This window comes from Ricinus communis, chromosome 10, assembly GCF_019578655.1.
Source record: "Ricinus communis isolate WT05 ecotype wild-type chromosome 10, ASM1957865v1, whole genome shotgun sequence".
Taxonomy (NCBI): Eukaryota; Viridiplantae; Streptophyta; class Magnoliopsida; order Malpighiales; family Euphorbiaceae; genus Ricinus; species Ricinus communis.
Window position 1 is genome coordinate 4,749,841 of NC_063265.1, and position 62,796 is coordinate 4,812,636.

General features: G+C 28.6%; 2 protein-coding genes and 2 long non-coding RNA genes across 7 annotated transcripts; 3 read left to right on the plus strand and 1 right to left on the minus strand.

The window, feature by feature from the left end:
• Positions 1-29,505: 29,505 nt before the first annotated feature.
• LOC8261800 lies at positions 29,506-30,475 on the plus strand. Its single transcript, XM_002534231.4, has one exon. The coding sequence runs from the start codon at positions 29,728-29,730 to the stop codon at positions 30,046-30,048; it is 321 nt and encodes a 106-aa protein (XP_002534277.1). The 5' UTR covers positions 29,506-29,727; the 3' UTR covers positions 30,049-30,475.
• Positions 30,476-31,766: 1,291 nt separating this feature from the next.
• LOC125368642 lies at positions 31,767-33,924 on the plus strand. Of its 2 annotated transcripts, none has more exons than XR_007214347.1 (3): positions 31,767-32,453; positions 32,862-32,921; positions 33,653-33,924. It is a non-coding gene; the product is annotated as an uncharacterized LOC125368642 (long non-coding RNA). The 2 variants fall into 2 exon arrangements; XR_007214346.1 differs by having other exon boundaries at positions 33,656-33,924.
• A 13,739-nt stretch (positions 33,925-47,663) lies between these two features.
• Positions 47,664-50,208, minus strand: LOC125368668. The gene is made up of 2 exons (XR_007214395.1): positions 49,164-50,208; positions 47,664-48,784 (listed from the first exon to the last, which is right to left on the minus strand). It is a non-coding gene; the product is annotated as an uncharacterized LOC125368668 (long non-coding RNA).
• Positions 50,209-50,292: 84 nt separating this feature from the next.
• On the plus strand, positions 50,293-57,137 carry LOC8283899 (gamma-tubulin complex component 2). 3 transcript variants are annotated; one of them, XM_048370043.1, is made up of 22 exons: positions 50,293-50,486; positions 50,723-50,772; positions 50,854-50,902; positions 51,275-51,409; positions 51,924-52,055; positions 52,810-52,893; positions 52,969-53,067; positions 53,173-53,264; positions 53,557-53,629; positions 53,700-53,852; positions 53,965-54,084; positions 54,223-54,276; positions 54,433-54,516; positions 54,611-54,685; positions 54,775-54,903; positions 55,270-55,395; positions 55,475-55,582; positions 56,082-56,144; positions 56,298-56,372; positions 56,502-56,704; positions 56,785-56,913; positions 57,070-57,137. In XM_048370043.1, exons 1-21 carry the CDS (start codon positions 50,400-50,402, stop codon positions 56,909-56,911), a joined length of 2,118 nt encoding a protein of 705 aa, XP_048226000.1. In that variant the 5' UTR covers positions 50,293-50,399; the 3' UTR covers positions 56,912-56,913; positions 57,070-57,137. The 3 variants fall into 3 exon arrangements, with proteins under 3 accessions (XP_048226000.1, XP_048225999.1, XP_048226001.1); XM_048370042.1 differs by having other exon boundaries at positions 56,785-57,137; XM_048370044.1 differs by having other exon boundaries at positions 50,470-50,486; positions 51,324-51,409; positions 56,785-57,137.
• Positions 57,138-62,796: the final 5,659 nt, after the last annotated feature.

A 62,796-nucleotide genomic window follows, 5' to 3' on the forward strand; every position in this document is an offset into this window, starting at 1 on the left:
ATTTTGAATTGTTCAAACTTAGCAGCTGTTAGTTAGTTGTTGCTGCAGCACTCTAGTTGTATATATATTCTATCAGTCTAAATGAAAGGGGGTGACGAATTCAACAATTTTGGCAGCCTTTTTAAAGTCTATACTAATGCACATGATGGAAATGAAAATATGGCAATGGCAATTCATAGTCATTATAATAGTAGGAACCTTTGAAGGAGATTTAAAATGACAATTTGAGAGATTTTGATAAGGGACAATATAAGAAAAAGGATGGGAATAAATATTGCACTTATTGTAAAAGAGATGGTCATATTAAAGAACCTTGTTTTACGTTGGTTGGTTATCCTGATTGGTACAAAGGTCTAAAAAAGCCCTAAGACTCAGGTAAAATTCAAGAATGGAAACAAGCTATCTGCTAATGTACAACTTGGATCTAGTACTATGGCACAAACACTTTTTAAAGATGATGATCATGTTAGGTTCACATATTAGAATTGTGTAATTGGCAGTTCAATTTAATGGAAAGTTCAAAGGGTGTTGAAGGGTAAGACGCAGATGCAAATTATTTAAGTAGTTCTATAAACTTTATAGGTAGATGTGATTCTTTGTCTTTTTATTTTATTGCATATCTAGATAAAAGTTTCATGGATAGTTAATACAAGGGGCCACAAATCGTGTGTCCAAATTTATCTTTCTTTTCTGACGCTAAACTTCTTGACTTTCTTATCCCTATCTACTTGCCATATGGCAGTATTCAAAATATTATTCATACGGGTAATATTATCTTAAATTCTAAAATAGTACTAAAAAAATATTTTGAATATTCCTAACTTTCAGCATAATTTATTGTCAGTTAGTCAACTTACTGCATATAATGACCTGAGAGCTACTTTTAATTCATATTATTGTATATTTCAGAAAATAAAGATTAATTCTATCATTATTATAGGAAAGCAAGGAGGAGGTTTGTATAGGCTTAATTCTCCTAGCTTTTCTTTTGATGCAATTGCTTCTTGTATGCAATCTATTGTTTCAGATACTTTCATTTCTTCGTTTATGAATACTATATATATAGTTTCAACTAATAAAAATGAATTTTTTGTTCATAATAATTTTGATGTTAATGATGGTTGCTTGTGGAACTGTTGGATAGGGCATGCATCTTTAACCAAAATTTAACATATATCTTCTTTAAGACACCATTCCTTTTTACCTTCTCCATGTTCAGTTTGTTTTTTAGCCAAACAATACAGATTACCTTTCCCAGCTTATTATATTCAATCAACTAATCCTTTTAAAATCCTACATCTAGATGTCTAAGGTCCATATTTAGTTCCATCTTTGATAAGAGCATCATCATTTTTTTTAATGGTTGATGATTTTTCTAAAGTAACATGGACTTTTTTTATGAATCACAAATCTCAAATATGTTATGTTCTTGAGACCTTTTTAAAATATATCAAAACATATTATGATTCCATAGTCAAAACTGTTAGGACATATAATGATATAAAAATTTTGAATTCTGCATATGCCACACCCAATTTTTCTCTCTTAGCATTCATCATTAAAAAATTTGCATTTACACCCATTAACAAAATGGAATTATTGAGAGAAAACATAAACACATTCTCCAAATTGCTAGAGCCCTAAAATTTCAAGCCCACTTAACTGCCAGTTACATCCTAAACAGATTGCCCACACCTCTTTTGAAATGGAAAACCCCTTTTGAAACTCTTTTTTTCCAAAATGCTCTCAATTATACTACTCTTAAAGTATTTGAGTGTCTCTGTTTTGCTATTAATACCCTTCTTCACAAAATAAAATTTGAACCTAGATCCTTTAAATGTGTTTTTCTTGGATATGCTTATGATCATAAGGCCTATAAAATCTTTAATTTTCAAGACATTAAGTTACTTTTTAGTAGAGGTGATTTTTCATAAAACTATTTTTCCTTTTGCTTTTATTTTTTATTCTTCTTTATCATTTGTTCATTAACCTTAAGTTTCAACTAATGATGATGATCCTTTATTTCATACTTCTTTTCCTTCTTCTATCTCCACACCTTTTGCTATACCTATTTTTACTTCTTCTCATACTTTGCCTTCTACATTTTTTGTTTTTCCTACAATGTTTGATTATTAACCTTTATCTTATTTATGCGAATTCAATCATTTTTGTTAGAAGAAGTATGAGAAATAAATCTCAACCTTCTTGGATCCAAGACTTTATTGTTAATTTTTCTTATGTCGATTCTTCTTATGCTTTATCCTCCACCTTTTTTCCATCTACTCCTCCATATCTGCTATTTGCTCTTCCTCCATCTTCTTCTCTCATTACTTTTTCAATTCATATTTACATCTTTTAGCCAATGTATCAACTATTACTGAGCCTAAAATTTATGAATAAGCTAAAAAAGATCCAAGATAGATTGTTGCAATAGAGCAAGAATTGTCTACTTTGGAAGCTAATGATACTTGGGATCTTACTCCTTCGCCTATAAGTAAAAAGGCTACAGGGTCTAAGTGGGTGTTCAGGGTAAAATATAAGTCGGATGGTACAATTGACAGGTTTAAAGCTAAGTTAATAGCAAAAGGGTATAATCAAATTAAAGGTGTTGATTTACTGATAGTTTCTCACTTGTGGTCAAGTTAGTCACTGTCAGAATATCTCTTGTTATTGCTTCTCATCATAATTAGCCTCTCTTACAGTTAGATAATAATAATGCTTCTTTATATGGCTATGTGGCTGAAGAATTATACATGAAACCTCTTGATGGTTATGTTAAGGCAAGTTTGTAAGTTGAAAAGATTCCTTTATAGCTTGAAACAAGCCAGTCATTAGTGGAATAAGGAATTCACAGGGTATCCTCTTTCCTTTGGTTTTTGTTCAGTCTACTCATGATCACTGTTTATTCTTCAAGTCTGATGGTTTTTCCTTTATTGCAATTCTAATGTATGTTGATGACTGGTTTTTTTTTATTCTTCTTACTTGTTTGACATTAAAGTTTTATTGCATAGTAAGTTTATAATTAAAGATCTTGGACATGTCAAGTATTTTTAGGACTTGAGATTGCTAGGTCTACCCTTGGAATTTTTCTAAATCAGTGAAATTATATGATTGACATTTTGACCTCTGCTTGTTTACTTAATGCCAAACCTACTAAACTTCCTTTGCCCAAAAGATTACAACTTTCTTTGGATTCTTGAGATCTTTTATCAGAATCTAATTAGTATAGAAGATTAATTGGTCAATTGTTGATATCAATTTGTCCAGGCCTTATATTAGCTTTTCTGTTCAGCATTTAAGTTAATTCATGAGCTAACCTAGGAAGCCTTAATTAACATAAGAGTCTCTTTTATTCTTCAACTTTTGATCTTAAGAAGTTGCAGGCTTATTGTGAATCAGATTGGGCTTCATGCTTTGATAGTAGATGTTCTATGATAGGTTATTGCATCTTCTTAAGGTCTTCTTTGATTTCTTAGAAGATTAAGAAGCAAAACACAATGTCTCGGTCTTCTACTGAGGCTGAATATAGAAGTATGGCCACTACTTCTTATGAATTGAAATGGTTGACCTATGTGTTGTATGACTTTCATATTCAAGTTCCTTTTCCTGTTGATCTAAACTGTGATAACAAAACTACCATCTCCATTGCAACAAATCTTATTTTCCATTAACGCACCAAACATATTAACATTGATTGTCATGTTGTTCATGATCTTGTTAAGTCTGTTTTTTTAGAACTCTTCATGTTCAGTCTTCTTTGCATCTTCCAAATCTTCTTTACTAAACCCCTTGGAGCTCAGCAACATTTTATTTTGGTTGCCAAGTTGGGTCTGTTTATCCTTGTCAATCTCCAACTTGAAGGAGGGATGTAGAATAAAGGCTTTTTTTTTTTTAATGTTTTTGTTTAACTCATTTAAAAGGGGATTTTAGCTTTTTTCTTATTTATACATTTGATCGAAACCAGTTTCCTTTAGCTGGTCTTTACTTAATGCAGAATATATTTTTTTTTACATTTTATTTTTCTCTCTCAATAATGTCTCTTTTAATCAAAACTCTAATTTTAGGGTTTTGTTCATAATTAGGAAAAAAACACATAACTAAAATTGTAAAATAATGAAAGCACATAGTATTTTTTTGTACTTATCTCTAAAAGATATATCAAGAGCTTAGTTGGTTCAAATACCACAATATACTAATGTTCTTAATTTATAAAATATTTTCTATAAATATATTTGTTAAAATTTTGTCAGACTTCTAAATACTTATATAATTTAAATTTCGCCAAATGAATATTCAGTCACCTAAATTTTATTCATTTAATCACTTCAACATTATAATTTTTAATATGATTTAATAGATACTTTAACTCCTATTCTCTGTGATATTTAAATATTTTTTAACATTTGGCTTCATCCAATAAATCCACATATGATGAGTATTAGGCGTTTTAATATTATCAACAAACAGAGTGTATATGTTTATTAGATTAAATCAAAAATTAAATATTTTTTAGAGGTTATAAAAATAAGATTTATATGCTTGTTAAGTTAAATTAAGAGTTAAGTTGTTAAAATTGACTAAATTATAAAAGTATAGATATCTATATATATATTTTTCCATTAATTCTATATACTTATTATTGTAAAGAGCTTCGTACACATTTCTAACAAAAAGACAATATTAATATGTAACTATGGTAAATTAGATGCCTTTTACTCACGTATTTTTTCATTTTTCTTTTTTCCTTTTCTTGAAATAACGTAATTCTTTTCGTATAGTTCAACATTAGGACGATCTTAAAAAAGGCTATTCTAAATAGATAATTTTTTGAAAAATGTGACTAAGGCAAATTTTCCTCTTATATTAATTAATTAATTATAAGCAAACATATTAAATTATATTTATGAAATTTAATGAAATATCAGAAGTCATAAAATACTGAAATATTAATTTAGAGAGATGGATTTATATTAAGCTTAATAATTAAAAGAAGTTGACATTTGAATATATGATTAATTAGAAATAGTGGTACCAAAAGCCAAAACGATGTGGCGGCCAACCAAAAACGTGATCTAAAGGTCAAACATATTCCATCACAGCTGTATATACATCTTTTGTTTGGACTTCGTTATTTTTTTTTTCTTTTTTCGTTTTTTAAGTCTTAAATAAAATACGATTTTTGTTAAAAAAGAAATAAAATTCAATCGATTGCTTGTCTCGGAAAATAAGAACTGAGTATATATATATATATTTGAAGGATCCTTTTTAAGAGTATTTAAACTAGAAAGTCCTTTTAACTTAATTATTATTTTTCCTTCTTTGTTTTTGACGTTTCAGGATATTAAGGTAGTGAACAATTTCATAATGAAAAATGGAGATATAGTATGTTAAAAGAACTTCTCAATCTAAAAGTCAAAAATGAAGTCCAATATTTTTAGCATGTATCCTGCCAAAAACAATTAGTGAATAAATTTGAAGCTCAGTCAAATGCATACTTATTTAATAATAGGTAAAATAATTGCTCAAGAAAACTCGAAGGATCAAATTTAAAATGACTAACATAAATTGACGAAGTCTGAATCTCGATATCCATTATATTAAGCTATCAATTTAATATTATCTTAAATAGTCTCCTATAGAACTTTAAAAGTTTAAATAACGCCTTTTGACCATTTTATTATAGTTATATTATTTTTTTAAAAAAATACTTCAAGTTTTGTTTAGTTTAAATAATAAAAATATTTACTTTTAAAATGTAGAGGTCTAGAATTTTTTTGTTTAATGAGAGTTTTAGATTCAAAATCCTTTTATATATTAGATGAGTTTTCACATTTAGAAATTGGGAAATTCTAAATTTACAAATTTCAAGTAAACATTTGTGACCTAGTTTGTTGTTGTTAATCAAAGTCTAATTAAACAATTCAGTTGCGGTGGAATCCGTCTCTTCCCCTTATCTATAAGTTTCCAACAATACATATGGGTATTAATTAAGGCCAAGCAAAAAATTGTTAAGGCCAGGATTTTATATTACTAATTTAGCACCTAAACTTTTAAAATGTTAAATTTGCATTTTACAATTTTAATATGTTATTTCCTTTATATAGTGTCAATTATTTTTTCTTAAAAAGAGTTCATTAAGCAAAATAAATGATATTTTAATTATTAAAAAAAGTCTTGGGACTGCCTTGAATTCCTTTACTTAACTTATTAAACACTTAGAAGTATAAAAAAAGTTAATATATTTAGATAAAATATCTAATATATTTATAATAGTTGAAATAAATGTAAAAGATAATATATGAGTATTCCTCTTCTACTAAATTATATAAAAGATTATATAATATATTTTATCTAAACAAATATCATGATTTGAAAAGTAAGCATATAGTTTTTTTTTAATTAATTTAAAATAATAACAAACTAAAAATTAAAAGAGAAATATTTTTTAAAAAAATATTTTAAAAACTTAAGTACTATGGTGGTAATATGGAATAATTGGCCTTAACATTATCTTGAGAGGCTTTAACCACACCCACTACATATATACAAAGATGACTCCATTAATTGTTTTTCAAACTGATTACTTCATTAATTATTCCTATTGTTTATGCAGCAACCGAAGGCTCCAAATTCTTAAAAGAAAATTAAAATTCTTTTTTATAAATTAGTACTTAGTTTTCTATTATCAACATATAATAATTATCACTCTTTCTTTATTTCTCTTAAGGATAATATTTTAAATTCAATAGTATCTTAATGCAATTGTTGTTTAAAATTTAGAGATAACTATAAAAGAATTAGCGAACCATATTAATTGACAAAAATGGCTTTATAGTTTATTAGCATTATGCCCATGGCTTACATGTACATATAATTAAATTCCTTAAATAAATGATATAAAATAAAGAGTAAGTTATTATATTCTTGATAATAAGTAAAACCTAAAAGAAATTCATTATATGATTGCATAATAATATAGAACCCAAAATTGTATTAGAACCAATTACATGTGACAAAACGTATGTTAGTGGCTACTACAAAGGCCATCAATTGCAAAAAACTTCAATAAATTTTAAATATATTATCACATTTTTAGTACACAGGAAAAAATAAATATTTGCAATAATAATAATAATAATAATAATAAATTATTATTATTATTATTATTATTATTATTATTATTATTGCAATATTTGAAGAAGACAAAATCATGCATGTGCTTTTTATAATTCACCCAACTCTACAAAGTGTTATTATCTTTAAGCAAATAACTAAACACTCTCAAATATTATATACAATAACAATATGTATGGTCTCTTTATTAAGGATTAAAACTTTTAAAGAATATACAATTAAATTATATGCAATAAGAATTAAAAGCCATTTTAAAAGGCATAAATTGTGAACATATTTGGACTACGATATGTTTAGTTAAGAATAATTATTTTAATGAATTTCAAAATTTATTTGAATGGTATTTTATATTGAATGAATATTAATTATTTTTAATTTATATAGTTGAATTAAATAATATAGGTTACATGTGTCTACTTGGCATTAAGTATAATTTGTGCTTTCTTTAGCTTTTATATTTTTAATAATTTTGAAATTTAATGATTATTGAAGAAATAATCAAAGAAAAAACATATGATAAATTAGTCGCATTACAAAGTTGCTAAATTAATTTGGATATCCAAAGCTTTTAGTATATGTAACTATCACTTTATTTTAATAAGTATTTAATATTATTTTTTATTTAATTAATATTTAATATTATAATACATTTAATATTACCATTTTACTTATTAGTATTTAATAGCATAATAAATTTTTATATAATTCATATCAAAATTATATTTTTTATTTAAAATATAAATATTAAATTTCAATAAAAGGTACTTTTAAATAATTTAGTATATGATTAAGATTTTTTGATAATAATAAATTATTAGAATATATATTTTTTAGTTTTAATCAAAATTTAAAAGATAATTCTATCAAATGAGATTCTAACATATTTATGACTTCATAATGCATTATAAGAAGTCATATTACTTATAAAATCATGATGTAGTGATGGTCCAAATTAAATACATGTAAAATTAAATAAAAAGTATAATATAATATATACTTATTATATCACTACTTATGATATAGTGATGGTCCAAATAAAACATGTGTTACTTCTTTGATACAAAAAATATATTTATTTCTCAAGTGTAAAAGCGTCAAACTACTATCTTGTGATTTATTCAAATTTATTATTATTATCGTCTAATTTTGATATGCCCTTTTTAATTTGTACAATGGTCAAGAAATTCAGTTTTTTTAATTAATATCACTATTTTAACTATTTTCTTACTAAAATACTCTTAGTAAACTTTTTAATGCTTGCACGATAATTCAGATATTGATAGACTTATCAATGTTTTTTATAATTTTTGAGACTTAAATAAAAATAATATATTAGAATTCAAAGAAATGTCATATAGTAATTTACAATTTCAAAATCAAGCAAGTGAAAATTAATTATAAGTGTTAATATTTATGTTAACTAATAAAGGGTATTTTAAACTTTTAATCATTTAACTAACAACTTAAAAAGGAAAGTAACCTATGTTTTCTTATGAACTAAAAAGAAAAATTAACCTATTAAAATTGGATGGAAAGAGTATGAAACTTATTTTAATGTCGTACTTTCAAGAATATTATGGGATTTTATTAGTTAAATTCGTGAATTATATAATTAACATTTAATCAAGATTTATTTTTTTAGGTTTTTCCATTTTATTTTTTAACTAAAAAAATTAGCCTTTTTTTTTACTCTCTTCATATTTGTATCTCTTTCCTCTTAAAGTACTATACTATTTTCTAAACTAAAAATTAAAAATAAAATAATAAATTTTATGTTTTTCATAAATAAAAGTTAAAAATATGAACCTTTTCATAATAGAATGATACATATATATATATGGAACTACCAAATTATCATATAAATTATACGTAAAAGAAAGATTTGTAAATAATATTAAGCAACTAAAGAATCTACAATATATATATGTACCAATTAGTAGATGAATTCAAAATTGTAAAAATACAAAAAAGAAAAAAGACATCCATAGTTTATATTTAGTCTTTTTGACAATTAAGAAAATTCATAAATATTTATATTTAGCTTTATTAGGATAAATTTTAAATTATTATAAATTTCAAGGACTTATTATAAGAGATAAAGATAAAATAGAAACAGATGCCTTTTGAGAAGAAAAAGGTATTTCGCTTTAAGTATTTTAATATATTGCAGTCTACCAATTATGCACATGTTTGAATGGTATAACCTGCTAATCTATATGGCCAAAAATAAAGTAGAAAAAGAAAAGCTAATGCACTTGTCTATTTATCAAGTGATATAAAGTCGATCCACTTGCTTGAAATAGAAATAGAAATAGAAATAGAAATAGAAAGAAGAGATGTAAACCAATCTTATTTGTCAAGTGGATATGATTTTGTTAGAAACTATGATTTAGGTGACTCTAGATAGATGAGAGGTGGTGTTCCATTGGGTTGGGTGGATGAGAGCCATTTTTATGCCTCCTTCTTCTGATAGACCTATCATTTTCTTAAAGCTCCGACATACTAAATTGTTCTCTACTTCGAAGAACAAAGGATTTTTCAATATTTTTAAGTCGCCAAATCCATATCTAAAAGCTATTATTATTATAAGCAATGAAAGAGCAATGGGACAATCCTTTGGATTTTCGGACCTTGGACTATAAACAACATTTCTTTATCAAATTTTCATTCTGGTTTGTATAAACAATGAATTAGTCATAATACCATGGGAGGAGCTTTCACTTTGATCGTTTCTCTTTTCACTTAATTTTATGTTCTTTCTTTATATATATTTTTAATCTTTATTTTTACTTTTTTTTAATAATGTTTTCTATTTGGCAAGAGAGAGGAGAGATAAGACCACACATGTGAATTAATGAGTGATGTGGTAAAATTCTTTCTTTTTTATACACATGGACATGCCATGTCTGCATGCTTGTAACTATTTAAATGGAAACTATGGATAGGGGCTTCTGGTTATCCTAATTATGATTGAGAGAATTTTGAGTTACAAATTAAAATTTAAAGAAAATGATGATCAAAGCCTAAACTGAGGACTGTCAATGGAATTTTTCCTAATTTCTTTTACCTTCTACTTTAGTACTTGTACACAGATATGCTAACACCATTTATTAGTTGTTTCGTATTTCTACAATTTCATATCCTATGATTAATTATCATGACACTTCTCATATGTTTTATATTTTATTTCTTTTATCATTTAAATATTTCAATCAATTGATAGCATTAATATTTTATTATTTAACACTAATATATATACAAATTATTTTTATCATTAAAATCTTTTTATATAGTAATATAATGCGTCACGGGTCCATCAATATTGTTAGAATTTATTTTTAGGCCTATTGGCCTAAAAAAAATCTAAACATTTGTGACCTTTGATAAAATTGACCTAATCTTTTAATTTTGGCAGATTTAGCCAAAATTGGAAAGTTTTAGTAAATCTAGCCCAAAACAAATGCTGGTCAAATGACATGGCATATGACGTGGAGTAATTGCTAGAAGTAGTTTTTAGAAAACTTGAGTCCCATTTTTCACATCATTAACACATCATCTAAAACTAATTAAGGTTGTTTAGTTTTCCTAACCTAGGTTACTTCGTTGTATTGATACACTAATGTATTACATTATATCTTATATTACTTTAATTCAATTATCCCATTTCTCTTTATCGATTTGTTACTGTAAAACCATAAGTTTTTTCTCTTTCAGAAATTACCTTCCTCATTTTACTATAAACCCTAACATTTTATATTGTGTATATGACATCTCTCTTAATAGTAGTTTTACACTTTGACTATTGTTGAAATGTAGAAATGAGCAAAGGAAGTGAATAATAGAGAAGTGGATAAAAAAAGAAAGTTGTGGTTCGAGTGAAGTTGTTAGTGTCAAGTGGTCCCAAAAGGAGAGGATATAAGTATACTGAGGCCACTTGAATTTATTAGTGAAATAGGATTTGATTAATTTGTGGTTATTAATTAATAACTTGTACTTTTTAGGTAACCAAGGATTTAGTGTTAGAATATTTAGTGAAACAGGCATATATATTCTAGGATATGTTTAAATTACAATTAAACTTATTTATTTATAAGTATTGAAGATTTAAGTTAATTCTCTCATACTTCACTTTGTAGATGTCAAGAGGAAAACGAAGAGCCAAGTTTATTGGTGGTGCATTTGAGACAACAACAGTAGCAAGAAATGGCAGTACTTCAGCAACAATAACAACAAACCATCAAATTCAGAGTCAAAGTTCTCATAATTCAGTGACGTTTAAATAATAGCATCACAAGCAGCTGCTCCAAGTCTTTAAAAGAAGAGTGCAAAGAAGTTAGCTAAGAACAAGATTTAGGATGTTGTAATCTTTTTTTGGTTATAGACATTTTGTGCAAAGTATTTTTTTGTGGTTGTACAAGCTTTCTAGGAATGTCAACTTTTGTGGGAATTGATTTCTTTTTTGTGGCTTATTAGCCATGTTACTTATATGTATTCTCTTAACATCTTGTTTTATAACAGATGAATATATATGTAGCAACACTTTTTGTGGCTGATTTATTTTGTCAACTTATAAAAGTTGTTTGGATGTGTCAACTTATATATATATATATATATATGTATATGCATCAGTTCTTTTGTACCTCATTTCTTTTTTGGCTTATTAGCCATTCAGCTTAGTTAAACTTAAAGCCATTAAACCTTTCATTATGTCTATACCACATTGCTCAACATTTCAGGAAAGTTTATATGCAACATACTTAATTATTTCAGAAACTAATACTTTTCATAAAATAACTGATAACAAATTGTTTCAGAAAAATTTAAGGCAAGTACATCAGTTTCTTTGGAGTCTTTTTAACAAGTTTTATATACATTAATATTCCTAAAATTAAAAAGAAAGTACAATGACAATTTTCCTATCCCTTAACTCTCTGCTAACAATTTTTTATTTGTAGTCTTTTGATTTCTTTAATTAACAATAATCTTTCTTCCTTCAAGTGTTGAGTCCACTGCTCCTTCATTGCAAGTTTCTCATGTCCTCCTTTCATTTGATGCTCTAACACTTTATCATTACACTATTTCTCTAATAACAACTGGTTATTATCATTAATTTGCTTATACAACATATCAAAGATCCTTTGATCTCTATTTGGACTCTCAGGATCCAACCATTCAAATGTATGACATGTTCCTTCCTGAAAAATAAAAACTTTTTCATTCAATCACTACTCATTTACGATAAATATATGGCAGAAGAAATAATATAACTTTACCTCCCAAAATGGACATTGAAAGAACCTCTTGTTAGGGTTTAGCCTTGTCCATGAGGTGTGACAATAGAAATCTACATTGTGCTTCACATAAAATCTCGTCCTCCTATTAGTCAAATTGGTAGAGGATTCAGTCGATGAACTCATGGCATAAAACCCACCTAACTTGACAAATTTCTTTTCTTCAGCAGACCAAACAACCACAAATCAAAGCTAATTAAAAGAGAGAGAAAAGAAATTGAATCTCAGAGAACCAAAACTGCCCCTAATTAGCACCAAAATCTAACCCATTTATTTGAAAATTGAGGGGGCTGAAGAATGTGTTAAGAGATAAACCCTAAAAACTACTGAAATTAGGAAATGAGATGTTTGATTTTACTGAAGTTAAACCATTTTGGAGTTAAAAATATGTATTCTACTATAATTAAATGCTCTAGTTAGTTTTAGGCGATGTGTTAATGAGGTGTAAAGTGAGATCCACATTTTCTAAAACCTACTGCTAGCATTTACATCATGTCATTCAATTTTGACCAACATTGGTTTTAGGCTAGATTTATCAAAGCTTTTCCAATTTTGGCTAAATCTGCCAAAATTAAAAGAATTGGCCAATTTTTTCAAAGGTCACCAACGTTTGAATTTTTTGGCTAATAGGCCTTATTTTTATAAAGATTGTGAGTTTTTACTGTGGTGATTTAAAATTTAATTTAAAAATCTATTTGTTTTATTTATAGGAACAAAAGAGAGATTGATTTGATATTTGGAAAATTGAGCTTGCATAAAGACAACAATAAAATTGATTTATGATTTAATATAGCCATCAAACAAAACTTATTTCTTTCAACTAATATGATTCATAAATTTTGTCATCAAATTATTGAATAACTTATATGGATCTTTTTTAAAAAGAAAGAAATAAAAAATTTCATTAAACTACATTATAGTTTAATGTATTTTCACTTTAGGATTTGTGGTATAACTTTTATCATTTTGGTATCCTATGAATATAACCATTAGCAAATAACGGTTAAATTACATAATATCATTAGTAGGTGCTGATGTGATAATTAGGCGTGGTCTCAGCCATAGAGTATTGGCAGCAACGAGATATTGCATGTTACATCAAAATTTTTTACGATGTTATGTAATTTGATCGTTATTGTTAATAATCATTATTCATTGGATACACAATATATACTGCAACCTCTAAAATAAAAATATCTTAAATTATAAAATAATTTAATAAAAATTTATATATATATATATATATATATATAAAGACCAATATGAATAAAAAAATTCGTATTCTCCCCTCACCCAAAAAGAAAAAAAAAAAAAGCTTAAACTAAGCTTAATAATTATAGGAGTCAACACTAGCCTGCATATCGGCTCCAAGATTCTCCAACACTTTAAATGCTGTCGGCATGTAAAAGATGTCGGTCATTCCGTCACCCACATGCATGCACACACGCACTCTTTTTGGTGCTATTGGCTGCAAATTAAATGCTTTTTGATGACCAGAGAAGGCTGGACTAACCAAACAACTTCTTCCACATGTCAACGTCCGAGTTTAGCATGAAAATCTATTTGTTATCAGCCCACCAAATTTATAATCATAATATATATATTATTATGATTTGATATTAGTGATTAACAAACCCAATTATTTAAAAGAATTCATTATTTTAATATTTGTAGATTTATGTCAAATTATATTTATATACTTAGTAATTACTTTAAATTTTTTTCTTCTAATTCTATTAAATTATTACATCTTTAAATTAAGGATTATTATTAAATATGAATAAAATATCTAATATATTTCTAATAGCCTAAATATTTAAAAATTATGAGTTTTATTAAATAATATTAGCAGATATTTTATTTTTATAACTAATATTAATATTCCTCTTATTTTATTATATTAAATTATTTTATCATTCTAATCAAATTAATATATCAATTTATTTTGACTAATATTACTATACTAGTACCAGAATTATCGTTATAATTTTTTTTATATAACTTTATACAATGTATCTTTTTTAAATAAAGTATATTATTGCAAATCTTGATTTTTTAAATTTTAAATATAAAAGTAGTAATCTAATAAAATCTAATTTTTTATTTAAAATTGTTGAAATTATAAACTTCGGCCAATTATTTTAATATTTTTGAGAAAGAAATTAAAATTAATTATTGAAAATAGAAGAAGCTATGAGTGCAATTTGATAAAATTTAGGGACACTAAAATATCTCTATTTATAATGATAGAGCTTGTGATTTAAATAAAAATAATAGTTGATTAAGGGAAAAATCAAACGAACGGATGTAAGAGTAAATTTCATTAAATAAGAGGGACGTTAAAACTAATTATTAAAGATAGAGGGATTTATTGATGTAATATGACAAAATTCAGAAATGTTAAAATATTTAAGTTTATCTAAAATTAATGAATATGTATCAATTGTTTATCGATTTGATGTATAGATTAGGACATATACCAAGCATATGCAAGAATTTTCCTATATATATATATAGATATATATATATATATATATATATATCCTTCTCAAAAATATTAAACTTGTTATTTAGAGCATCCTCACCAATACTCCTTATATATCCTCCTATAAAATTATAATTAAATAATTATTCATTTTAACTTGCCTTAAAATACATGTATATTCTAAAAATATTCTCTATTTGACTCTCTAATTAATGTGTTATTAATAAAGTAAAAGAATAGAAAAATGAGTAATGAGAAAGAATGTGACTTTAAAAGAAAGATGAAAAAATAAAAAAAAATAAAAAGAATTTAATATCTTCTTTCTTTTTCTTTAAATTTAAAAAGAGAGAATGTGATTCTTAAGTCATTTTAGAAAGAAAGAATAAATTAAAAGGTCTCTTAAAAACTTAGATTTTGCATATGCTCCTTATAATAGAAAAGAAGCAATCAATTAAACCAACAAATAATCAATAGACATTCATCAGTTTTAAATAATTGAATATATATCAATCATTTAATGTTAGAATATAATATCTTTTATATATGTGTGTTACTCTCCTTTTCGTTACAGTATTATATTTTCTGTAAATAAAAAATTTTAATTAATCAAATCTCATGACTTATGGCGAATTTTTATTTATTTATTTAATAATCTAGAGTAGTCTAGAGCTTGCTAGATATAATTCTTACGGATGGTAAAACAAAATCTCAAAGATTTTTTAACGCAGCTGCATGATGAAAGCTCAAACTCGATATCTTAATTAAACTAGAAAAATCATTACCATCTCATCTCCACACTAAATATTGCGATAGTTCTATGACCGTGTCATTATCATTATTATTATTATTTTCACCATAAATATAATTAGTATATGTTAATTTTTAGTGCTAGAGGGAATGGAGAAATTTTCGATGGACCATTATGGATCTTTTTTTTTTTTTTTCAGTTTTTCACTCTAGAAGAAATTAATGCTTCAAGAAAATAAAAAGATCTCAAACTCGAGACCTCTACTTTCAAAACAATAATCTCATACTAATCCAGCTAAATCTCGATTGATATCATTTTTATTTTACGTTCCAGAATTATCCTAATTTGTATTAATTGCGTACCTCAACCAAAAAGGAGAAATTAGTAGACACGAGTGGATACCAATTCTATTACCATTTCAACTTGCTCGGTAGTGCAAGTGAAACCCATTCATTGCATGCTAACAAAAGCCATCCATTCATTTATTCACATTATAAACAGTCGGCAAGATTTACTTTAATATTTTTCACGAAATTATCCAACGGCATTCATGCATTTCCCTAATCAATTCAAATATTACCTGATTTGACCGGATATATACCCACAAATAGGATACGAATTACCATCCCTATCTCAATAGGATAAACATGATAAATCTCTTAAAAGAAATATGAATATTTTATTAATAAAAATTGACAAGTATATCTTAATATAAAAATTAAAAATAAACATCAAACATCAAGAAATACATATAAAAAAATTTACTTCTAACAATCATCAATTATGCCGATGAAGCAGTAAATTGTAATTCTGCAAAGAAGAACACTCCATTAGGTGGCACTAAGAATCTTTGATATGTTGTATAAGTAAATGAAAGGAGGACATGAGAAACTTGCAATTAGAGATGCACTTGAAGACAAACTATTTGAACTTGATAAAGTTCATATTGATGATAATGGTGCCGATATGTTGACAAAGGTTCTAACAAGGGAAAAGTTGAAGGTATGTTGCTCCATCGCCGGTGTGGCGAACTCTTCTTCATAAGTCAAAAAAAAAAAAAAAAGGGGGAGATTTGTTGAGTTTTTTTTTTTTTTGTTTTTGACCCATGAGTAAAGCCCAACTATTGAACCCATTAAAGTCTTATTTAGACTTTCTATTTTGGGAGCATATTATTAAAAAAACGGGTCTGCCACTATCTAAAATATAAGGACAGAAAAGAGAGGAGAAGTATATAACAAACACATAACAGAGAAAGAGAAAAGAGAGAGGAGAAGAGAAGAGAATACACAGTAGCAGAAAAGTTCCGTTTCCCGTAGATTGAACCGTTGGATCGTCGTGATTTTTGGACAGCAGCTACACAGCATCTGGGCCAATATTTTGGACGATGGAGATCGGGTTTTGAGGTCCGGAGGTCGGGTTTCGTTGGTCTGGACAGTAGCTAATTTTCTGATAATATATTTCTTATCTTGGCTCTATTTTGATTCCATACACCTTGATGTGCTTACTTCCAAGGATATGATGATTTTGTATGCCTCTAGTATTATCTAGAGAAGACTTTGTATTGCTCCTTTGATGATGATAGTGGATTTAAGCGGCCAAAATGGTCCTGTGGTTTTTCCCTAGTTTATGGGTTTTCCACGCTAAAATTTCGGTGTCTTTGTGTTGTTGTGTGCTTACTGTTTTAGCTCAATATCTTGGTGCATAGCAGTGGTATTGTGTGTGTTCTAATTGCATTAAGACCACCCTATTTGTTTGCATCCTCAGGGTTCATTCAAGTTGAGAAAGTTTAGACAAACGGAAATTAATTCCGCATTTATTTGTTTACCGTTTGTGGCTGTTTTTCCCATCACCATTAATTTAAAGCAATTAATAGTTGAAATTTAATTAGTAAAAATCTGTGGTTGTGGTTACTAAAATCTAATAGAGTAATAACAAGCCTAGTGGGACAAATATAAATGTGAAAACTAAAACAAAAGGAAAAAAAAAATTAATTATACTTATGAAGCGAAGAATATGACAATTAAACATAATCTCAATTGTAAGTTAGAAAAATAAGGACACTTATCACCATAATAGAAAAGTGAGAACTCAGAGGCCTTCTCCTTGGCTAAGTTTCTTTAACAAGAAATATTAGCAGATCTCAACCAACAAGTTGGGACGTTGAGGGCATAAAATAATGTCTCATTACAGCAAAGAGAACACTTACTACCACATTTATTTGACCACGTGGCTGAAAACTTTAATAAGCTAATTAAATAATATTAGGAATTTTATCTTGTTTGAAGGTATAAGTTGATATCTCCTGTCACAGTTCCAAAAAACAAGTTGACATCTCTTAGAAATATATAAATTTATGGCTGACGTGTAGCTGAATTGCACTGCATATATAATAAAAGAATAAAGATAAAATAAAATAAAGAAAGTCAAGCATGATGTACCACTATTTATCAAGAAATATATGAATATGAAATAAGAGTAAGACATGATGCTGATAGAAATGTATGAACTACTTCTCCGTCTGTTAAAGGGTTTTGTTTTCTTTCTTGTTTTTTTTTTTTTTTTTCCTCATTTTTGTGCCCATCCATTGTGTTAGATGGACCAATGCCATCAAAAATACAGATCACTACAGATTACTATATGCAAGCCATGCATGTTTCAAACAAATAATTGTATAAAGAAAACAATAAGTTATGCCTCAGAACTATCTTTTTTTTTCTTTTTTAATGTAGAGGCAAAGTGGAGGTCTAAGATTCACATCCTAATCAAGGCTGAGGTTAGGATCTAAACTCAAAATGAGACAAAATGACTAACATTCTTATTGGAAAAAAAGAAAAAGAAATAAGAGAGACAATTATAATTGATTTTAACTTATTAATCCAAGTTTCAAGTTTCAAATACTTGACTAAGTCATTTATTTCTCATGTAATCCCTCACATAAATTTACACCTAATACATAACAAATTGTGGGATGATGAGAGAGCTACAAGTAAGAGTTTCTTTTACTATTATATGTAAATAGAGTATACTAACTCCAAACGTATAGTTCAATTCACAAGTAAAATTTTCCTTTTTATTTTATTTATTAACAATATGCATGGTTACATAAGGTGAAAAGGAATGAAACATTTCTTAGTGAAAGGATAAGAACATAATTAAATATGCTTATAAGAGACGGAATGAAATAGAAGAAAGTTCTTTTTTTTTCTTTTACCATTATTACATCTAAGAAATTAAAAACAAATTACGAAAAAAGAAAAGGAAGACATTATTATTTTATTTGGATGGATAAAAAAGTGGATTTGTAAATGTAAAAATTATGTAATTTATCTATATCTATACATATATTAAATTCCTAGACATGAATTATTTGACATGCGTAACGTATAGACTTTTTATTTTGATATGTATATTTATTTTTGAAATATAAAATTTAAATTTATGTATAATTTTATTTTTTTTATTAATTAATAAATTACATCTCTAAATAAATAATCATTCTAAATTGGGCTATTTGTATTAATTTATTTTCTAGTAAGTGCAAGTAGCAATATAAAACACAAATTAACAGTATGAACCAAAAATGAGAAGAGCCGAGGGAATCCTATAGTTTTTGTTAATTCTTTCCCACGCTTTGGTTAATATGAAGATTCATTAAGGAGTTTCACTCTCAATTAAAATTTCTTGTTAAGAAACGACTTAATACCATGTAGGATGTCAGTAACACATACCCCTTCACTTGGAATATTCAACAGCATAAAACAGGAAAGTTCAAAGCTATTTGCCTATAATTATTTTGTGTTCTACTGAATTTATGGTTCATATATATTAAGTCTCGTACATGGATTTAGGATGGTAATAAGGCGAGGCAAGAATGAGGAGCCATCCTCCATTCACATACACCATTTTGAAGGTTTTAGCCAATTCTCATCAGTAAATAATTTAACAAATTACTTGGCCACCCAATCGAAAAATATATGGGACTCACTCATGTCTAGTCAATTTTCTGATAAAGGCAGATTATCCAGAAATACTTCTATCACAGGTTTTTAAACTTTTAGAGATTCAATTAAAAAAAATATATACCAAAATGCTCATATTTTAAAATTCCCAATGCCATTAGTACAACTTTTTTTCATTTATAAAATATATACTAATTGAGTTTTGAACTATAATAATATGTAAAATTTCTTACTAGATTATGATCTAACTGAAAATGTATCAAATATGGTACTTAGGTAATCTTCTAAATGAATCCTTAGACTATGATCTAAATGAATTCCAAGACATTAACATTATGGGTTTCAACCCATATCTGGACATAGTTATGCAAGAAAATATTTTCCAAGATAAATAACTGGGGCATATTCTTGATGGCTATAGTTGGAAGAGTAACAATAGAAGTGCTCAACGCGTAATTTACGGGCGGGGGACCTTTCCATTTTATAGGGTACAGAGCCCTTAATGCAAGGACTGAGGTGGGGTAGTGCAAAAACATGTGGAGTGCAACTTAAGGCATCAGATTTACATTTTGCCTAAACACGTCCCCTTCAAGAGGGCACTTAAAGTGACCTATGTCATCAATATGGACAGACCATGGCCTTCTTTCTTTTTGTTTGTTTTACTCACTTTTTCAAGCCCACTCGCAGTGTTACTTCCACGCGCCGCAGAAGGCCCAGTAGTCTATTGGCCTGGACCTCGTTGATAAATAGGCCTACAAAGTGCGAACTAGGCAGGCCTTGGACCACCACCTAGTAGTAGTCCGTTTCAGGGTTTTTTTCTTTTCTTTTCCTGAAAAAACTGTGTGCTTGGAGCCACATTTCAGGAAAGAAAAACTATGAACGAAGGGACCCATATATTTCCATATATGCGTTGAGCAAGGGTGGCCTAATATATATATATTCTAGCTATTAATGGGGGATAAAGGATTAGGAGAAGCTAACTCATCATGAATCCTGTTTCTTTTCTGTTTCATCTCCATATACAGAACAATGGAGTTTTTCCTTTTAAATCCAAGATTTATATATTTATTGACGGCTATCATGGAAAAAGACAATTAGTAATCATTGTAGAGCTTTGTAAATTATAACGCATAATGCCACAACTCGATCCTATCAGCAAAATAAGATTTTGATTCTTTTCTATTTAGATGGATATAACACATACCATAATTCTATGATTCAAAATAAGAATTGAAATAATGTATTTATATTTTTCATAATTTTTTACAAGTTATTATAGAATATTATTGCAATTAATTTTTTTTTACACACAAATAATCAATCAGTATTGAGTTATAATAACACTTAGGTCTAATTTAGTTAACAAAAACATTTATTTTTGCAAGTGAATGGTCTCGAGTTCGAATTTTCTTTTTCGTATTAAATAAATTTTTACCATAACGAGTGTAAGAAATAATTATCCCTTATTGTATAGTCCATAACTTATTAGCTTTTGAATGAAATAAAAAGTTTTATTGAGCTATAGTATATACCAACAATGTGGAAGAAAGAATAATCTGCATGGCATGTATACGAGCCAACACAATAATTACCTATGGACTATATGATAAGGGATAATCTACATCTTAGCATTCCCCTTTGTTTTTCATTTTTCTCTTCCCACCATTTCTAAGAGACAGCTTTTGCAGCTAACATCTTTAGTCTTTACATAAAGGCTGAATATTCTGTTGAGTTGAGACCCAAGTAGCAAATATCATATCATTTTGGATATCTTACTCTTTCTACCAAAAAGAAAAAGGAAGACATTTTTCCTTCTTATTTGTCTCTGCTTTCAATGTTACTGTTGTTTTTCGAATATTGCTATCCCTAAATGCCTTCCCCATTGAGACGGCAATGAGCACGGGTGCGTACCCTTCCCCCAACATACAATAAAACAAAGTCACCCATCTAAATATACATTAAATTCCAATTTTAAATTTGTTACAACTCCCAACTATTATGTGTAACATAATTCTGATTAATAAAATTATTATGATATGCTAATTTTAATAATTAAAATTTAATTATTAATTAAATTCTGAACTTTACACTTTTTAATAATTTTATTCAATTGTTTTAAAGTTTTAAAATAAATTTCTATATTTTTTAATTTATTTTTAAAAGCACTTATTGAATTTTTAAAACTTTACAATAAAAAGATAACATAGCAAATTAATTAAGTTTACTAACATAAAAATTGCTGAGTTATAAAGAAATTTATTGCATTTAGATGTAAAACATGTGAAATAATGCACATATATATTTCTAATGGTCATATTTAAGTCTATCATAAATTATTTTTGCTATTTTATAATTATTATTTTTTCAATAAATATAATTGACTCTATATTATATTTTTTACTTTAAAATTTCAAAAATTATTGTCACGACCCCACCTGTGGGCCCGTGACCGGCATTAGGGAATGGGTAGGCTTAAGGCTACCGAATCCCGTAGTAAGCCTGACACTCACTAACTCAATCAAATCTCATCTCAAATTAATATTATTAAAGCCACAAATTATCTTAACATTAAATCTTACACAATTGAATCAGTCTGCCAGAAGAATTAGGCGAGACCCGAAACTCAGAAAATTACCACTGATACCTCTATTATTACTATTGCGGAGAATCTAAGATTTTTACAATTTAACATACCAATTCAAACACCACCCAATGATGAAGAAGTCGGGTTACTGAGTAAGAGTCGGAAGACTAATGAATCAAAATAAAATGGAGATCGCTCCTAGAGTGAGCTAAAATCATAGATCTAAAACAGTTTCAAACATCTCAATATCACATTCATTTAATTTTAAAATAATTAATAAATCACGCGAACCATACGTGTCATGTTAAAACATATGTGTCATGCCATGCTTAAAAAAAAATTATTCCATACGCAACGGGACAGAGTACTTCAGTAGATCCCTAATCCCAACTCAACATCTCGATCAATTTTAAAACACACGTCTCGACCAAGCTCAATTCTAATATCTCAACTCTCTCATTCCAACAGGACTGGCGGCCCAGAGAGCAAAGCTCGATCAGGAACCTTACCTTCAGCCTGATCACTTATATCTTAACTCTCTCATTCCAACAGGACTGGTGCCCAGAGAGCAAAGCTCGATCAGGGACCTTACCTCCAGTTCGGTCACTTAACTCTCAGCCTTAGCCTTTCGGCTCTCTTATCCAATAAGACCGGCGACCAGAGAGCAAGCTCGATGAGGGACCTTACCTCTAGTCTGGTCACTTAAATTTCCAAATAAACCGGCGCCTAGAGAGCAAAACTTGATCAGGGACCTTTACTCCGGCAACCACACTCAACTAAGCCTAGAGAGCGATGCTCGACCAGGGCAGGTCATAATCTTTCTTTCTTAAAATTTTTACCTCTTTACCCTTTCCCTATCTCTCTCAGATTTATATTGGAACACTAATTCAACTCCTATCTTCTACTACCGTCCCATCCTGAGTCATCATGCAATATTAAAATTGGTGATAAAGAAAAAATATATTTAAATAGTAATTAAAAGCATCATGCAAATAATAATAATAATTAAATGAAGAATTGAAATTGCAAATGAATAATCACAGTAGCAAATCAAATTTTATGCATGATACGTGCATAAACGATATATGACTTTAACTCACAGGTTTGGCGACCTCCTAACTCTGTTCTAGTACCTCGGTTGGAGCGAATCGAACAAACGGACTATCTAGTCACGGAAACAATTTATCAAAACGCTGAAACAATCGATCATTAATCCTAGGTCTAGACTCCTAGGACTGACTGTTTAAGAATCCCGATTCAGGAGAATGCTACCGAAAATCCGGCAGAACCTCCCCTACAATGACATTTACCCCCCGTAAAAACAGGTCCAAGACCTGCCAGAAAAACACTTCAAAAATCTAACAATCCAAACAACGGGAGTCGGGTCCCCAAACTTCACTATTTCCCGACTCCGCCAAACAACACAAAATACGAGGCAAGCAAACTGACAGACAATTATTTTTGACTCACAAATATTAAATACTCAACACAAAACAATAAGCACAATTTTAAATCAAAGGATTTCCAAGATCAACGGGCCAGAGAAAATACCAATTTTAATACCACTAGTTAATTAAAATACCAATTTTTTCAAAATTCTTTTATAAAAACATCCTTTACAATTTCTTTCAAAATTTTTCAATATATATAATTTTATTTATACATATACATATACATTAGGGAAAAAATTAGAATAACAAAAAATATAATCTACCCTTCAAATAATTTACTTAATTAATTCTTAGAATTTCAAACTAATTAGGTATAGAAAAATAATTCATTTAATTGACTAATATTAAATCATTTCAAATTAAACCAAATAAAAATGAAGTTAAAGTCAACTTAAATAAAAACTCATTATTAAATATATAAAAATTCTGGATATTACAATTATCATCGGAAAATATTTTTAAAAACAAATTAAAAATGAATATTTATTTTAAAACTTTAAAATATTTGAATAAAATTGTTAAAGTGTAAAATTCAAAATTTAATTTATAATTTGGGCAAAAATTCTGTGTCATAGTTATTAAATTGCATCAAATTAAAAGATTGCGACTAAGATAAAAATAAATTTAGATTCTAACACAAATGTCATGAATTTCTGTAACCTAAGCATGATGACCTTTTGGCCTATAAACTTGTGCTGGGGATTTTCCTTAGATTTCATTAATATATAGAGTGAGACATAAGCAAAGGCGGAATTAGGGAGCAAGAAGGGGCCACTACCTCCCACGCTAAAAAGAGAATGCTCCTCCAAACACAAAGCTATTTGTCCTTTGCTTCCTCTGCTCTTTGCATTGCGTCCCTCTTATTTCTTATCCCTTCTCTTTTGCATGCAATATATATTAAAATATCATCAAAAAATAAATTTGAGTGTTTGATAAGTTAAATTAAAAATTAGAATGTGAAATTAACCAAATGGTCAAAGTTCATAAGCATAAATATACATTTAGCTATTAAATAAATATTTCTTACATACTCAAAATGTAATATAATATAACATAGGACAATCATCCTCTCATGCTCCTCATTAAGAAATAATTTATCTAATATAGAAGTAAGAACTTGAATTGAAAATTTTTATTTCTCAAAAGTAAATACTTCTACCACTTGAACTGAATATCAAATATAATTTTTTTATTTTATTAATTATAAATTATATCCGTATCATTAATAACGTATATCAAATGTCATATTAAATATGAAAATCCTAAGTATTTATGAATAATTTAAAATCCTATGGTCTTATGATGGAAAATAACTTTTTTAAAGGTCACTTATGAGATCTAAGAGACCAAAGATTAAGAAAAAGTTAAAAATTAAAAATTAAATAAGTCAAATTATTACATTAATGCTTAAGCTTTTTAAGAATTTATAGCCTAAAACATTAGATAGATATGTTTATGGTCTTATATATCTACTGGACTCGCTTAAGTTCATTCGATAATTTCTAAGTTTAGACATTTTTTTTTTTTTACTTTAGAAATGTATAAGTCTAAAACCGTAAAAATTCAATTATTTTTTAGATGAATTTAAAAATATATATATATTTTTTAAATTCATCTAATAAATCTGACCTGATCCCAAAATTATAAAGTAAAATATTTTAAATTTTTATAATAGGTCAAAATCTTTTTTTTTTAAAAGGCCCATATAACTGTAGCTAAATTTTAAAAAAAAAATTAAATCCGACTAAACTTTGTTCGCATTGGTCCGGCTAGAAATTTAAACACGTCTAGTAGTTTGTTAGAGAATCGAGCTTGTCAGGATCCAAACTTACGAGAACGTTTTGTAAGAGCAAAAGCTCGAGTTTTAATGGGCTCAAGCAGACAATTCTTCACTTAGAATGTCCAAAGGTTACAACCTAATTGATAAGCCCCACATCCTAACTAAGCCTTAGCCTTCTTGTTTGACCAAAAACGAGCCTCCATTCTTATTTTCTCCGCATCGCCTATTTAATCGAGGAAGTCTATAAAAAGAGTCACTGATTTTGTGGTGCCTGTTCAACAGATTCACAAATTTCTAACTTTTTTTTTTGGATCAAAGACAACACTTCATTAATAAAAATCAGAATTCAAAGCATGAACAATGAGGGGAGGGGGATAATCCAGCCACTCCACAAGACCTGTCAAAGAACCTGTCCCTGTAGCTAACAAATGGGCAACAGAATTCGCAGATCTGAACACAAAACGCCATTGCAAATTGCTAAAACACTTACTCAAATGCAAACAGTCTTCTAAGATTAAATGAAAGGCCGAGTCACCAGCTGGTTGCCTAATGCTCTCCACTACTTCTTTAGCATCGACTTCTATAATCACATTATCCAAGCCTTTGTTGGTTCTTTAGCCAGCTTAATGCCTCTGTAACACCAATATCTTCAGCCTCCCTAGGCGTCATTAGACCAACAACTCTCTTCTGAAACGCAGCCTTGAAAAGACCAACGTGATCTCTAACAGCACAACCAACACCAATACAACCCATGTTAGAGAATACAGCAGCAATCGGTATTAGCTTTCAACCAACCTTCTCTCGGTTTTGTCCATGTAAGATCACCATCCTCCACAAATTTTTAACTTAACAAGCCACAAAAACAAACAATTCCATTACAATAGGGTGGAACTCGTTTGGTACAGCTTTTTAGAGCACACTTTATTTTAAAATTTTTTATTTTTTATCTCTTGCAATTTCAAAAATAACAAAGTTGAATTTTCTAACAATTTCCATAAGATAATTTTGAGAAAACAGATTCTAAAATTATTTTAAAAATAAAATAAATTTTTAAAAAAGAATTTGAAAGCGGATTTATACATATAAAAAATAACTGTAATGATTAAAAAATGATATTTTTTTAACTTAAAAAGTTGAAAAAAGCTATTAAAAGAAAGAAACTTTTGAAAAGAAAAAACAAATATTAGGCCATTAAATATGAAAGAATTAAAACTTTTTAAGCTTTTGCATAATGAAGTTAAAAATTGAATCAATTATTAGCTCAGTACCTATTCCTAAAAATAGCTTAGAAGGCAGAGTTCTAAATTTAAATTAAATCTCCTTTATTTCTTTTTTTAAATCTTTTTTAAAAATAATGAGATAAGGATTTAAATTATTTGAACAATTCTTCTAAAGAGAAGTGTGGTTTCAAGCCTGAACTCAACTCTACACAAGTACAACATACTAATTAATCTAATGTGCCTTTGGATGACCTCCATGATATTATTTTGTTAAGACAATAACATGCCAACTGGTTATATTTTGAAAGAAGAGACAAATTAGTAAAAAAAGAATATTGGATAGTAACATTTGCCCTAACTTGATCAAGTGGGTCAACAAGAATGTGTATATACTATGATATCAAATCTGTTTATTCTTATTTCTAGTAGCTATACATGGCAAAAGTCATCACTCAGCTTTATATATAAATATATGTACACACACAATAATTAACTCTATTATTAGTTAATTAAGGATGTAATTGAGCTTGACATCAGTTTAAGAGTTAAAAAAAAGAGAAGAAGTCTTTATCCTAACATCATTGATGTGTTAATTATTGTTATTTTAATACATTTGCTGAATGGTCAGGGCATCATTATTTACTTTTAACACTCAGAACTATCTAGATTAATAGATGACAAAAACCCAATTTAATAATTCTGTTCTTTTTAAGAAATAAATAAATATATATATATATATATATATATATATATATATATATATATATGTAATTTGATAATTGATACTCTGATCACCCACATTGTCAGCAATTTGAATGATATAAAACAAACTTCCTTTTTTGTTTAGAAACATATATAAAACAAAACGAAACATGATGATTAGTAGAAGTTAAATAAAAGGGCCAATTTCCGCAACTCACACATGATACCATATAGTACCCAAAGGTTAGTTTTATCGACAAATATGATTATCTTTTATCCTAAATTAGGATTTTAGCTTTGGATTTTTTAGTTACTTCTAATGAATTATAAATAATTGTCACAGTATGTGTTATTTTATTATTACTTAAAATGCAATGCACGAGAGTAGTAAATCCATTAATTTTCAGATTATTATCTAATATTGTTACTTCATCTAAGTTAAAAAAAATTAAAATTATAAAAAAAAAAAAACAGATAAAAGCAGGAGAATTATAAAGAGGAAAAAACAAATAAAAAAGGTTGAAGTTTCTTTTTAATTTGATGGGTTTTGGATGGGTTCAAAAAGGTAAATAATACCAAATTGGACCCTCAAACACAGAATGACAACAGCCTGCTGCTCTCTTTCCTTTCACCTAACCATCCACAGCACGCAGTTTCTGCTTCGGCCTTAGAGTGATCGATCTCTACTTTGAAGCTAATAAAAAAACTTCTATATTGGGTTCAGAAAATGACAATAAGATCTATTATTAGCCGTTTGATGTGGCTAATGATGCAAACAATGACTTCATCTACTATTCCATCGAAGACAATGGAGTGGGTATTTTGATGAGGCAAGCCAGCATTACTTTGCCACATGTCAACGCCAATTTTTTCTCTTCTTCTTCAAGGAAATTAAGAGAAATTTCCTTTCTTTTTTTCTTTTTTAAAGAGAAAAAACGAAAAATTTATAGCTTGCAATTGTGTAAAAATTAAATAATTCAAGATTTAATTTCTAATTAATGTGACGAGTCTTATCCAATGTATTTGATTATACTTTTTCTTTTCTTTTCCGGTATTATCTTCTTATTTGCAAGATGTGATATATTTAAATTTCCCGTGATTGCCAACATGTTTTAAATTTCTTGGTCTTGGTCTTAATCAAGATAACTGAGTTTCAAGAACTAATGGCTGCCCTCCAACATGGTTTGATATTTGAAACTAGAAAAAATCTAAATTGATCAGTCAATGTAAATTTAGGTAAAGATGAGTAAACTTTTACTTTTTTTGCATAGAAATAGATAGTCAGATATGGATAAAACCCCAGATTTTGACTGGTGAAATGGATGTAGCTACTAGGAATAGTAATTTATCAAAATTAAGCTAATTAATTAGTCTCTAAATGATCTTCAATTAAGATTTAAGTACGAAATTTCATAAGAGGATTTTTCTATTACATAGTCAAGCAATTTTTGTAAAGTTTTCTTAGAAATCCTGAAAATGTTATGGAGGATAAAGCCAATTATTATTATCTTCTGTTGTATATGTTTTATTACATGGTAACAAGCAATTCTTTTTAAAGTTATAGGAATTCTGAAAATATTATGCAAGACAAAATCACAAAAAGATTCTGTTTATCATAAGATTTTCTTGCCATTTGCTTTCAGCACGTTGTATAGAATTGTATATGTTGCTGGTATAATTCTGTACTGAATATTTTTGTGCTAGACAAGGCCAGGCCAGGGTGTTGCCTGTTCACAAGAGCATATCATTAGATTTGCAAAAATACATGTGGCGCCTGCTGAATGCACCAACTACTCTCTCAAATGCCAAATTCCCTACTCTAAAATCACATCTAAACTAACTAATATTAATTAATTTAAAAAGAAGGTGCAGCAATGAAACTAGGAGAATTAGAAATTATTATAAGACTGGTCTAATGTCTTAAAGAAGAAACATCATATATAATCACAAACCGGCCAACAAATTTTTTAAAAAATGCTCATATATATCCAACAAAACTAAGAAAAGAATACTAAAAAAATATACCCAAATAAAAAAAAAAAGGATTCTTTAGTGAGATTTGGTGAGATGTAACAAAGATTATAGATAGGATGTAAGTTTAGATATAGCTTTCATGTATTTATCAGGGTCTTCGTGCGGGTTTCCATTGCAAGTCTCCTTCAGGATTTTCTTGACTTAGCGTGAAGAGCTGGATTCCAATTCATTACTACTCCACGTCACCATACACCCTTCTTCTCTTTTAAACCAATCCTTTCTTCCTCCATCTCCCGAGAAAATATTTCCAGAACTCAAAATTCTCTCTCTCTCTCTTTCTCTCTTTCTTTCTTAACAACCAAGAAACAGGAACAGAAAAAGAAAAGGAAAAAGAAACAGATGGAGGGTCTTATTCCTTTTGTGTATAGAGCTATAATGCAATACAAGAATGGAAACGAAGGGCCTCTAGGTTCATGGCTAAACGAGTCACCTTCTTCTTGTTATATGCGACTTCCAACGGGTGATTCAGGTCGGTTTCAGGCTTCTGATATTCGACTTTTCGGATCCGATTATGGCTTCTCTACCACTTCTACTACTACCAATACTAATACTATAACATCATCATCCAGCATAAAGTCTTCCACCACTACTCAAATTCTTGTATCTACTGGTGCTCAATCTCCACTCTGTAGCTTGACTCCTCGTCGGGTAGCTGCATGAATTGTTCATCATCATGGTGCTGTTGCATGTCTGAAGCAAAAAGCTGAAGGCATGGAGCTAGCCATATGTCCGAAAGTTTCATCGTGGGTTTGATAATTGTAACATAGTACGTTTATTTTTGTGTTTTTTTTTTTCTAAAAAAGAAAATTTGTTTCAGTTTGGATGGTAATTAATAAGCTTGTGGAAAACCAAAGGGGCAGGACACATGCTTTTGTGGTATGTTAATTAGTGTGTGAAAATAGAAGAATCAATGAAGAAGCATGTGAGCAATCCAAAGGGAAACGCATGCTTCTGATCTATTATATGTTGCTATTTCTTTCATTAAAATCCAAAGGTTCTTAGATTTCTGTAAATACTTTAGTTGTAATATTGGAGAAATTAATGGTCCATTGGTGCCAGAAACAAAAATGTTTATTGCTTTTCTGAATGAATCTTTGCTAATTGCTAACCTAAAGGTATTAATATTTAATAGTTTATTGTAACAACTGCTTATCAGTAATTCAACCAATGGGATTAAGATGAGAAAAAGATGTAAACATTTGAATATCCCGTGTCTTTTTCTACATAGTTAGCTGTCATCAGTTTGCATTAATATGACTCCGGACAAGAGTGTCTGAGTAATTCTATTTTTCTCATTAGTTGGTCCTGGAGGCGACTCTGAGCTATAACGCTGCATCCAATTGATATGAGTATAAAAATATTAAGAGTGTTAGAAATTAGGAAATTTTATTTTTTAATATAATGATTAGCTAATTTATTGAATTGAAACGTTTAACCTGTTTATATTGAATTGAAATAAAGTTCTGACCTTTATATCAATCGAGATCAAATAAATGTGGAGTTTGTATTTTCTTACTTATAAATAAAGAAACATAAAACGAAATTACAGCTTATTCGTAAGAAAAAGATTCTTAATTAACTTGATATGTCGTTAAATCAATGGGGTAATTTTATTTTATTTTAATTCATGAAAAATGTAACTTATTATGGACTGCACAATTAAGGATAATTATTGTAATACCCATAATTTTTCTTTAATAATAATAATATTAGTAATAATTAATAAATGAGTTTTTATTTAAATTAATTTTACTTCATTTTTATTTGATTTAATTGGAATGATTTAAATGGAATTTTAATGCTAGACAAAATAAGGGATTTATTTTGTATATCTAATTTGTTGATTTTTTTTAAGAAATTAATTAAGTAAATTCTTTGGAAAATAGATTATATTTTCGGTCATTCAATTTCTTCCCAACATGAATATATAAACTAATTTCTATATTGAAAGTTATAAAAGAATTAGTAAAGGATATTTTATAAAAGAATTATTGGAGAAATGACATTTTAATTAGCTAATGGTGTTAATTTTAATTGGAAAATAGCAAATTGATTAATTAAATTAATTGTGTTAGGATTAAATTTGAAATTTATTTTGGAATAAGGATTAAAAATATAATTTTATTAATATGGAGTTTTAATGAAAATTTGTATATTTAGTATTTTGTAATTAAATATATCGGTAAGGGTTTTTTGGTAATTTTATATTTAAAAAGCAAGGGTAGATATGTAATTATATACTTTTAATAATTATATTTTGGCCCAAATTAAATAGTTAGGGGCTTAATTGAAAAGCTAAAAAAAGTTTAAAGGTTAATTGGAGATTTTATAGGATAAAATTGTTAGTAATTAGAACAGTTGAGGGACTAAATGGTAAAGAAGAAAAGTTCAGGGAGTAAATATCGATATGTAAGAAAAGAAAAGAAAGAAAAGAAAGAGAATGAGAAGTTGACGTCGGGGAAGAAGAAAGAGGGAGAGGGAGGAGCTGCCGTCCGTGGCAGGTGGAGATGGAGGCCGCTCGAGGCACGGTGGCGACGGTTGGTGGAAGAGTCGATACCGGCGAGTCCAGCGGTAGCGACAGCGGCGGTGACAGTGTGAAAAAAAAAAAGAAGAAGGGGAAGAAGAGGCAGCTGTACGGCGCCGTTCATGGCTTGTCCGGAAGCACCAAGGGTGGCGATCGACTTGCTTGAGAGTGGGCTTTCTTTTGGGAGCACCAGCGACGCAAATGGTGGCCGGAGTTGGTAGCATCGGTGGAAAGAGAAAGTAGGTGGCAGCCGGCGCTTTCTGGCTTTTTCGGCGAGTTCCGGTGAGTGATGGACCATAGGAGTTCATATCCGGACTTTTCAAAGCTCAAGCTTTCCAATGGCACTGGTTTCGTGGCGATCGAACTCCGTTTGAAAAATCGACGGCCGAGATCATCCGTAAATCTCTCCGGATGATCGGGGATCGGAAGATCGGAAGCTGGGGTCGACATCAGCGCGTCGTTTTGAGTCTGTTGGTGCGTTTGGATCGCCGATCGGACTCCACCGGCTGGAGACAAGTCGATCGAGCGATCAAGCATCTCGGTAATTTCTTTAGCCCGTTGATTTTAGAATTCATTGGTAAAATTTATGTGTTTATTTTTGGTGTTGATTATTAGAAAAATTATGTGAAGTTTATTAGTTAAAATAAATAGTTTGTCGGACTGTCTGCCATTAGTCATGATTTGTGATGTGTGGCGGAGTCGAGAAAAATAATGGAGTCTTGGAGACCCAACTCCCATTAAAATAAAGTGTTGAAATATTTGAAGTGTTTTCTGGCAGGTCCTGGACCCGTTTTACGGGAGGTAAACGTCCGTGTTTAGGGGAAGTTTTGCCGAATTTTCGGTAGAATTACCCGAGTCAAATTTTTAGACAGTCAGTCCTTGGAGTCTAGACCTAGGGTTAATTGTTAAATGTTTCAATGTTATTGATTAAATTATTTTCCGTGATTAGATAATCCGTTAGTTCGGCTCGCTCCCCCCGGGGCATCAGAGCTAGGAGGTCGTCAGAATTGTGAGTTAAAGTCATATATCTGTTCACCTATCATGCTAAGATTTTTACATGATAGTTCTGATTAAATAATTTAATATTTTAATTATTTATTTAATTATTATTCATAAATGTTTCATTTACTGCATTATGGTTTGTGTTTTCGTGTTGACTCGGAATGGAACGACTGTAGAACATGCTATTTGATGAGTTGTACCTGTATGAATCAAAGACAGAAAATAAATAGGTAAGAGTTTGTAAATTTTTAAAAGGTAAATTTAGGACTTGCCTTGATCAAGTATTGCTCTCAGGGCTGAGTAGAGTGAGTTTGCGAGAGTAAAGGTCCCTGGTCGAGCATTGCTCTCTGGGCGCCGGTTTATTTGGAAACTTAAGTGACCAGACTTGAGTTAAGGACCCTGATCGAGCTTCGCTCTCTGAGCGCCGGTCTTATTGGAGTAAGAGAGCCGAAAGGCTAAGACCGATAGTGATAATTAAGTGACCGGACTGGAGTTAAGGACCCTGGTCGAGCTTCGCTCTCTAGGCGCCAGTTCTGTTAGAATGAGAGAGTCGAGATGTTAGTGTTGGAATTAGGATTCTGCTGAGGTACTCCGTCCCGTGATAAATAAAAATTTATTTTATTTTATTTTGCAGAAGCATAGCATGACATGCATATTATATTTTAATTAAAAAAATATTTTATTGAAGTTTTATATTTTATTTTGGGATATATGATTTTAACTCATTCTCGAGACTAGCAGTCTCATTTTCACTGTTTTTCAGGTGATTGTTAGTCTTCCCGCAATTCTTATCTAGCAACGCGACTCCTTCATCATCGGGTTGATGTAATTGATTTTGGTATGCTTCATTTGTAAAATTTTAGATTTTTCGCAGTAGAAATTTTAGACTTATCAATTGTAATTTTTATGTAAATTTACGGCTAGCCTAATTTATGCTGGCAGACCAAATTAAGTATGTAGGATTTGATGGTTAAGGTTAATTGTGAATATGTGCCTTGGATTGAGTCCGAATTTCCATTTGTTTGAGTTAGTAAATGGTCAGGCTTACTACGGGATTCGGTGGCCTGACACTTACCCATTCCCTAGTGCCGGTCACGTGCTCACAGGTCGGGTCATATGACAGTTATCCATTCATACTTATTATAAAAAAATAAAAATAATTTTAAAAAATTAAATTTTATTTAATGTAAAAAAATGATTCAAACTCGGGACTCAAACTCAAGACATTTCATTTCAAAATTAAATATTATTTCTTTTAATTAAATATTATTTCTTTTAATTAAAATTATTTACTTCATCTATTCCATACTAACTTTTATTTTTTAATAGTTTATTTTGATTAATAAATTATTTAATAGATTTAATTATAAAAAATTAACTAAATTAAATTAAATTATTTTTCTATAGATATTGTAATATTCATTATATTTATTCCAACATAATAATGAAATAGAGAAAAAAATAGATATTGTATAAATAATTTAAATTTTTTTATTTAAAAAAATAGTTAATGTAAAATAAGATTGTAGTTGATTGTGGGCCATATATGCGCCTAGCTTTACCAAAAACCAAACTCTAATGATTACTTTCTAATTAAAATGTTTTTCTATACGTGATTAAGATAATTATTAAATAAGTAATTTAATTTTTCTTTTAATTTTATATTTATATAATTAAATAAATAATTATAAATTGAAAAGGAGTAGTAAAAATAAAAATATTTTTGTTGGACAAACATAATTCTTTATTAATAAATGGAAAGAAAATTAAAAAGTGGTACTTAAATCTATATTATGGTAAAAGAGTCTTTGCCCACAATTTTAGTAACTATTTATTATACTAATTTCTTTTATTAAATATACATTGAAAAAAATAGGTATCTTAAAATAAACTAGTAAGAACATGAAGTTTATTAATTATTAATTTCATCTATATATATTAATTTTTGAAACTTAAATTTTTTTAATATATGTGATTAGTTTGATATATAAATTTTTTGTTTTGATATGTGTATTTATTTTTGATACATGAATTCAAACTTATGTGTAATTTTATAATTTTTATTAATTTATTAATTAATAAGTTAAATTTCTAATTAAACACTGACTCTAATCATAATAAATAGCATATTAATTATATTTCAATATTATATTTACTAATAATATAAGATTTTTAGTTTGACATATGTATTTATCTTTAACATATAGATTCAAGCTTAAATATAATTTTTTTATTTTTTATTAAATTATTAATTAATAAATTATATTTCTAATTAAACACTAACTATAATCTTAAGAAATAGCATGTTAATTATATTTTAATATTATATTAATTTATAAATAGTTTTCTAATCATATAAGATATTAATTCTATTCGAAAAAAAACATATTAATTATATTTAAAATTATATTAACTAATAAATTATTTTTATAATTAAATAATAATATGAATTCTAAAAAATAATATTTTAAATTATAAGTTTATCCACTCACCTAGTATGCAGGACTCGACCAACTATACCTTCACTAAAATTCTATGCTAATCTTCTCTGGTATGCTATTCGAGCATACAATCCTAGAATTCCACGCACAAACATACTTTAGAATTAACCTTAAATCTTGTTTCTAATGATCCTCAACAGACGTCTGTTATTCTATATTTAAAATTTAATTATAATTCTGATCTTATTAATTATTTATTTATTTCGATTAACTGATTCCATCAAAAATTCGGTAGCACTTCTCTTATAATTCAGACTAATTTCCCTATAAAAACGGGTCCAAAACCTGCAAGAAAATTCACACCACGCAATCCATAAAAATTTCCATCCAAGATCTCAAAAATTTATTTTATTAAATTTAATCTTCTTATGATCAAAACAATTTTGTCATTCACAACTGCCGATTATTATTTTTATCTTGTCTAATTATTTTTCTAGCACCTGAATTTTCATTAAAATTATTTCTCTCTATACCAATCACTAACTATATTAACAATGATTATTATTCCTATAAATTTATTTTTTAAAAAATTAATACTTAATTACTGACTATTATAATTAATCTCGAGTCTTTAAAATTAATAACTAATCTGCCTCATGAATTAAGCATCATACCCAAACTAATTATTTTATGCTAACAATATTATTAATCACACATCTAATATTAATTTTACTTACTTTCTCTATATCATTTATATATAAACTTTTAAATTATTTATTCTAACAAATATAAGATTCTTCCATCATTATATCAATTATTCAAAAATAATACAATCAAATTTAATTATAAATTAATCACTTAGTTGGAATCTCAATTAGATATAATCAATTAATTGCTGCAACTTCTATCTATAATTTTATGTTCTATTAGATCATATCTAAAGTAATTTTCTCAATGAATAATAATGCTCCTAAATCATCCACTATAAATTTCTATCATTTCATTTACCTCCTAATTCTACATATATTTATATTAATAATAAAATAAATAAAATAATAATTCTTAATATAACACTAGCCAACTTCTTTTTTCATATATCAAAATTACTAATTAACAAATATTAAATTTAATTTACTAAAACTTTAGATTAACAAAGAAATGATGAACAATCAATTATTTACATAGACACATATTAAATCGGTTCACTCGCCTCCGACTGCCGGAGTCCTATTGATGATCCAAGTGCGCCTATAGACTCGAAATAACGCGTAGATGATGATTCTAGCTTTTAATTTTTCAATTTAGACCTTGATCATCTTGAATCATCCAGCGATTTTCAACCGTCGACTTTTTCACGGAGTCCGGTCACCACGAAATATATGCCACCAGAAAGCTTATGACAAGAAGAGTTTGAATGTGTCCTCTAATCATCGGAATTTAACGGTATTGGTCGAAAAAGTGAAAAATTTGAACTGCCCCTACACTCTTTACCTCGTCGGATTTTACAATTCCAGCAGCTGCAATGGGTAACAATGGATGGAAAAAGAAGCCCAGAAGCTGTTGATCACTTTGAGCCTAAGAATGCCACAAATGGTCTCCGGAAACTCCATGAACATCATCATGAAGTTCTGAATTTTCTTGCCGAATTCCACCATTTGCGTCTGTTGATCATTGCGGCCGATGCTGCTGCCACATTTGTCTGCCTCTCCTCTTCCACCAGCCGTCGCCACCACACCTCAGACAGCCTCCTCCCAATTTCTGCCATTAATGGCAGCTTCCCTCTCCTCCTTATTCTCCGTCCTTCCTCTCTTTCTTTTTCTTTTCTTTTCTTTCTTTTCCGTCCATACCCATATTTAGTCCCTTTTGGCCTTGGTAGAATTCTATTTAGTCCTTAAGCTTATAAGAGTTGCTTCAATGAAGTCCTTAATTACTTCTTTTGGGCCTAATTGGGATTATTAAAGTTATATAATTACTTATTTGCCCTTGTTTCAATTATATTTTTACCATAATGCCCCTACGAACATAGTTTACAAAAATACCAACTATGAAAATTCCCACTTAAACCTCATATTAGTTCAATTATACTTTTAGTCCAGTTCTCAATAATAATTATCAAATTAATCTTAATACTTAATTAACTTATTTAATCAATTTATTAACTATTTTTCAATTAAATCCAATACCATTTTGCTAATTAAAACTTTTACCATTCTTTAAATAAATTCTTCAAGAAGAAAGAAAATAAATATATTTTTATAGCCTCAAGATTTAATGTTTAATTCATATATTCATATTAAGAAAAATTTGAGCGTGACATTTACAAAAAAAAAAAGTAATTTACCCTTCATATAACTCACTTAATTTATTATTTAAAAATAAAACTAATTAGATATAATTTAATAGACTCCTTTATTTTTATCTAATATCAAAAATTCTCTCTAAATTTAAGACTCAATAATGATCTTTTATATTTCATCCAGAGTTTTCAAAACACAATTTGTTATTTTAATCTCACATATAATTTATTTTTTTATTTTTTTAAACTTCTAATTTGAAATCATCATAATCACACTCCTCTTTATTATTACAATAATAATAATAATAATAATTATTATTATTATTATTATTATTATTATGATTTCTTAGGAACGGGATTTATAGAATCCGTTTAAATTAAATAATTATTAAATATATTTATGAATATTTAAATGGATAGAGGGTATCCTACCTATTTCTATAAACATTTGGATAATTAAATGGGTATCCATTTACCGAATCCATTTAGAATAGTTAAATTCTAAAATATATTAATAAAAATTAATATAAAAAATAAAAAACATAAACTAATCAAATCTAAATATTCAACATTAAATATTCAATATATTAACACAATTCAAATATAATAAATTTTAATATAATCGGATAATGGATACGTGCCAGTTCAAATCTGAACCCGATACGAGTAGTACAACTAAATTTAAAGTCTTTCCCAAACTTGTTTATTATTATCTGAATTCATTCTATTATGGTTTGGTCGGGTTGGATACCCGAAAATACCTGTCCAATTGCCATCCCTACTCTCATGGATTCATTTTTCATAAAGTAATTAGAAAAAGTATGAGATTTATAGTGACTCATCTAAAAACTTCTTCTATCATACTAACACCAATAATTAACATATATTAACTATACTCGAAAAATATCAGAATAAAAATATAAAAAGTATTTGTTCATATTTTATGAAAAGAATAGATAAATTATAAATTATATCAAGCAATCAACTATTATAAATTTTTTTATCTTAGTACCTAGTTATGCTTTATAAAAAATTAATTAATAGTTATATTAAAAATAACATTTATACTTTTCTAAACAATATTAATATTTAAATTGAAAATTTTTAATCAACATTTTTATCCATTTCAATTATTGTTTTTTGTACATTTTTTTAATTAAATACTTAATCTCTTTATTGCAATTAAATTACATATTCAATTACAATAAATTTTATTTTTATTTTTTCTTATTGTAATTAGATTTTATTTGCTTATTTTAATTAAATTAAATATTAAATAATTAAATATTTAAATTTGTATATCAATTTATTAGAATTAAAAGTTACAATAAAATTGTAAAAAATCAAAGTGATTACATCTCTTCTTTTAGGTAAAGTTGTAAAAACGTTAAAGTGATTACTTTTTCTTTTTTATTTGAATAAGGTGAAAATTCTTAAAATAGGATCCGCCAATTCATCATGTCAGTAAAATTATGCTTTTAATTATACTTTTAATTAGTTAACTATACTTTTAATTATAACAATTAAAGAATTAGTGACTGACATTGCTAAAATTAGAATGCCATTCTAAATTTATAAAACGGACTAAAAATATGATTTTTCCAGTTAACTATTTAAAAAATTTGTGATAAATAAAAAAAATACTACATCAGTTATAATAATATATATATGGTAACTTGGTAAATGGGTTTTAAACATGTTGAGTAATATCAACGGTTAAAAATGTCATCATGTAAATTCAGCGAATTTGAGATATCGCGTAATTATCTTTCGTATCGCAAGGGATTAGCAGAGGGGGGCTTACCATTAGTACTGAATGCATATAACTAGATTCTTTAGAATTAATTAACAAAATATTATGAGATTAATGGAAATATACTACTTAAATTCATAGTTCTTATAAATATTATTATTCATCACGCGCATTATATGCATAAATATAAAAATTATAATATAAGTTATTTAATAATAATTTAGTATATAATATAAGATTAAATAGTAAATAATTATATTGATAAAGTATTATAATAATCAGAACACATAAATTAATATATAAACAAAATTAAATTAAAAATATCATACATTCTTTCTATTATTTTTTATCTTTAATCTTTGTAAAAATTTATATTAAATCATCTGAAATCTATCATATATATATATATATATATATATATATATATATATATATATATATAGTGTGATATATAGTAATTATAGAATCATGAATATGTGAAATTATTATACAATTAGGATTGAATTAAATTAATTCTATTAGAATTAGGATAAGAAATTATATTAACTATATACAGAATACATAATTATGATAAGATTAGTAAATGTATTTTAGTCAGTTCAAAAAGTCTCCCATTCGTGCTTTTATATATATATATATATATATATATAGATAGATATAGATATTATAACATCTTTAGATTATGGTTCATTATCCCAAAACAACACTTCCATTAAAAATTAAGAGAAAATTTTGTTATTTTCATGAGAATATTTGATTAGTATTTAGAAACCGACAAAATATTACAAACTCAGTTTTAATGTATGATGTTATTTCCTTTTTTACTTATATATTTATACACTAATCGGTTCTTATATTTTTAAGTTAAGACTAAAATATCATATTTATTTTTTCTAATAAATTCTATAAAATATTATTTGAAATTCTTTGATTTCATATTTTTGTTTAGGGGCATATCTATTCTTCGATGCAAACATCAGGAGGGAAAATGAGCTTTTTCCCCTTATTACTATTAAAATCAAAAAATTAAATTCAAATCAAAATTGCTTTTGGCTATTCTAGATACAAAGTTACTAATTAAACTTTTATATATAGATTTAGCCAATATATTATTCTTGATAGATAGAATTATTAAACTATTTAATCTATAATATTTTTAATTTTAAAAAAATTGCAGATGCAAGTATAATAAATATGGTAAATAGTATTCTATATGCAATAGAACAATTTTTATTCTTATAACCTTTAAAAAAAATAGATCTAATAATAAATTAAAGTATTCAATATCAAAATGCACATCATGCTTTATAAAACTTTAAAATTTGAGACATTTTATCCCAAACTATAACTATTAAGAGATTTTTATTTTTCATGACTAAATAAAAAAAAATATCATCATATTTTGAGAATAGTTCTCATGAATTACTGTTGTTTAGGAAAAAAATAAAGAGATTTTATTTATTTTCTGAAAATTTAACTTAATTAGTAATAAATTAGATAGTTGTTAGAGAAAAAATATTATAGAATGATGCTATTATTTGGGAAAGAATATAACATATGATAATAGACTTAATCTTTTATTTTTATTTTTATTTTTATTTGTATATACTTATTTTTAGATGTTTCTGTTCTGTAGGTCTTTTATTAAGTTATGTTATTTAAAAGTTAAGTTTTTTAATCTTAATTTTAGTAAAAATATTTCTATAATATTTGAGAAATTTATAATTAGACATCCTTTATAAATAGGAGGCCTATAGGCGATTGCCTTAGCTGCGTACCCCAGTGAGCCTGTCCTGAGTTAGTATGAATGTATATAATTAGATTCTTTAGAATTAATTACTAAAATATTATGAGATTAATGGAAATATATTGTACTTGTCTTTATAGTCTTAAAAAATATATTATTACATCTTTAGATTTAGATTCATTACCTAAAAAAGACACTTCCATTAAAAATTAAGAGAAAATTTCATTATTTTCATGAGAATATTTAATTAGTATTTAAAAACCAACAAAACATTACAAACTTACATGTTATTTCTCCTTTTATTTATATATTTATATACTAGTCGGCTTTTATATTTTTAAATTAAGACTAAAATATTTTTTTTAATGAATAAAATAATCAAATATTATAAAATATTATTTCAAATTCTTTGATTTCATGTTAATTGAATTTGTAAAGTATTTATTATATCATGTATCTATAACTTGGTCCTTGAATAGAGATGAGGTGGAAATTAAATGGTTAGAATGCAATCCAAGAAACTTTTGTCGTTGTTGTTATTATTATTGTTTCCGTAAGGACAATAATCTCAAAAAATTATCGGACAAATTGTCAGTTTGCCCCCTGAATTCATGTGTAACAGTTAAATATATTCAATTTAAACTCTTTCGGTAAATAGTCTCTTTCAAATATATTCAATGTAAACTTTCAGCAAATAGCTCTCTGAACTTATATTCAATAGTCAAGTATATCAAATTTAAATTTTTTAAAAAGTGAAATAACATTAAATTTTTAGATTTTAATTGAATTATAAAATTAAAAATAATATTTATTTCATTAATAATCCTTCAAATTTTAGATTTTTCTAAACATACTTTTATATAACGCGTCACTAGATATTGTATTAGTAAATTAATGAAATAAATATTTTTTAATTTTTATAATTCAATTAAAACCTAAAAATATAATGTTATTTCACTTTAAAAAGTTTAAATTGGGTGTATTTAATCTTTGGACACAAGTTCATAGAACTATTTGCTGAGAATTTTAAATTGAGTATATTTGACCTTGAACATAAATTCAAAGGTCAAATTGACCCTTTATCCAAAAAAATTTTCACAAAATATTCCTAGAATAAACTTAATTTATTATGTCATTTAATTAAAATTAATTGCATATAACAATACAAAATTATTTATTTGATGTAATATTTATATTAATGGAATTATTTATTGTCACTAATTATTTATGATAAAATATCAATCAATACGAATATTAATTAAATAAATAATGTTGTATATCAATGTATAATTAATTTGGCCAACAGATTTTCTCTATCTTTCATGCCTTTTCAGTTATAAATCCAATATTATTTTTAATCACAATCAAGGTTGTAATTGATATTGTATACAAGCGTTTTTCTTGTTTGTCACATGTATACAAGAGAAGTTGTTGTTATTAGTCATTAGTCATTTTTGTTATTCTCACAAGGGATAACGATTAAAAGAAAAATGTCTCTTTAACTTGTAAAATTAATTTGTTCTTTTGTTAATTGTTCAGAGTCCTAACCCTAATTAAATTATAGTCGTTAATCATAATCCTGAATGCCCTCATTTAATTTAATCGTCATTAACTTTCTATAAAAATAATATTAAATTGGTGAGATAAGTTTGGAAATTGATGTAAAGTCTACACATTTTTGTTATGAGTTAGTAGATAAGAAAAGAAGACGTCGGTTTTGTGGATTTGACATAATATTTTCTTTATTAGTCATCATTTTCTATTGTCTTAATTTTAATGGCTAATAGCATTTCTAATGCACCGTCATATAAAAGTATCTACATTAATACTTTCTATATCTCTATTAAATTACAAAAAATTGCTCTCTAACTTAATTTATCTTAAAATAATAAACACTCTATTTTACTATATAAGTAATCTTTTATTAATAAAATAAAAAGAAAAAGAAATGAATACAGAGAAAATGTGCCTCTTAAAAAAAAAGTAACAAAAGTATATTTAAGAACTATTTGCTCCCTTTTAAATTTTAGGAAAGAGAATATAGCTTCAAACTCATTTTAGAAAAGAATGACAAATTAGAAAGCCTCTTTAAAACTTAATTTTTACGTATGCTTTCTATAATATAGAGGAAGTATGATATAAGAGCTTATTGGGAATAACACTTCAATACACTTTTTATTTTTTAAATATAAAATAGAGAGTTGATTTGGCTCTCTGTACATTTATACTTTATATTTAATAAACGTATTCTAATTTTTTTTGAAAGGAAATAACTTCATTAATTGGTCAAATAGAGTATAAAGAAGCAACAAGGAGATCGGGAGGTTGAGGTCCTCAGACATCAAGATAGGGGATAGAAGCAGATGCTCTTGCTATCAAGCGAGCAGTCTGATTCACTGACCTTTTAGTGAACATACACAAAACATTTATGAAATTTTGAATAAGAAATCTGCTGTCATCTATAAGTAGGCTGAAATATGAACCAATGCTTTCTGAACTGTTAATCACCCTCACAACTTGTTAAACATCAGATTCATAGAAAATCTTTGTCAGCTGATGAGTTTTAATACAGTTTAGCGATTTTCTTATTCCTACCACTTCAGCAATTTGAGGTGTGACAATTTCAGAAAAAGGTTTTGACATAACTCCCAAAAAACAACCATTGTGGTCTCTAATCACACAGTCAATGCCAAACATATTTTGGTCTTGGAAGGTAGCAGCATCCACATTCAGTTTTAGCTAGCCATGAGAGGGCTTTATCCACCTAATCTAAGAGATGGCAGTTTGGGCAGAAGAGTTGATTTTTGCTGCATTCTTGCTCCTAGCGTCCTACCATTGATGGAGAAAATTTGTGACACCATTCATTAATGCTTCGGCTGATTAGAACTTGTTCTTCCAAACCACAACATTTTTGTTGTTCCATAAGCCTCAGCAAACCATGCTAGCAGAAGCACACTCCTTAACTGAGAATCTGTCAAAAATAAAATACAGCCAGTCAAAAAATTAAGCATAGTGACACGAACATATCCAACAGCAACTCTTAGCAAAGGAACAATCAACCAGAACATGCAAAATAGATTCCATCTTATGACCACACATAGGACATAGGGGAACAACATCTATGTGTTTGCTCAGCAACATATCCTTCGTAGGTAGACACTTCGATGTTGCGCTCCACATCATATGCTTCACTTTAGCTGGAATTTGAAGACTCTAAAGCTTTCGCCAAACTTTATGCTCCAAATGTTCTTGATTTAGAGGATGCAAGCTGTTTAAAAGCCTATATGCACTCCGAACATAATAAATTCCTTTTTCATCTTTCACCCAATACAAACTGTTAGTAGTATTCCTTAAGCTTAATGGGATGTTAAGGATCAGGTTCTTGTCACGATCATTGAAGATGCCATTAATAAGCTGCATATTCCAACGAAGCTCCCATGTTTGCATAAAATCAACCTCTTTGAGATCCACATTCTTATCCTTTACCTCGGTAGTGATTTTCAGATTCACATCACTAGGTAACCAGGCATCTTTGATCACAGAGATGTTTTCGCCATGCCCACTCTCCATCTGCAGCCTTCCTTCAAGATAGTCTAAGATGACAGGATACTTCTCCAAACATAACTCAGATTGTGCCCCATCACGCTTCAAGAAAAGATCACCTTGGGTAATACCACGCTTTGAACAATCAAGTCATAAGAGAATTTTGATTAGTACACAACTTCCATCTCAACTTCCCTAATAGAGCCATGTTAAAGTCATGAATATATATATAAGTGTAGTGTATTTAAATGGGAGATGTTTTATAACATAAATTAAGGTGAGAGACTAGAAAGAAATTTTATAAAAAAAAAAAAGAAGTTGGGATATATGCACCCACCCCCCCGACACCCCCCCCTCCTTTCCCTTCTTCCTTTCACCACCATAACCACCACAGCCACCAGCCCTCCCCTTTCTCTTCCTCTCCTTCCAGCCGGCGTCGCCATTCCCCCTTCCCCATCGCCGGAAAACGCTACAACAAGAGGAGGAGGCGTCAATCTCCGCTGGCACCGCAAGAACCACCTTCTGCCATCGTCCCTTTACAAATCCGACGTTGGATTTGAGTACCTCACCCTCCGACAGCTAAGTTCAGCCCCTTCTCCGCCCATTATCCTTGCCAACAGCCTTGGTGGAGCCTCACCGGAGCAGCGTCATCCCAGCATTGATCTAGCACTTTTCGACAAGTTTTGGGCAGTGATTTTTGCATATTCGGACTCCACACAACTCAATCTTCGTGTAGGCACCTACAGATTCAAATTCCGACACTATTGACTATGCCAGCTTTCGAACTCTAGTGTTATCCGGACATTCAAAATTTTAAATTTTTGACTTGGTATAATTTATTTAGATTTAAAAATTATTAGAAAATATTTGGTACATTAATTATTGATTATAAATAAATAATTAATTTAATTTAATTAATTAGTAGCTTGATTATAGAAATATTGTGGATTAATTATAGTGGTTATTATTATTTGGTTTTGTAAAATTGTGGTTATGAGCAATTAAATTAAAATGCAAAAAAATTATTTGCGCGTTGAATTGTGAAATGATATTTATTACCAAATTGTTAATTATTATATTGTGAACTGGGTTGTATTGCAATGTCGGGGAAAATAATTCAGTTATGGGTGACCTGACTCCTGTTAAATAATTGGAGAATATTAGAATTGTTTTCTTAGTAGGTTTTGAACCCGTCTTGTAGGGGGTAAATGTCAATATTTTAGGGGAAGTTCTGCCAAATTTTCAGTAGAATTTCCTTGTCGAAATTCTTAAACAGTCAATTTTAAGAGTCTAAGCCTAGAGTTGTTTACTAAATATTTTATTTTTATTAATTGCATTATTCCCGTGAATAAATAACTCGTCGATTCAGCTCGCTCCACCCGAGGCGTAGGAGCAAAGCAAAGGAATCATCAGAACTGTGAGGTAAATTCATATAATCTCTATATATGCCAGCAAAACAAGGGAGTCATCAAAACTGTGAGGTAAATTCATATCAGCAAAATAAGGGAGTTATCAAAAGTGTGAGGTAAATTCATATAATCTCTATATATGTCCAAAGTTAATGCAACATTTCAATTAATAATTATTACGAATATTCTTATTATTATTATCATTATTAACTTATTTTCGTTATTATGGATATTGTCTGAAATTTTTTATTATTTATCATATAATTAATTAATTGTTGATTTAATTATTTATTTATCTATCATTCATTTAATTATTGTTTGACCATCATAAATTCAATTATTGTTATTATAGCAATGCATATCTCATCTAGATTTTATGCCTGCAATACTCCATGCTGTTTAATTTAAATACTTAATGTTATGATTGTATTATGACACGGGATGAGACGACAGTAGAACATGTTATCTGATGGGTTGCATCAGGATCGCGTGCGCACCGGTATAAATCAGAGATACGTAATAAGGAAATATTTTTGTGATGTACTGTGGTCGAATATAACTCTCTGGGCTATGGAAATTTGGTTGCCGGAGCAAAAATTTCTAGTCGAGCGTTGCTCTCTGGGCACCGACTACATTAGAAATTAAGTGTCCAGGCTGTGTTTAAGGACCCTGGTTGAGCTTTGCTTTTTGGGCGCCAGTCTTATTGGAATAAAAGAGCCAATTGGCTAATAATATTGGAGTCTAGGATTCTGCTGAAGTACTTATTTCATACATGCTAAATAGTATTTTTTTTTAAATATGATATGGCACGCATTTTAATATAATATAATGATTTATTTTGATAAAATAAATATTTTACCGAAATTGTTGTATTTACTTGGATTATATAATTTTAATTCATTTTCGAGACCGACAGTATCAATTTAAATTTTTCAAGCGATAACTAAGTTCTCCGTCATCTTTCTCTTGACAGTCCGACTTTCTTCTCCTTCAGGCCTATTGTAAATAATTAATTTTTTTGCATTTCAAATTATTTAAAAATCTAGACTTCCTGCAATAAGGGTTCTGAAACTTAATATTTCATTTCGGTCTGTTAAAATTATGAAAAATTATTAAGTCTTCTGCTGATAGATTAATTTAATTATATTATGATTACGTGAATGAATTGTTGGTATATATGAGTAGCATGCATATATGTGTATTGTCTAACTTATTATTTAGTTAGGCTTGCTATGGGTTTCGGTAGCCTTATGCCTGCTCATTTCCTAGCGCTGGTCAAAGGCCCATAGATTGAATCGTGACAATCTCTACTGTAAAAAGATGAAAGCAAATAAATAAAGAAAAATCACTATTAAAAAAATACTTGCACATTTATATATATATTGATCTTAAATTAAAAAAAAAAAAGGAGTATTATAAAATTCAATCATCCAGCTGCATGTATTAAATGATCCAAATCCACGTTACTACTTTGTACTTTTAAGTCCATGATATAATTTGCCTCTAGCAACTGCCTGGATATAAAATGTTTGTGAGAAAAATCTAATGGGAAAAACCTCATAGACAGAAAAAAAAAGTGCAATCCAATTTTGGTAATAATGAGCTAAATAATTAGCCCTCTATTTTTTGGTAACAAACAGAGACCAATCCTCAAAGCTTAACAAGCTATTAAATCTAGAAAAGCAAGCACCATGTATATTCGAATTAATTTATTCAAGCAAACTAGACGAAGCATCATCCAAGTAGTGAAATCCCAATGAGTATTTAGCAGCATAGGAGGCCAAAAAGTCAGCAGCATGATTTGCTTCTCAATAAATATGATGAACTTATACTTCCTAATCTTGCTGTATTAATGCTTTGATTTATGCTACAAGTGCTGCATTAGCATGACATTGAGGATTCGCCTCCATCACTAGTTGAACCACAACCCTGCTATCTATCTCTGGAATAACTCAACGCAATCCTTCATTCCAACACATAACTAGCCCCTGATATAATCCCCTCAATTCAACTCGTATAATAGTGCAATATCTAATGTTCATTACAAACCCACAAAACCATCGTCCAGTACAATCTCGAATTAACCCCCCTGTAAAGGCAGCTCCATTACTAACCTTATATGCTCCGTCAGAGCTTAGCTTGAACCATCCCGTCATTGGTGGCTTCCAACCAATTAATGGCTCCTCTTATTTCCTATCCAATAGTAAGGACACACTCTCTTTCATGAGCCATGAGCATCTTAGTTACTCGAGTTATTATATCATTGACAATCCTATCCAAACTCTAGTGAGTATTGCCAAAGAGGTTACCATTTCAAACCGCCCACAATCTCTAATAAGTTACACCAAATAAGCATTTCCACTCTATATTTGACATAGCGACTTGTTTCTTATGCAGATTCAACATAATCCATTGCTGCAAAGGAAGATAAACAAAATCTGCATAAGAATCCAGAGGAATAAGGAGAGACCAAACCTGTCTTGAGATTGGGCAATCTCTCAAAGCATGCAGCAGTGTTACCGATTCTCTTTTACATCTATCACGAAGTATAAAATCAGTTAAATGTCTTCTGCCTCTCTCCACATTCGTAACAAGACCGTCTTGAATAGCCAACCATAAAAACATCCGGATCCTTTGTGGTCCCTCCCAATGCCATATTACCTTCCAGCTAATTAGCCCTCCTTTTAATTGCATGAAAGAATTTCGTTGTTAAGAACCAATCCACTATGAAGCAACTTTAAGTTCATAAAAAAGAAAATCCTGGCACCCATTCGATTTTGAAAGTTCTATTTTCCTGTTTTTACCTTTATGTTTAGCAAAGTAAATGGATGAATTTAAGGCGCACCACAAGGTGGAAATAAGTATGCACTGCTGCGAAAAGACAACAAATGGCCCTATTTATTGGTTCTTCTTTTTAAAGAAAAAAAGGTTGGTGAAACGTAAACCATTAATTTTTTTTTATAATTTTGACAAATATGAAACTAGAACTCAAATCTTCAAATTAACCATAAGATAACTTACCCAGAACTTTAAGATTCCTTATTGGGAATAGGGACTAACCTGGAGAACAAATGGTGATCTAGAAGAAGTTGTTGCATGTGCGAGGCTTTGGGATTTTCAATTGGATATTAATAATGCATACTCTTGTTGTTAATTAAAATGGATTGTAATTGTGATTTGTTTGGTAACACTAGTTTAATTTATATGCTAAGGGTGGGTATATAGATGATGCCTTGAAGATACTTGATTTTATTCCTGAAAACAATATTGTGTGCCTTAGACTGCTATTATAAGTGGGTATGTAGGTGTTGGTAAGTGCAGGGAGACTATTAATTTGTTTCGTAGGATGTTAAGATGCGTTTGAGGTCTGATAGTTTTACGATTATCCAAATGTTGAAATCAAGGATTTAGATAGACAGGTATATCTAAGAATATGTTTGATGCCGCGTCTTTGGTGGATTTGTATGCCAAGAAGCTTTGGAACTTTTTCTTTAGGATGTTGAGTGCGAGTCTGAAACCGGATTATTATGCCATAGTAATGAAAGGAGATAGAAAGAGTGGTACCGATAAGGAAGAAGAAAGAAAATATATCTTTCTTTTCTAATTTAATACTTTAAAAATAATAAAATAAATTATTACAATTTATTTTATTTTATTAGTAGGATCCATTTTTGAGACATATCAACATATGTTACCATAAATTAGTCGCAAAAAACTCATTTAAGCTTCTGAATTTTTCAATTTTATTCTTATACATATGTTTTAAATTTTTATTTATTCTATTGAACTATTGTATTTTTATTTTTGTTTTGATCAAGGACTATTAGGTCCTTAATAAAATCAAAAGTAAAAGTACAAAAATTCAATAAAAAAAATAAAATAAAAATTAGAGGACTTAATAAAATAAAACAAAGAAGTTTAAGAGATTAAAAATGCAATTTGCCTAAGTCAATACCGTTAAAAGTTCCCATAAAAAGAGGGCTTAAATTCAAGATTTTACCAGTTTAAGGGCTTATTTGCACCAAAAACAATTAAAATGCTAATATGCTCTTCGCGCCAAATACTAGGGGGCAAAGTTGCACCTTTTCTCTTCCGTTTTGTCGTTTCTACTTGATGTGCCGTTTCTTAAAGTAATTGTCGTATGCGTCATTCGTAGTCGTTTTTATTTTGCTTTAATTCTGTTGTTATAATGGATACGAAGGGGGAAACTGGACAAAAATTGAAAAAACAGTAGTAAGAATAAAGTAAAACCAAAATCCACTCCTGGTTTGAGTTTGAACAGAATTGAGAATACATATGGAAACAGCAGTAGCAGCACCCAGTTGTCCTTCGACTCCTCGTTGGAATGTGGAGAGGCCTTTCCTCACTGGCCGTTTCCGTCAGGTCTCTTCTTTCTTTCTTCCTTTCTTTTTAGGTTTCAATCAATCAGATTCATAGATCACTGAACACTCTCTCTTTAGATTTCAGTTCTAGAAGAATTACTGTATTCTTTTGAATTGCATCTTTTCCACAACTAATTACAATTGAGTTATAATGCTGCATAAATATAATAAAATTAGATACTTTAGTAGTTTTCAATATCACAAAGTAGTGAACTTTATGATAATTGATTCACTTAGGAAACAAAAGCAACCTCAAGGCTTACTGATTCCAAGGGATTCTCCTTTAGGTATGGATGCTTGCTCTTCATTTCCTTCCCCTTGCTTTTTTCTTCTATTTAAATAATAATTTTTATTGTGCATTTAAGCAGCACCCCTGGACTGGACAAGGCCATTGGCTGTTATGATGCTGCAGTGCAGGTATGTTTCTCTCAACTTCTTAACTTTTTGGTGTCTGGGTATAAAGTAAAATGTGTTTGTTTAAGAAACTGAAATTTTCTCATATAGACGAAGCCCGCTGCTTGATAATTGTATAAGCATTTTACTTTTCGCATCAAAACCAAATATAATATTTTTATGCAATAGGATTGCTTAAAAATACAATTGCTTCAAAGACTAACACACTCAGGCTGAAATATGCAATATCTCATATCGTTTGTTTTCACTACTTGGCACTTAAATTGTTGTGAATCTCTATAGAGAAACCATACTTTGGGTTCATACCATAGGGTTTTTCTCTCTGGAAATTTCCTATGTGTTAATAGTTGATAGTTTTCTTCTGCTTGTAAATAGGAACTTATTGTCATCGATGATCTCATGTCTGCTTTGGTTGGAATTGAAGGACGATATATTTCAATTAAAAGAGTCCATGGAAAGGAGGATGATATTACTTTCCAGCTTGATGCTTCAATGGATTTGGCACTCCAGGTATCTATAATTTGTTACTCTTTCAATCTGACAGCAAATTAGAGCTTTCCTAGTTTCCCTTTTTTGTCATTATATGCTGGTTTAGTTGGTTTAATTGTTTTTGTTGTTTGTTGTTTTATTGCTCTGCTGATTGAAAGCATGAGCAGATGAAATGATGTTTAGCATTATATTGGGTCTGGTTTCAGTCAGTTTGAAAGAGGATATAGTTGAGGAATTCTTTTCCTTGAGAATAGGTGCAGCTGAAAAGCCACAGTTGAAGTTTTTGAATTTGATTTCATGGCACTGGGGATACATTTCATTTCTAGATTTTGATTTTGAACATTTAGATATGTACATATGCTTGTAAATTTATATTTTTAAATTTACATATTCTGAAGTGTACTCTTGAACCAATGGTATTATTGTTTTTCCTTTAAGAATTTAAAAAATGAATTTATGTATCTCAAAGAATTTAACTGATTCATGATTATATCAGAAGTTGCCTTTTAAAATTGTTGAACTGATAATATTTCAGGAATTGGCTAAACGGATGTTTCCATTATGTGAGAGCTATCTGTTGATTGACCAGTTTATTGAGTCAAGGTCACAATTCAAGAATGGTGTAGTGAATCATGCCTTTGCTGCTGCACTCAGGGCACTGCTTCTAGTATGTTCTCTCTGCCATAAGCCATGTGATTAAACTCATGTTATATTGCTGCTGTTACATGTTTGTATTGATTTTATTGGTTATTGGAGTAATTGATGCTCCTATTGGATCCACTTGCTTTTGTTTCATTCTGTTATAAGTAGAGCATCTGCTCCTACCAATGTGGACTTTCTTACCAATTGAAGGAGAAAATGTGGGACCTCAGTTAGGTGCTGCTTGTATTAGCCACTAAATCTGTACTTTATAGGATCATAATTTTAGGAATTGCATAGAAAATAAAAAGACTGCCTCCATGGAGTCAAGATAGGAAAAGAATTTTGGAATTGGAGATCAAATAGGCTAACAAGCAAAACTAGGAGGGAAAAGGAACCCTGAAACTCTTGATTTGAATACTTTATGTTTCCGTGTGAACATCTTTATTCCTGTCATTAAAAAATAATTTCAATTGTTACCCCTAAAACTTTCACTTCTCTAATTCTAATAGAGCCTGCCACCCTTTTATTTAGCATCATAATATATTCTGTAACCAGTAATTGAATAAAACATCCTACGCGGGTAGCCTGGAAAGCATGTGCTTCTTGTATCACACTGGTTAGGCTATAGCTATGCTATTTAGCATAAAACTTGAAATTCCATGAGTTTTCCTAACGGCTATTTTGGAGTAGTTCAAAGCTCACTCTTTTCGCACTAGTATGTATGTTTTTCCTTAAATGAATTCTTTCCTAATTGAATATCACTGGGGCATCTTTATCAGGATTATCAGGCCATGGTGGCACAGCTTGAACACCAATTTCGACTTGGAAGGCTTTCCATACAAGGATTGTGGTTTTACTGTCAGGTTTGATTTTGTCTTATACCTACAAGTATGATTTAGTGGATGCTTTCTCAATAGGTTTTCCATGTTGCAATGCAGCCTATGATGAGTTCCATGCAAGCGTTATCCATTGTGCTAAAGAAGGCTTCAGCAAATAATTTTACAGGTTCTGCTGTCCTTAATCTTCTGCAGAGCCAGGTAAAATGTCGTATCTGAGCTGTTAATAGTGTGGTCCTCTTTGTCAGTTGAACTTTCCCTATAGTTCATATCTGCTGTTAGTAACATGGCTTATGCTACATCCAGGCTAAGGCCATGGCTGGTGATAATGCAGTGAGGTCATTGCTAGAGAAGATGACTCAAAGTGCAAGCAATGCATACCTCGGCATATTAGAGAGGTAAAATAGTGCAATCGTGTTGCTCAACTTTTTATTTTTTGTTGAAATTCATGATGCCTTCTTACATCATGCTTTTATAGGATTTCTGGCAATGGAAATTTATAAATTGATAAGTGGAAGTTGTTTGTTATAACTTTTTGTTGGAAATAAGACACGCTACATTATCAGATTTTTTCACATATTTGAATACTTACAGTTTTGAGCATCCTTTTCTGTTCTCTCTTTTCATTTGGCAGCATATTTCTACAGTTACTTTGATTTTCTTTCACATGAAAATGAAACATATTGGTAGGTGGGTGTATGAAGGAGTCATTGATGATCCTTACAGTGAATTTTTTATTGCTGAGAACAAATCTCTTCAAAAGGTACATTGATTTGTTTCCAATGATGGGTGTTTCAAATTTGCTCAAGATGCTTACAGTTTTCATTTTATAGGAGAGCCTTACACAGGATTATGATGCTAAGTATTGGAGCCACCGTTACAGCCTTAAAGAAGGAATTCCTAGCTTCCTTGCAAATATTGCTGGAACAATTTTGACCACAGGAAAATACTTAAATGTTATGAGAGAATGTGGGCACAACGTTCAGGTTATCTTATGGATATGGCCGTGCTATATGGTCTATTACTTTTGTTTAAAGAAAGGAAAAAACTCTTCTTGTGCTGATCTTTATTTTCCATGGATTTAATTATTATTTATAGGTTCCTTCCTCAGAAATTTCCAAATTGATAAGCTTTGGCTCGAACCATCATTATCTTGAATGTATAAAAGCCGCTTATGATTTCGCCAGCAGTGAGCTCTTAGATCTCATTAAAGAAAAGGTAAGCATTAGTTTGTCTCACTAACTAATTTCCATGCTTACCTCTTCAGTGCTATTTTAGTTTACTCATATAGTTATCCTGGAAATTGCTTTTTGTTGTGCCTAATTTCTAAGACAAATTGATATTCTTATGCTGCAGTATGACCTAACGGGAAAGCTGCGTTCTGTAAAACACTATCTTCTTCTTGATCAGGTACTTCTGCTTCTATATCAGTGAATTTGGAAGTTTAAAATTTGCTTAAGATGTATTTGGCATTGTTTAGGAAATTTTTCTTGGGATATGGAAAGGCCAATTGCTTTTATTTTTTGGTAGAGTTCGTTTATAACTTAATTAAATTATTTAATTCAGGGTGACTTCTTGGTTCATTTCATGGATATAGCTCGAGAGGAGCTCACCAAAAGGCTTGATGAGATTTCAGTGGAGAAGCTGCAGGTTGCATTTTCTATTTTTATCCAAAATGAAAAACAACCAGAAGAAATTTTTGATGCTCACGATAACTTTCTGAAAGTGTTCTTTTATTCTCTAGTCCCTATTGGACCTTGCTTTGCGTACCACTGCAGCTGCAGCAGATCCATGTCATGAGGACTTGACATGTTGTGTGGTAAGCAACTTTTGTTCCTTTTGCTTTTATGATGTGAAGGAAGTATATTTAAATTTACAATAATTTATATCTTAAGCTTTTGATTTCAGGAAAGATCTTCTCTGCTTAAAACACTGGGCGTGCTGAAAGATCTCGAAACAAGGGTTGTTTCTGATAGTAAGGATATGGAGGAGCCAATTAGCATTACTGGTCTTGATACATTTTCTTTGAGTTACAAGGTAGTTCTCTCACATAAACTTGAATATTTTCTTTTGTCTTTTGTTTTCCTTAATGGACATTATAAAAGTCTTGAACTTGCATCCACATGAGTGCATTTTCCAAGTCTTGGGAGCAGCTTCTTAGTTGAAAAAATGCTATAAAGTTGTATCATCTGTGACTGTGACTGCCTCAGTACCATTCTTTGGTAGGACTATAATTTGAAATATGGTTTGGCCTTGTAACATTGTTAAGGTTGGATATTCATCTTTTCCTATCGTCAGTATTTAACTATTTTAAATCACTCCATAGCATAATTTTGAATTTCTGATTTAAAATCTATTGCTGTTAGGAAATACTCATAAATGAATCTTTGGTATGTGTCTCAGGTGCAATGGCCATTATCTATCGTTATTTCGAGAAAAGCCTTAACAAAATACCAGTTAATTTTCCGCTTTCTATTCTGCTGCAAACATGTGGACCGCCAGCTGTGCGGGGCTTGGCAAGTGCACCAAGTATGGCTAGAAGCATATCAGTTGTAATTTTACTTGCTGTTCTTTCTGATTCTTAACCAGTTGCTATATGCTTTTGCAGGGAGTTCGAGCGCTTACCATGCGTGGAACTGCTATCCCTAGATCTGCTCTTCTATGTCGCAGCATGCTGAAATTCATCAATAGTCTTTTACACTATCTAACATTTGAGGCAGGTTTTATATCATCAGCTTTCATTATAAACATTATTTTGTCAGGATTTTCCCATACAATTTATTTAGTAACTAATATGATTTTACTACCAAGTCTCCAACCTTATATCTTTGGATTCAATACCTAGTTGTATGACACAAAGTTGTGCTTGATTGCTACTTGAAAAACTCAACAACTGATGTCAAGTAATTTGGGTGGGAAGCTGAGAAGGATTTTCTTTTTTCTTTCGATTGTTACTATGAATTCTAATAGGAGAAGAATATTGAAATCTACATTGTAGTTTCTGATCTGCCAGAAAGGTATCAAGAATGTTGAAGTTGAAGGTAAAGTTTAAAGCTTTGTTAGCAAGGGAAAAGAGCAAGAAGGACAAATTATTACATAGTTTAGCTTTCATCTTGGATTCTACCTTTATCGATCCCTGTTCAATTTTAAATTTTTGTGGAATTTTGAGGATCTAGTTAGCTTGTGTTGCTTGACAAAAACTGCACTTGTTTCAGGTTATTGAACCTAATTGGCATATGATGTATAATAGACTACAGACTGCAAAAAGTATAGACGAGGTACATCACCTGCAGCTTTTTGAATATAGGTTGATGCACAATATTTAAGCAACTGTTCTCTGAGAAGTTATTTTTGATAGAGCTGTTGCATTTTACTTGGTGCCCGTGGTCTTGATACTTCTCTAAATGTCTAGCTTTTTCTTTCTGGAACAGGTTATCCAGTATCATGATATGTTCCTTGATAAATGTCTCAGAGAATGTTTGCTTCTTTCACCTGAATTACTCAAGGTTTGATTTGATCGCTTTTTATATTCTGTAATTTCCAAATACTCTTTAGTTACCTGGAAAGTCATGATTTTTGATTCTCATTGTTTTTCTTTATGGTTTTTTTTACTTGATGTAATGTTTTGTTTGCAGAAGGTGGAGAGGCTGAAATCATTGTGCCTGCAGTATGCAGCTGCAACACAGTGGTTGATATCATCTTCTATTGATATTCCAAAGCTAGAGGAACCTTCTGATGTTTCATTCAGGTCAGAGAAGTCTAAGAAGCGGATATCAAGAGTACCATCTCAAGCACTAAAAATGACAACCGGAGTCACAACTGTTACAGAATCTATACTGTAAGTCTGAAGAAAGTGGATGTCAAATACATACAAACATACAGAAATTTCTCGCTCTCATTTCATCTCATGTTGTGCAGCAAATTTGAAAGAGAATTCAATGCTGAGCTTCAAAGTCTGGGACCAATCTTGAGCCGTAATTCCCAAGCAGAACCATATTTGACTCATCTTGCACAGTGGATTCTTGGATTTAAAAGTGACCAATAAATGTTAGTTTTCTTGTTATGTCTAATTGTAGCTTCCTAGTGTGAATGCATTTGATATGATGCAGCAGGTTTTGCCAGTTTTTTTATTTGCAAACTGAATGATTTGCATCGTCTTTCTTCTCATTGAGCGCTTACCAAATTTGTATTATTTTTTGGCAGCTACATGTTTTAGGCCTCTGTAATCCGGTGAACTTGCTTTCTAATACATCTTGTGCTTTTGCCCGCCAGTGTTTATGAAGATTTTCTTACAGCCTCACGTATTTATTATTTTAAAACACTTCTATATGTTTTCTTTTTTATTTGGACATTGTCCAAAGGTTAATATTTGGCTAACAATCATGTGCTTGAGTTCAAATATGTCGGTGACAAATCGTCCGAGTCATGAACAAATATGCAGGGTGGCGTAAAGAATAAACTGATGAGCAGCGTGAGTAAATTAAGGAAAGCAACTAAGAAATTCACACTCGAGTCTGATTTTATCCAAAAGATAATTCAACTCCATAAGCTATTTATTTAATCCATTCGAACTCAACTCATTTACTTGTAAGGCCTTTTTACTAAGCTTGAATTTAACTTGATAATGCACTCAGATATATTCAGTAAAATAATAAAAGCTCAATTAAGTTTATGAGCGAATTAAGTCAGAATTTGAATTCGGCTCCTCAAGTTATTTGGGTAATTTAAATTCAAGCTCGACTTAATTAATATTAAATCAATCTCGAATACTTTATCAGTTGATTACATTTCTAAAATTAAAGAGAGAAATTATTTGATTGATTAATTTTTTATTCTTTCCTTAACTGTGACTGTTATTTGCATTTTACAGGTTGTAATATTAGTTTAACTTCTTTAATTGCTAATATTTAAAAATTCAAGGCGGTACCCATCCATCACCCGAATTTATTAATAGAACCCGTTATCTGATTAAATAACTCTATAAATATAAAAATATACTGGATTTGAGGGAATTTTGGTGGTATTTGAATAGCTAATTGAATCTAGCGTGGGTACGATTAGTATATAATTATATTTTTAAACAGATTAGATTTAAAATGGATTCAGATTATCAAAGAGTTCGATTCAAGTTTCGTTATTGGATAAGTGACTTACTCTTTGCCGTTCTTATAACTATACTATTTACATGCTTCTATATCATATAAAACCTTATGTTTAAAACATTTATAATTTTGCCACATTGGTATTATAATGAGATACGTTTTCAATTTAATAACTTTTATAGATTATTGTAATAATAAATGAAATTAAGTTAAAAATTAACCATTTAGCATTCTTAATTATTATAAGTTACTTTTATTTATTTATAACATTAAAAATAGTAAAATAAAATAAAATATATTTAAAAAAAATTATAACTTCAATGGTCATTTAATATACTATCAACAATAACTTCAATAGTCATTTACTCTTTGCCATTCTCGATTAATGAACTGGTTGATTACGCTTTAAAGGTATGGTTTCTTTCTGTGTTAAATATACGAAGAGATATTTATGATAAAGATTTTTTGTTTAAACTTAGTCTGGTTCTCTAATTATATTTTTAGTTGTTCTTGTTGATTAAATCATTTATTCTTTGAGATATTTTTCTAATTGTGTTTTAGTTTTTTTATTTATAATTTATTTATTTTTTTCATATTTTGTAATTTTACTTATTAGAATTTTTTTATTTTTCACTGATTGTACCTTTTTTATTCTAATTTTTTTATTCTAATTTTTGCTGAGTCTTTTGTCTCTGGAGTTAATATATCTGCTGTAAGATTTCATGTTAATGATCTTCATGGTCAGTATGTTGTTACTCTCTACAACTAGCAAGGTTCAAAGAGGTTAAGAGAATAGTTAATGATTCAAAGGATTTGGAAGATCTAAAGAGCAAAGAATGGGAAAACAAAGAAGAGAAAGTAGTAGAAGATTAGTAATTTTTAGTTTTGGATATGTTTCAGTTTATATGAATGTCATGACAAATTTGTTATCATTTTGTAACTTTTATTAGTTTTATCATAAGAAGCTATATTTTTATTTAAGAATTTGAGCTATATAATATATATTGTTGCAAATATATTTATTTTAGTTATTGACTAAACAATATTAGGATATGGAAAGATATTTTCAATTTTGTTTTGTACATTTTGCTACATATTTATTCATATATTAACAGTACAATTTTAAGATATCAAATATATACTTTTAGTAATTTGTACCCTCAATATCAAGGCCATGAAGATGCTTGTTTAGGAATTTGTATGGCAAGATGATATTTAAGGTTCTTGTTCTCATTTACAGATTCTTCAGTTGATATGTTGTAACTGAAAAAAATATTGATTTAAGTAGAATTGATTTTGCAAGAAAAGATATTATGAATGTATTAGTGATGAGAATTAGAAAATAAATGGAAGTGATTAAATGAAGAATGAGTTAATTAAGCAAAGGATTTTTTTTTTTTTTGGGTTATTATGTCTAGTTAAGTTGTGAAATGGAATAAAAAAAATAAGGAAAAAAATGAGATTTTTAATTCATTATTAGTTTAGATTATTATGTACAATGAATAAAGAATTCCACCAATTCTCTTTTATTATATATATATATATATATATATATATATATATATATAAGCTACTCTTAATATATCAAAGGGATATTTTTAATATATTTTTTTCTCTATATGTAACTGGATAAATACGGATTTAAGTTTAATAGACTTAGCAGGAAAAAGTATCATGAATGTACTAGTGGTGAAAATTAAAAAAATGAATGGAAGTGAATAAATGAAAATTGAGTCACCTGAGCCAAAGAATTTTTTATTATTATGTAAAATTAAGTTATGAAACAGAATAAATAAACAAGAAAAAGAAAGAAGTTTACAATTTTTATTAATCTAGATTATTATATACAATATATGATAAAATCTACTAATTCTCTTTTATATATATATATATATATATATATATATATATATATGTATGTGGAGAGAGAGAGAGATTATAAGTTATTCTTAATATATTAAAAAGATACTTATCTTTTCTTTTCTATTTAACTTAATATGTTGTAATTGGATAAATATTAATTCAAGCCGAATAGATTTAACAATAAAAGGATCTAAAATTTACTAATGATGAAAATTAGAAAATGAGTACAAGTGAATTAATGAAGAATGAGGTTGATGATGAAAATTAGAAAATGAGTGGAATTGATTAAATGAAGAACGAGCCAAAGTATTTTTTTTTATTATTATTATGCCTAGTTAAGTTGTAAAGTAGAATAAAGTAACAAGGAAAAGAAATAAATTCTTAGCTTTCTTTATTAGTATAAATTATTATGTAAATTGAATAAACCAGTTCTCTTTTAGTAGAATTATACACATAATAAGATATTCTTAATATACCAAAAAGATATTTTTTAATATACCTTCTTTCTCTTTTTATTAATAATGTGTCATATTTTAGATATCTTAAAATTGGTTTTAAAAGACATGAATATTATACTAATAATATGCTATCATTTATTCTGTTTACATTTATATATATGAAATTTAAAATAAAATTCAGAAATAATGAAAAAAATTTAAAAATTATTTACTTGATGGTTTTAATTAGTAATGTATAATTTTTGAAAGTGATAATATATAAATTGTATTCCTGAAAGATCATTATTCATTAAATTTTTTTTTATTGAATTTCTACATGTTTTTCTATTATATCCAAGTTGTTTATATTTTTCACAGTTGTTTTGTCTCGTTGCCTTCCATGGTGCTTTTATTCTTCTCTTAGTCTATCGGATTTAATCATCTGTTCTAGTGGTAAAACAACCTTACTTTTCACTTCTTTTGATACATTTCATGTGCTTTCGTTTTTATTTGTAAAAACACTTGCTTCTGTGTAGTTAATATTATCTTGTTAGTGTAGTAATGTGAATAATATTCATATGAATCCAAATCAACTTGGAATAGTTGATGTTGATGCATAAAGATGTGATATCTGATAAATTTAGAATCTGTTGTACTTGTATGTTCACTTTGCCATATGAACTTGAACCTTTGATTCACTTTTTTATCATATCGTACACTTGATCATTGAATAATTCAGCTGCAAATATTATATGAGTTTATTTATTTTATATTTTAAATTGTAATTAATATAATTAAAAGCAAATTTTTTTTTATATGATGATTTCAAAAAGCGACTATTTAAATACTACAAAGATACTATATATATCAGTATATTGTATAATAAATTGAAATATAGTTTTTTATATTTTTTTTATGACAAGGTATTTAAAGTATATTGTTGATATACTATTAATATATTTTAAAATAGTATATATATTTAAATTATACCTGTATTTTCATCACATTGTCTATTGTGTTGCAGTAATACTAGTATTGCTTCAATTTCAAAATAAAAATTAAATAAAATCAACTATAATGTACCAATAAGATACAGTTAATATACTATTAGCTATGTATTTCTAATTATTTAGGGTTAAGGTTGTAATTTATGAAATCATTTTGCAATTGTATAAAAAGATAAAATAAAAATATTTAAAATATATTTTTTAATGTATATTTCAGATATTTTAACATTATAATTTAATGTGTGTAAAATTATTTGTTAATACATATCTTGATGTAAAGACGATATCTTTTATACACTTTATGCTCTTTACCGTAAATATGTAAAAAATACCAATAAAATATTAGAAAGATATCGTTGATATATCTTGTAATATTATAAAACCTTAAAAACATACATTGATACAATTTCTTAAAATTAGATTAAAAGTTAACATAAAATGATATTGCGTAGAATTTTTTTAATATTTTATTATTACAGTACGTATATAATAGTTTTTTCTGCAAAATTAGAAAGCAATTTTTTACCATTTCGAATATAATGCACTTTAATTAAAGTTCATTATATGTTACCTCGACTTTGATATATTCTATCGAAATTTCTTTTGATCCATTGATTGAGCTTCTAATACACCTGAATTGTTATTAATTTATAAGTTGTAGCTTACTTTGAATATTTAAAACTGAATTTTCGTTTCGATTCGAACCTATTTTCTCCTTTGTCCCCCCTGTTTGGCAATTGCAATAACATTTTTGTTGGATTAACATGTTTTGTTCTTTAATTTTCTGTTTTTGTTTTAGTTTGGATATGGCAATGAAATTGATTCTATGTCAAATTTATAAAATTTGTTTCTTGTTTTACAATAGTACTGCTTTTAGAAGAAAAGAACTCAATTTGGTAGGAAGGAGTTGAAAGTTTAGGAACAGTACAAATAAAAATCTGTCAGTTGATATGTCGTATAAACAAAAACAACTACTTTTGACTGTAAAAACAAAATTTTAGAGCACAAACATCGTATATATGTGCTTTCCCATCCATCTGTAAACAACACATTATATTTTGGGCTTTGCCTTCTTTTTGCCACGAGGAGTTATCTTGCGGTATAATGCATCACATAAGCAATCAAAAACTAGTAAAATACAGCATGATGGTTTATGACTTCGTATAAGCACTAATTTATGAAATAAATATTATTTTAAATTTTTATAATTAGATTTTATTTAAAAAAAATTTAAATTGCATATATTTAACCTTTGAATGTAAATTTATGAAATTATTTATAGAAAAAATTTAAATTAAATATATTTGATCATTGGATATAAGTTCAGAAAATATGATATGATTTTAGAGGTCTATTTAGTAAAAAAATCTAAATTTAGTATATACATACGGCAAATTGACCATTTACCCTTTTATTTTATACAGCAATCTTTCAGCATTTTAGAGGACATAAGAATCAAATTCCATTTGACTGAAACTTCCTTCTTCCTTCAAATTTCTCTCAAAATAAGCATAATATTTT

Excerpts from the sequence above, each read along its gene's own strand:
- LOC8261800 (XM_002534231.4), top strand. The coding sequence starts at position 29,728 with ATGGAGGGTCTTATTCCTTTTGTGTATAGAGCTATAATGCAATACAAG.
- LOC8283899 (XM_048370042.1), top strand. The coding sequence starts at position 50,400 with ATGGAAACAGCAGTAGCAGCACCCAGTTGTCCTTCGACTCCTCGTTGG. Across the intron at positions 52,056-52,809 it reads CACTCAGGGCACTGCTTCTA|GATTATCAGGCCATGGTGGC; the intron begins GTATGTTCTCTC and ends CATCTTTATCAG. Across the intron at positions 53,068-53,172 it reads TTAATCTTCTGCAGAGCCAG|GCTAAGGCCATGGCTGGTGA; the intron begins GTAAAATGTCGT and ends TGCTACATCCAG.